The 72,089-nt window shown below is 39.6% G+C and overlaps 1 protein-coding gene across 1 annotated transcript; it reads left to right on the forward strand.

Annotated features, from left to right (window-relative positions):
- The first annotated feature begins 9,060 nt into the window (after positions 1 to 9,060).
- Positions 9,061 to 34,284, forward strand: LOC113072602 (ephrin type-B receptor 3-like). The gene is made up of 7 exons (XM_026245594.1): positions 9,061 to 9,139; positions 18,301 to 18,973; positions 21,818 to 21,973; positions 22,671 to 23,006; positions 32,443 to 32,567; positions 32,938 to 33,100; positions 34,034 to 34,284. Exons 1-7 carry the CDS (start codon positions 9,083 to 9,085, stop codon positions 34,054 to 34,056), a joined length of 1,533 nt encoding a protein of 510 aa, XP_026101379.1. The 5' UTR covers positions 9,061 to 9,082; the 3' UTR covers positions 34,057 to 34,284.
- The last annotated feature ends 37,805 nt before the right edge of the window (positions 34,285 to 72,089 follow it).

Consider the following 72,089-nt stretch of genomic DNA (forward strand, 5'->3'; position numbering starts at 1 on the left):
TTCCTTTCAGTCGGTTACTCTCGACGCCACGTCGGATGACCGACGAATATGGGATATCGCTTCGATAGACCAATCTACTTCGAGTGTAAACTAAACGAGCCAATGCACATTGGCATGCAATTATTGCATCCAGCTGCCGCTGATCACTGCGTGAGTATAAGAGGGCAGCAGGTGCAATGCATACCAGCTTTTCGCTTCGGAGCCGAGCGTTAGTATCGCTCTGCTCAACTATGTCTGCTGTGAACTACGAGTTCAGCACGCTCTCGGAAGCTTCGTGTGTTGGCGAGACGGCGCTGCAGCGGCGGTCGTTCCTGTTTCGAGTGGATTGCACACTTCAGGTTGCACTACCCCTGTCGTGTTGCAAGCGGCCAATTCCCCTGTGCGCCTCAGCACTAAAAGAGCATTTCCTAAAAGAGTAAATTTCTCTAAAAGAGCTTCACGGGTGCGTCTTTATAAAGACGACGGATCGTCCTTGTAAGGATGCCGTTTCACCCGTGAGTTTCTGGGTGCGGTCGTTACCTGGCAACGGGTGATGGTCACGATCGCTGCCTCACGTGTCTGGGCGTCGAGCACGCTGAGGTGGCTTTCGTGGATGAGTCATGTTCTCACTGCGGGAATATGACCATCTCGGAGCTGCAAACCAGGCTCCGCTACCTTCAGCCGCCCGAGTTGGGTCCCTGTGTTCCACCGCGCTGCCCCACTGCGGGTACGGCTGTGGTTCCGCTGGTCCCGCTTGTACGGTTCTTAGGCGCCTGGTCAGCGCTACCCAGCCCGTCTCGCTGACTTCTGCGAACCATCAGCCTCGGCTATGCGATTCAGATCGCCCGGCTTCCCCCCAAGCTCTGCGGTGTCTGCTACACTACAGTGAAAGCGTCCGATGCCCCTGTCTTGCGGAAGGAGATCGCAGTCCTACTGGTGAAGGCCGCGATAGAGCCGGTCCCTCCAGCCGATATGAGGACGGGGCTCTACAGCCCATACCTCATTGTACCCAAGAAAAGCGGTGGGTTACGACCGATCTTGGATCTGCGAGTTTTGAATCGGGCCCTCCATCGGCTACAGTTCAAAATGTTGACACAGAAACGCATTTTCAGGTGCGTCCATCCCCAAGATTGGTTTGCAGCGATCGACCTGAAGGACGTGTACTTTCATGTGTCCATACTTCCGCGCCACAGACCTTTTCTGCGGTGTGCGTTCGAAGGACTAGCATATCAGTACAAGGTTCTGCCCTTCCGGCTGTCCCAGTCTCCCTGTGTCTTCACGGAAGTCACAGAAGCAGCTCTCGTTCCTCTCAGAGAGCAGAGTGTTCGCATTCTCAACTACTTAGACGGTTGGCTGATACTAGCACAGTCTCTAGATCAGTTGTGCGAGCACAGGGATGTGGTGCTCCGGCACCTGAGCCTGTTGGGCCTTCAGGTCAGCTGGGAAAAGAGCAAACTCTCACCATTGCAGAGGATCTCTTTTCTCTGCGCGGCACTCACCGGGTCCAAGTTACACCGGCCTGTCGCCAAACCCTCACTCCGTGGTCAGATCTGGCATTCCTAAGGGCAGGGGTGCCCCTAGAGCAGATCTCCAGGCATGCTGTGGTTTACACGCATGCCTCCACCACCGCCGGGGGGGCCACGTACAACAGGCATGCAGTCTCAGGGGTTTGGACGGGCCCGCAGCTGCAGTGGCACATCAATTGCCTAGAGTTGTTACCAACGCACCTTGCCTTGAACCGTCTCAAAGGTCTCGTACGAGGCAAGTCTGTGCTGGTCCGATAGGACAACACTGCGACTGTTGCGTAAATCAACCGCCAAGGTGGTCTGCGCTCTCGTCGCATCTCGCAACTCACCCGCCACCTCCTCCTTTGGAGTCAGAAGGTTCTGAGGTAAACCTACGCAAGTATGCGTTTCCCCCAGTGAGCCTTCTTGCACAGACACTGTGCAAAGTCCGGGAGGACGAGGAGCAAGTCTTGCTAGTAGCGCCCATATTGGCCTATTCGGACCTGGTTCCCCAAACTAGTGCTCCTCTCGACAGCCCCTCCTTGGCCGGTTCCTCTGAGGAGGGATTTACTGACTCAGAGACGGGGCACCATTTGGCACCCGCGTCCAGACCTTTGGAAACTCCATGTTTGGTCCCTGGACGGGACGCGGAGGTTCTAGGTGACCTACCCCAAGAGGTAGTGAACACCATCACTTCAGCAAGAGCACCATCTACGAGACACGCCTATGCCTTGAAGTGGAACCTGTTCGTTGAGTGGTGTTCTTCTCGCCGAGAAGACCCCCGGAGATGCCCGATTACGGTCGTGCTATCCTTTCTGCAGCAAGGGTTGGAGCGAAGGCTGTCTCCCTCCACCCTCAAAGTCCAGGTTGCCGTTATTGCTGCGTACCATGACCTCATGAATGGGAAGTCTTTGGGTAAGCATGACCTCATCATCAGGTTCCTTAGAGGGGCCAGGAGGTTAAATCCTTCCCGGCCCCCCTGTATACCCTCTTGGGACCTGTCTCTAGTGCTTAAATCACTACAGCAGGGCCTGTTTGAGCCTTTGCATTCAGTTGAGCTAAAGTTTCTTTCATTGAAAACTCTGCTCCTGCTTGCACTGGCCTCCATCAAGAGGGTAGGGGACCTGCATGCATTTTCGGTCGACGATTCGTGCCTAGAGTTCGGGCCGGCTGACTCCCAGGTAATCCTGAGGCCCCGGCCTGGCTACGTGCCCAAGGTTCCCACTACATCCTTCAAAGACCAAGTGGTGAACCTGCAAGCGCTGCCCCTGGAGGAGGCAGACCCAGCCCTGGCTGTGCTTTGTCCCGTCCGAGCATTAAGGTGCTACATAGACCGGACACAAAGCTTCAGGACCTCAGACCAGCTCATTGTCTGTTATGGAGGCCAGCAGAAGGGGAGTGCAGTCTCTAAGCAGAGGATGGCCCACTGGATTGTGGATGCCATAGCCCTGGCTTATCAGGCTCAGGGTGTGCCCTGCACATTCAGGTTACGAGCTCACTCAATTAGAAGTGTTGCATCCTCCTGGGCGCTGGCTCGTGGCGCCTCGCTGACAGATATTTGTAAAGCTGCGGGCTGGGCGACCCCCTAACACGTTTGCTAGGTTCTATAGCCTTCGTGTTAGAGCCGGTATCCTCCTGTGTTCTCACCTCAAATGGGGTAGTGGCACTAAGAGGACCCGGTTAGTGTCGGCTTGCAAAAACTGCTCCAGAGTGTCCGTACTGTAGACCCTGTTGAGATCCTCCATCACCCTAGGGAGCTGGGACGTGGCGTCTCCGTTCCCTCCTTCAGGGAATGAGGGTTACCATACGTAACCGAGACGTTCCCTTTCAGTCGGTCACTCTCGACGCCACGCCGCTGAGCTGCCGGGTTCCTGGCTCGGCTCCTCAGCGAAAAACTGGTATGCATTGCACCTGCTGCCCTCTTATACTCACGCAGTGATCAGCAGCAGCTGGATGCAATAATTGCATGCCAATGTGCATTGGCTCGTTTAGTTTACACTCGAAGTAGATTGGTTTATCGAAGCGATATCCCATATTCGTCGGTCATCCGACGTGGCGTCTCCGTTCCCTCCTTCAGGGAACGAGGGTTGCCATATGTAACCGAGACGTTTCTCTGTGTCTGGAGAGCTTCAGCGCGGATAATTTCAGAAAGATAACAGCTTTAACAGCAGCATTAACGACGTTTTAAAATAAGTTGAGCTCAAAAGTCACTCTTAGTTCGCAGCAAGTGTTTGAAATAACTTGATCCGATGTGGATTATAATCACTAAACAAAGCAGAAATATTTATAAGCGATGTAAAAGACTATGCACGCTAAACATTAACGTTACACAGTAACGTTGGAGAAATCAGACGTCAGCTTCTTATTCTCTATCACAATTGTGTATTTATTAAGTAACATTTTATCTGTCTTCTCGTTTCAAGAGTTTAGCACCACATTGCATATCATCAGAATATAATAATGATTTTTGTTCGGGAGCTTTTATAAAAATAGCGAGTCTGCGCCGAGGATCATTTCAGAAAGATAAAAGCTATAACACCAGCATTAAACACTTTTTTAAATAAGTCGAGCTCAAAACTCTCTTTCAGTCAGCAGCGAGTGTTTGAAATAACTTGATCCAATGTGGATAATCACCATACAAGGCAGAAATATTTATAAGCGCATACGAGGCAAGTCTGTGCTGGTCCGATAGGACAACACTGCGACTGTTGCGTAAATCAACCGCCAAGGTGGTCTGCGCTCTCGTCGCATCTCGCAACTCACCCGCCACCTCCTCCTTTGGAGTCAGAAGGTTCTGAGGTAAACCTACGCAAGTATGCGTTTCCCCCAGTGAGCCTTCTTGCACAGACACTGTGCAAAGTCCGGGAGGACGAGGAGCAAGTCTTGCTAGTAGCGCCCATATTGGCCTATTCGGACCCGGTTCCCCGAACTAGTGCTCCTCTCGACAACCCCTCCTTGGCCGGTTCCTCTGAGGAGGGATTTACTGACTCAGAGACGGGGCACCATTTGGCACCCGTGTCCAGACCTTTGGAAACTCCATGTTTGGTCCCTGGATGGGACGCGGAGGTTCTAGGTGACCTACCCCAAGAGGTAGTGAACACCATCACTTCAGCAAGAGCACCATCTACGAGACACGCCTATGCCTTGAAGTGGAACCTGTTCGTTGAGTGGTGTTCTTCTCGCCGAGAAGACCCCCGGAGATGCCCGATTACGGTCGTGCTATCCTTTCTGCAGCAAGGGTTGGAGCGAAGGCTGTCTCCCTCCAACCTCAAAGTCCAGGTTGCCGTTATTGCTGCGTACCATGATCTCATGAATGGGAAGTCTTTGGGTAAGCATGACCTCATCATCAGGTTCCTTAGAGGGGCCAGGAGGTTAAATCCTTCCCGGCCCCCCCTGTATACCCTCTTGGGACCTGTCTCTAGTGCTTAAATCACTACAGCAGGGCCTGTTTGAGCCTTTGCATTCAGTTGAGCTAAAGTTTCTTTCATTGAAAACTCTGCTCCTGCTTGCACTGGCCTCCATCAAGAGGGTAGGGGACCTGCATGCATTTTCGGTCGACGATTCGTGCCTAGAGTTCGGGCCGGCTGACTCCCAGGTAATCCTGAGGCCCCGGCCTGGCTACGTGCCCAAGGTTCCCACTACATCCTTCAAAGACCAAGTGGTGAACCTGCAAGCGCTGCCCCTGGAGGAGGCAGACCCAGCCCTGGCTGTGTTTTGTCCCGTCCGAGCATTAAGGTGCTACGTAGACCGGACACAAAGCTTCAGGACCTCAGACCAGCTCTGTGTCTGTTATGGAGGCCAGCAGAAGGGGAGTGCAGTCTCTAAGCAGAGGATGGCCCACTGGATTGTGGATGCCATAACCCTGGCTTATCAGGCTCAGGGTGTGCCCTGCACATTCAGGCTACGAGCTCACTCAATTAGAAGTGTTGCATCCTCCTGGGCACTGGCTCGTGGCGCCTCGCTGACAGATATTTGTAAAGCTGCGGGCTGGGCGACCCCTAACACGTTTGCTAGGTTCTATAGCCTTCGTGTAGAGCCGGTATCCTCCTGTGTTCTCACCTCAAATGGGTAGTGGCACTAAGAGGACCCGGTTAGTGTCGGCTTGCAAAAACTGCTCCAGAGTGTCCGTACTGTAGACCCTGTTGAGATCCTCCATCACCCTAGGGAGCTGGGACGTGGCGTCTCCGTTCCCTCCTTCAGGGAATGAGGGTTACCATACGTAACCGAGACGTTCCCTTTCAGTTGGTCACTCTCGACGCCACGCCGCTGAGCTGCCGGGTTCCTGGCTCGGCTCCCCAGCGAAAAACTGGTATGCATTGCACCTGCTGCTCTCTTATACTCACGCAGTGATCAGCGGCAGCTGGATGCAATAATTGCATGCCAATGTGCATTGGCTCGTTTAGTTTACACTCGAAGTAGATTGGTTTATCGAAGCGTTATACCATATTTGTCGGTCATCCGACGTGGCGTCTCCGTTCCCTCCTTCAACGAACGAGGGTTGCCATATGTAACCGAGACGTTTCTCTGTGTCTGGAGAGCTTCAGCGCGGATAATTTCAGAAAGATAACAGCTTTAACAGCAGCATTAACGACGTTTTAAAATAAGTTGAGCTCAAAACTCACTCTTAGTTCACAGCAAGTGTTTGAAATAACTTGATCCGATGTGGATTATAATCACTAAACAAAGCAGAAATATTTATAAGCGATGTAAAAGACTATGCACGCTAAACATTAACGTTACACAGTAAACATGTTAAATATGACCGCTTGGAGAAATCAGACGTCAGCTTCTTATTCTCTATCACAATTGTGTATTTATTAAGTAACATTTTATCTGTCATCTCGTTTCAAGAGTTTAGCTCCACATTGCATATCATCAAAATATAATAATGATTTTTGTTCGGGAGCTTTTATAAAAATAGCGAGTCTGCGCCGAGGATCATTTCAGAAAGATAACAGCTATAACACCAGCATTAAACACTTTTTTAAATAAGTCGAGCTCAAAAATCTCTTTCAGTCAGCAGCGAGTGTTTGAAATAACTTGATCCAATGTGGATAATCACCATACAAGGCAGAAATATTTATAAGCGATGAAAAAGATATGCACGCTAAACATATTACCATAGTAAACATGGTAAAATATGACCGCTTGAAGAAATCAGATGTCAGCTTCTTATTCTCTATCACAATCATGTACTATTTATTAAGTAACTTATATTAGCTGTCACAAGCCTCGTCTTGGGAGTTTATCTCACGTTGCCTATCATAAAAGAATATAGCCTAATAATGTTTTTTGTTCGGGACCTTTTATAAAAATAGAGATATTATCATTCATTCTTAATGTGACGGCTATAATGTGGCTAATAAACAGAAACAGACTCGACTGAATAAGCAGGCTATTTTCATAAGCGTTAAAAATAAATAAATAAAATAGAAATAAGTGTATTTATTTGTGATTAATTTTGAGTCCTGATAAATTAAATCAATTCTATAGTTAAAACATAGATGCTTTTGAATTTGAATATATAACAAAGCATGCAAACAAACGGCCTCTTTTATGATGTTTGTTTTGTGATCGCACATGTTCCAGGGTCTTAGTTTTCTGATAACTTCTCTTTGACGGTGAAATGATGAGGTTGCATGACGTTGTTCTGAGAGGCGTGTAAAGGGCGTGTTTTAGTGACGTGCAGCGGTGCTTCAAGCTCCACTGTGGAAACCCTGGCCTTGGTGCTACTGGCCCGGGTCTATGAGCCCCGCCCGGCCCGCTTTAAGCCCTGGCTCGCACTGGGCCGACAGTGAAGATGCGGCTAGTGACTGCTAGTACTCACTAGTTGTTCATTGGAAATGGAATTGTCGTCTTTTTCGTCATAGACGTCGTCATCATTATTATCACTGTCACTGAAAGTGAACGCGGAAGTTTTGTTACCTGCAGCTGCAGTTGAAGGATCCTCCTTAGAGGTGCTCAGATCACGATCGGCCGATCGTTAATGCGCATCTCGTCAGAACCGGCTTTACCCTCCTCATCCTGTAAAATTGCCGTACATGTAACGTTAGCAGCAATATCACTTGAGCAGCCTGGGCTAGCACTGTCGGCGCCGGCGGCAACGGGTAGCTCCTCCACGCTAGCAGCAATGCTAACAGTCATGATGGTGTTAGCGTTGTTGTCATTGTCAGCGGGGTCGGGCATCACAAAAAAGTTTGTTACCTTCGGCAATTTTGCTAAAAACTTTTTGCTTTCCTCCTGTTTCTTCCTTTTTTCAGCACCGCTTTGGTCCTTCATTTTTACTGTCAACACTTTCTCTCTGTACACTCTGTCTATCACTGTCAATCACTTTTTTGTCAGTTTTTTGGCGGATTACAGCCTTTTCACTTTCGCAGATGCGCAGTAAGTGAAATAATGGATGTAGTGAGTCCAATGTAGTGAGGTGGTGGGGGGGGGGGGGGGGGGCTCCTGTCTGCGAAACTAATGATTTGATGCCATTTTTCGCAAATGGAGTTTTAGAAATATATATTTTGCATGAAGTAAAAAAAAAAAATCTTTAAGCAAGTTAATGGGGCATTTTGGGGGCCCCTAGGTAGCTCGGGGCCCAAGGCAATTGCCGACCTTTGCCTAATGGTAAAGTCCGCCCCTGACTATAAGTATCTCCATGACAATGATGTGCAGATACCATTTACAAGCAAGCCAATCATAGAATCTTCTTATTTTTAAACCTAGAGCAAATTTAGAGTTGTTTGGGGGTATAAATAATAATAATAATAATAATAATAAAAACACATAATTCTACATGTAGTCACAACCATTTCAACTTTTTACACCCTGCATGAATTTTAATATCAGGCGTAACAGTGTTTTTATCCCTCACTTTAAAGGAAGCATCCTCTGATATTTATTTTCAGTGCATCGATTCATCTAATGCAGTAAACACAGTCTCAGCGTTCAGTCGTAACTGCAGCGATGTATAAACAGCCGAAGCAGGTGGCGGAAGGTAAAATGGTTGACTCAATATGTTGGTAGTCTAGGCTGAGTGAGTGCTTTCATTATAATAAAAACAGAGAGCTGCACATATGGCTGGTGGGATAAAAACTGAAAAAACAGACAGGCAGAGCATATTGGGTAGTGAAGAAATTGTGAAGATCTTCCTTTTGTGAGTTTTATGGTGCTATTGAGCTGCTAACTTAAGGGTGCGAGTGTGTGTACGTGTGGGAAGGGGAGCGGGTTTGTCTTTAAGAAACACTTAGCTTTTCTTTCCCACCCAGCAAATACACGGCTAATTAAATCTAATTAGAGGAGGGCTGTCATAAATCTTTGACAATGCCTTCTGGATCACCCACAAAGCTGTTTCGCCTTTCTTCCGTCTTTTCACTGTTGATTAGCATGATAGCGTTTCTCCATTCCTGCACCCGTGAATTTCCCGTAATGCATTAATACCTATTAACAATATGGACAGTGACAGTTGTTTGTCGCTCTTCTCGTCCTGCACAGTTTGAAATCACCTCCTCTCAAAGTTTTCTTATTTTTTTTGTTGTTGCATGTTATTTAGACTAATCTTGTTCCTCAAACTGAGTGGATCTTTCTTTTTTTGTTTTGCAGAAACACTGATGGACACCAAATGGGCCACCACTGAGCTCGCATGGGCCGCACATCCTGAAACTGGGGTCAGTTATTACTTTTGTGTGTTTGACAATGGGTGACCTGAGCCCATCATGTTTAAAGGTACTGTAGGGAACTTTTGTAAAAAAATATTTTTTACATATTTATTAAACCTGTCATTATGTCCTGACAGTAGAATATGAGACAGATAATCTGGCTCCTCCCAGTGGTCCTATTGCCATTTGCAGAAAGTCATGCACTCCCGGTAAAAAATAACCAATCAGAGCTGCGGTCCGTAACTTTGTTTGTGTTCAAAATGTAGAAAAATGAACATAATAAGCGAGTACACCATGAATCCATTTTCCAAACCATGTTTTTGGCTTGTCCTGAATCACTAGGGTGCACCTATAATAAGTGTTTATATTTGGACTATTTTAGATTGCTTCGGGGGTACCGCGGCGGAGTAACCCAGTACCTTTGTGATTCTTCATAGACATAAACAGAGAGAAGTAGTTCTGGCTACAATGTTCTTCCGCAAGACGCAAGCAGTTCTGTTTATTAACCGCTAGAGCGGCAAAAGTTCCCTACTGCAGCTTTTAATATAATCCACTCCTTCAGTCAAAATAAAGTATACAGGGGGGAATCTAAAAAAAAATCATTCTCTCCAGGTCACATTTGACCTCAACATCAAAAAGACCAGTATTTCATTATATTTATTCTGCAATTTTATTTTTATTAGGGCTCAAGCCTGGAGGGCGAGGGCTTTTGGGGTCCTTAACATGCTCGAAAACTCTTGAAAATTGGCACACAGATTGGAACCTGCGGCCATTAGGGCCGGGCAGAGACTGATACACGGGCGTGGCACAGGGGCTCTACAGCGCCCCCTGGAATACTGAGGGCCATATATCATACATACTTGCACGTAGACACATGAAACTCGGTACACATGTAGATCTCATTAAACCAAACAACTTTCGTACTGCATGTCATAGGCTCCGCCCAACAGGAAGTTGGCTATTTAGGGTTTATTATTCATATTTTTCGTCAAAGTTGTGGGGGCTTTTGGGGTCCCTAACATACTCAAAAACTCTTGAAAATTTGCACACACTTTGGAATCTGTGGCCTTTAGGAGCCTGCAGAGGCTGGGACCAGGGCGTGGCACAGGGGCTCTACAGCGCCCCCTGGAACACAGTCAGAAATGTTGATGTATAGCTCACACATACATGCACGTATTCATATGAAACTCGATACACATATAGATCTCATTGTGCCGAACAATTTTCGTATTGCATGTCATTGGGCTCCGCCCAACAGGAAGTCAGCTATTTAGAGTTATGTAAAAAGCGCATGCTCTGGAATTTGATATACTTGTCATAGGTTTTTTACTCGATTACCACCAAATTCGGTCAACATGATCTCAAGACATTGGGGATGAAAAATTGCCAGGGAATTTTTGATATCTCGAACGGTTTGCTCGTGGCGAGGCGTTGAATTTATGGCGAGAATTGAGAAACAGGAAGTGTCTAATACCATCCACATACATTTCCTGATTTCAATCAAACTTCATCAGATTATTCATTGTATGATGTCGATCGCATATATGTGACTATTAGGAGTCAAAGTTATAGCGCCACCAACTGGCAGCAGGAAGTGTGTCATTTTCAAAATGCTTTGAATTCAGCATCTTATTTTTACTCGATTTCCTTCAAACTTCATCAGAATAATGTTAAAACACAGCCGATATAAATCTGCTGGGGGGATATTGATATCTAAAAATATTGTTGCCGTGGCAACATGTCAAACTGGAATACTTCTCAGGTGATTTTGAGGCATATAACATGCTTAGAATTTCATCAAACTCAGAACACATATCAGTATTAGTGACAGCTAGACACTGGCAAAAGTTCATAAGAGGGCGTGGAAGAGGCACTCTATAGCGCCACCTTTTGTCAAAAGTGGGGGGGTTAGTTTTAGCTACAGACACCAAACTCAGTACAAAAATTGTTCTTATCAAGACGGACAACTTTCTAATTCACAGTCATCAGCTACGACCAACAGGAAGTCGGCTATTTTGATTTGAATGTGGATTGTTTTTTACATTTAGCTGTGAATTAATGCATACTGCTCAGAGGAGAGTAACACTATACACACCAAACTTTGTCTACATGTTGAAAAAACATTGAGGAACTTAAATTGTGAATGGGTTTTGGATAGCTTGGATGGTTTTGTCGTGGTGATTTTTTTAAATGACAGTAAAGATGGAATTATTAATTTTCCTGCATTTTTAAATTCCAAACACTTCAAAACCTTTTTTCATACAGAAAAAAAAGTTATTCTGAGTAAATATGCATAGTTTCATGACTTTACAACACTGTATGGATAACAGAAAATTAAAAAAACTGTCAGAAATCTCATCTCACTCTGTCCCTCTGTTTGAGTGTGTGTGCTTAGACTTCCATTGTCTGAGAGAAATAGCGCCCCTACAGGTGCAGTTACCGGCTAAAAAAGGGAGGAGACTGTCTTTTGGTTTCACTTTTAAATCGGTTAAAATACAAATAAATACTTGGATTTAATTCACACTGACAAGCTAAACCAACATATATGATTATTATCAGGTCAGGGCTCATTAATAATTGATGTGTGGTCAGTGATACGTGAGAAACACGAGAGATGAATCACCGCTCTGAGCAGGAGCGTGTGGAATGATGAGCTCAGAAAAAACGAGTTTATTCTTGTTTTATAGCTATTAAAAATAAAGTATTGCAGCGATATCACACAATTCACCAATTAGAGCACAACAGGAGCTAAATTAAAATGTTTTTGAACTGTTTGTGTGAAAATGAAATATTTGCGGCTGCCTATCTGAAATCACTGCCTCCGATCAGCGTGCACAGTGTCACAAGTTCAAAACTAACGAATTTATTCTTGTTTAAGAGCTTTTTAAAATAAATTATTGCCATAAATGCACACAATACACCCATTTTAACACAACAAGAGCTAAATGCATGTGTTTGTGACCCGTTTAAGTGCGCAAGACTATTTGAAAGCGAGACTGGCAGAATAACGTATCTCTCGAGCTGCAGGATTCTGCCTTTCGTCGTAAGAACGAACACATCACGGACAAGATTATTTCAAAATACATAATAGCTTGGCGAATATAAACGAAAACAGCCACGTGAACATAAACTGTTGAGAAATAAATCTGAAGTGGATCTACTGGATTTTAATATTAAGTGACCGCATATACCAGCTGCTTCTGTCTTCAATTTTAATCTATATAAAAAATTAAACTCATTCATCTTGGCTGCTTTTTTAATGTGTGTACGTATTTATTTATTATTTTGCTCTAACAAGACTTAATCTATATTTAATTAATTAAATCAATTACATTTTATTTTACATTTGATTTGTCCATTTCTGCATCTAAACGCCTAAAAACCTAAAACATGCTCTATTATACTATTGTTAGCAATTTCTTTATCGTCCAATTTATCTGGTGTACACACTTTTATTTTCATAATAAACTCGTTTGTTAGATTATACACAGTTATAGTGGTCTATAATAAATATTAACAGGTTTTATTCAAGCTGTTTAGAATGATTGCAGTAGGCTAATTTTTTTAAATGTAAATAAAAAAAATAAATAAAAAACATAGGAAAAGAATAACTTGTACTTTTTTATACATTTTGTATAATTTCATAGTTTATGCATTATAGTTATAAAAACAAACAAATTTAGCCAGTCACATAGAAATCTTGGGCCTTATCCTTTTCTGACAGTTTTAGGGATTTTTAAAAATCCTAAAAAACCTTATTTGTGCTGCAAATAATAATTTCAAATTAATTTGATACTGACCTCTGACATCCTGTGACATGATATTTATTTGAATTTACATAATCTCATGGATGTAACAGTAAATCTGTTCAGCTCACAGATCAAGACTAAGCTGTAATGCAAGCAGAACTTTCACAAATGCTTGTAGGTCAATAAAATCATTACAAAACACTTACAAATCATTTAAGGGATTTGATAACACTGTAAAATAATGTCTAATTTGTTAACATTAGTAAATGCATTGATAACACTTTATAATAACTTCACTCATTTGTAAATAGTCAGTTCATGCTTTATAAAGCCTTGTCCCAATATTTATAGTCAGTAGTAAGCAGTTTATAAATACAGCTATAAATAGCTTGGTCTTGGTTTATAAGCACATTTATTAAAAAGGAGAGTAAAGGGTCAGTTTTCTTCCTATGAAAAATAAAAAAATTAAAATAAACAAACAACAACACAGATTGATACAGAACTCAGGAATGTTATTGTGGATTTATGATAAACTCAGCCTGTAAATGAATTCATTCTCCTCCAAGAAGACACAAGTAGTTCACACCAAACTGTTTTAACATGAAGTCATATACTGAAGATGTTAAATTGCCAATGTGTTTAGGATACCTTAAATGGTGTGGCCATAGCGATTTATTAAAGTAACATAAAAAAATAGTTATTTTACTATATCTTTAAAATTTTTAATTCCAACTCTTCATAATTTTTTATATACGTAGAAGTCATCATTTGAAGGAAGCACAGTAAGTTTCATAGCTTTATCATTTTCAAGAGCCAGCATAAAATTAAAACTATCATAACATATAAATCAAGCTTGCAATTCTTAGTACCAATAATGGCCACCAGATGGAGCCATAGGATCACTTTTAAATAATTATTGTAGAAACAAGTATGATTTAAATCATTTATAGAAATCTTTCAAAGAAAAATAATATGAATTTTATGTATTTTACTGATAAAATGACCCTCACTTTATTAGAATAACAAGCTGAAGTATTGTGAACTGTATATTAAGAATAATTCTTTATAGGCTTTATGGACAGATACGTTTTGAGTGACTCTTGAAGGATCAGCACCACATCCTCTTTTACCAGTTTAAAGAATGTATCTTACAGAACAGGTGCGGATGAATTTTGAATGGCTTGAATGGTTTTGTCGTGGTGATTTTTTGAAATAACAGTAAAAAGTAACCAGTAAATGTCTTTTATTTTTTTAAGTGCAGCTTCTAAACACTTCAAAAAAATGTACACACAGAAAACAAGTCATTCTGAGGAAATATGCATAGTTTCATGACTATACAACACTATATGGATGATAGAAAATTAAAAAACTATCATACATCTGATGTCACTCTGTCCCTGTCACTGTGGGTAATGTGTGTGTGTGTGTGTGTGTGTTAAGTGAATTAGGTGTGAAACTATCAGGGAGCATTTAGTCTCCAGCACCAACATTTTACAGAACTTTCCTGGAGTCTCAGAATTACAATGTGTCAGGTTCTGAGAGATCTAAGATTCCAGAAAATTATTTGATTAGAATACCATGAAGTATTGTGAAATACTATATATTAAGGCTTTATATATAGGCTTAATGAACAGATTAGAGTGACTCGTGAAGGACCAGCACCACCTCCTCTTGTCCGATGGTTTGAGGAAGATATCTTCTAGAATCCGGGATTAAGATTTAGGAGCTCATTTTTATTCCACCTCCTTTCCTGAAAGTCTGTCTTGCAGAATTGAATAAAAAATTAATCTTCACATTAATTCCTAATTAGACAAACTACAGCTAGAACTTTTTTTTTTTGACATTAATGTATTTTTTTGTGTTCAGTCTATTCTAAAGGCCTGTGTAATGTTAAATTGGCGCCATGACAAATTTTGATGTCTCGCCACAGCAAGAGAAGTTGTTGTAACTCAGCCATAAAATGTTCCATAAACTGGACATGTTCGATAAGAGTCCTGGCCTGAACAAAACTGATTTTGTTTTGCTTTTCATTTTGTTTCATCTTTCTGTTTTGCTTAATTTAATTTTCACTTAATAGTGATATAGACCCCCCCCCCACCCCCTTTACAATAGTGACACTTACAAGTTGTCTTAATTGTCATTAAAAATCATTAAAAAATAACAAACTTATAAAATAGGCCTCGATTTTTTTTTAAGACAAATTTAATTTCTTATTCTTTCCACTGAAATATTTAATTTGAGGGTTAAAAATTACGCATGTTCAGGACCGGTTTCGTGCAATTCTCTCATAAATGTCATCGTTACCGAACCTTTAAATCAAGAGGTATTATAAGAGGTCCAGTTACAGTCTTGTTCAAATATAGTGTGTTAAACACAGGAAACTCTAAGCTTCATCAGATAAAGGCAATGCCCAGATCAGATTTCACCCTAGCCGTGTTACATTCATTCTCCAAAAGTCAAATCTGTGTCCACAAGCTTTTGGCAGACACAGCAGAAGTATCCTACACTCTGTATATCTTTCACAATACCCAGACACTGCTGCCTTTTCTTACTTCTTTTGTTGGGATTTGTCTAATTCTTTTGGTCTTCACCTCTCCTCCTTATATCCTGTTCTTCGGGGTCCTGCATGTGTCCACTGTCCCCTTCTTGCCCCCAGCTACACCATCTCAGCTGTTGCAGTCACCCCTCCCCAAAACCTTTACTTCCAAGCAACTTAGCACCAATGCACCGAGGCACGAGAGCAGGGCCAAAGACACAAATCAACTGGCATTTCACCTTCCCCATCCATATATTATTCTGCAAATATCCCTCCTGCCCTCATTAATGCACTAAAATTCACCAGCACAATGGGCCCAAGAACAACCCCTTTACACCCCAACAGATGCCTCTTTTCAGAATATACATTGCCCAGTGTTTTCCCTTCTGCTCTCTGTCATGCACACAGCTTTACACTTCACCCACACCAGCCCACCAGCCACTGTATTTTAGGACAGACAGGGGAAATGTGGGAGCAGTGTCTCCTTGCCTTAAATTTCCCAGTGTTCTTTCCACTTTTTATTTCAGTCCTCCTTCTGAAACGAATCCCAAAACAAATGTTAATTCAGATCAAAACAGGATATTTTGTAAAAAAAAAAAAAAAAAAAAAAAATATATATATATATATATATGTTTTTTTTCTGCATAAAAATTCAGCATATTTTCCCTTAAAATTTAAATTTTTGTGATGCATTCAGACATTTTACTTTCGCATTAATTTCTCATGACTGTATAAAACACTATATTTTTGTTTTTGTTTAAATATGCAAAATAATAATAATATTAATTAAAGGCTATACATGAAAAATTAGCATGTTCGATAAATTCTGTTGAATTTAAATCATATTTATTTAATCATTTATTTATAGCAGTTATGAGAATTCGGGTAAGGTGGGGCAGTGTGTTGCCTGCTTGTCATAATCAATTGTCAAAAAAATTTTTTTTTTTAAATATAATTTATTATTTCTATTAGGATGAAATGCAATTTTGACATGTTTTTTTTTCAGCCAATGGCTTAATTGGCACCCTCCATATCTCTCTTTCCTACGGCACACTCGTTTTTAATTTTGTGTGACACTAAGTTCAGTGGTATGTCGCACGCAGAAAACCGAAATGGGAACTGTGCCCAGATAATAAAAACAGGGGCAAAAAGTTGGAATAAATCCCAGTCTGACACAGCAGATCGTTTTCTCTTTTCATTTATTCTGCCTAAACTAAAAAAAGAAAGAAAAACCTCTATAAGTCATTAGTCTGACACCTGTAACCTGAGAAATAAACACTGATAAATACAGACTTCAACACAATTAAGGAAAAATAAATATAATGACCTGCATTAAACAAACTGAGTAAAAAATTAAAAAAAAGCTTTAATGCACTTATATATTTATAAATGAACCACAGCAATCCACAGCAGCATTTGTGTCTAAAATACATGAAGCAGCATAACTTTTTACATTGAATCTGAAGTATGTACTTTCTCATATCAACGTTCAATATGCAAATATAGCTTAAAGCCCTTCATAGGCATATTTCTCTAAAAAAAAAAGTTGAAAAGAAATTGATCGGGCATCTTACATATGTTTGGTGCCCTACTATCCCAAAAATAGTGCGATGTGTGGGCCACTTCCTCATTCCCATATTCACTCTTTCTAAATGCCTATTTATACCTCATTCTTTCTTCTGTCACATTGACCTGATGCCTATTATTTACCATTGGCTCAGAAAGGCAGTGATAAAGCAGAGACTTCTGGAAGCCCTGTCTACCTCAGGTCCCCTGAGCCCATAGGGATGAATGGCCTGTCCGTGCAACATCCATATCTCCGTGTTAATTAAAGACTTCACCTCTAAACAAACACTACGCTCTCAAAAGATCTCTCGACACAGTGCAAGTTTTCTTTTTCTCCTTTTTTGGCTACATCTCATTCTCTCATTTAGGATTGCTTTTCTTGAACGTGCTGTAATCAAAAGAACTGGGACGGTTTTCCAAGGTTGTGCGTGAATCTAATTGATCCTTTACTGAAATGCATATGAATCATTCCTTGTTGATATAGTAAGCTGTTTGTTTAAACAAGCCAATGTTGATGTACAAACCTTCATTAGCTGCCAAGATTGCTAGTAGGCGTTCTTACTCACTGTTTAGTAGTTGTGGTGTCACATGGTTTGACCTTAAATGCAATCAACCTCTCTCACCTGCCTTTTCAAAAGATGCATGTTCTTAATTTTGGTAGATGAGTAGGAAATTATTTTGGTAGGGCGTTGGATGCAGCTTGTTGATCTGCATGAATACAATGTAATCATGATGGTTTAATTGAAAGGTAATTGATTGTGAAGTGATGCAGAGAGTACTCCACACTCGAGGTATACGGTAAACATCCACTCATCGCTTTATTCAATGGGGTTCTGACACTTCATGATAATTTTGATGAATTTGCCAGGCGGGTTTCCGCACTGAACCGGCGAACGCAGATGAAAGACCAACGTGCGGCTCCCCACTTAATGTCACCACGCACAATGTGTAATTGAAAAGGCACAAACCAAAAAGCATAAAATGTTATTTCATCCACCCCATTCACTCTTTTCTCTGCTTGCTCCCTCCGTTATATTGTTTCTTAGCTCCGGTGTGTGGGCCAAGAGCTCAGAAGCAGCAATTTATTGCCTGCCTTACCTCCGTAGCATAACACCTCAGAGTTCTAAAGCCCTGGATAACATCAAAATGAGAATGGTTTCATTTGTAATACTGACAATAAAGTGTATTTTACCGTACTTTAGATAAAGCATTTGTTATTGCTAATGTTCTGTAGGAGAGTCCTCCAATGCAGTGTATATAAAGTGTTAGCTCATTCTGAAGGTGAACTTGTGTGACACTATTTTCCCTTTTTTTCTCAGTGGGAGGAAGTTAGCGGTTACGACGATGCCATGAACCCTATCCGAACGTACCAAGTGTGCAACGTTCGTGAGCTTAACCAGAACAACTGGCTTCGCAGCGACTTCATCCCTCGAAAGGACGTTCTCCGTGTTTATGTGGAGATGAAGTTCACAGTACGAGATTGCAACAGTATTCCCAACATCACAGGATCATGTAAAGAGACTTTCAATCTATTCTACTATGAGTCCGACTCGGATTCGGCCACTGCCACCAGTCCTTTTTGGATGGAGAATCATTATGTTAAGGTGGACACCATTGCTCCGGACAAGTTCTTCTCTATTTTGGAGTCTGGCCGGGTCAATACCGAGATTCGCAGCTTTGGTCCACTTTCCAAGGCTGGCTTCTATCTGGCTTTCCAGGACCTGGGCACCTGCATGTCTTTAATCTCCGTCCGAGTTTTCTACAATAAGTGTTCCACAACCATTGTCAATTTTGCCGTCTTCCCAGAGACAGCCACAGGAGCTGAGGCTACATCACTAGTCATTGCCCGTGGCACTTGTGTGGCGAATGCTCTGGAGGTGTCTGTCCCTCTTAAACTCTACTGCAATGGAGATGGAGAGTGGATGGTTCCTATAGGTTCCTGCACTTGCATGGCTGGGTTCGAGCCTGCAGTTAATGACACTCAGTGTCAAGGTGAGTGCTGATATATGTGTTTTTCTCACTGTGCAATTTGTCTTTTCTCTCTGTATCACGTTAAGCAAAATGGACGAATCATCCTGTTTTTTTATTGAGGTGTTTAGCCTCACAGCAAATTTGGTTATTCGACCTCAATTTAAGCAGAGCAAAGCAATGCATAAGTCTGTATGTCTATCAGAGTGGAACATTTTGCTGAGAGAAAGGAGCGGTCTTGATGAAAAACATATCAGGTTCAGGCTGAGGTAAATTAAGCCAGCGTGTAACATAACCGCAGTGAAAGTGAACAGAGCAGACAGCGGGAGGTCAAGGGTCAAATGGAGAGCTGGGAGTGAGAGGAGACCGGAATCGATTTGCGGACCAAGAGCAAGGGCTGCAGTGAAACATTAATGAAGAGCGCGAGATAGAGAAAGAAAAGTAACCCTGACAGTCAAGGCACCAGAAGTGAAAGGTCGCAAAGAGACAGCTGGTTCCAGCACATTAAAAGAACTACAAAGACAGAGCCACTGAGCAGTGAACCTCTGGAGTAAAGAATAAAACTGAATGGCAAATCATCTGTGTATAGAGGGAAGAAGATTATTTGTGGTGTATGAGGTCATCATAACTGTTATGATTGTTCATACAGAGGGTTGGAGATTTACACAAATGCTTAACCCTCAGTATTAATAGTATGTATTTCACCCTAAACAGCATAAATGCTGCTTTAAACTGTATACTACTAATTATTACTAAGCAATTTAGTTAAAATTTTCAGCTGTTAGGGTTAAGGTTAAAATAAGGGCTAGGGTTAGGGATGATAATCTTAAAATATCACTTGAGGTAGGCACATAGATGATAAGAAACCAGCTAGCAACCATATAATATACAAAAAGAACAAGAAAGAATGCCTTATAAATAGTATTGCAAACTTGACAATCTACCACAAAACCCTATTAATCGCATTGTACCCTAACAAGTTAGGAATCACATAGCAATGCCATACCAACCATTTAAAAAATCTTCACATAATGAAAGCAAATTTTGCGTCACTCACATACTTATTTTCTTCAGAGAATATATGTAGTTGTCAAAGTAATGAAGGACGTTTTATACTACTGCCATGTTGGTAACAAACATGCGTATACCTGTAGGGGACAGTGGACAGTCCTTTGGAAATCTGCTGCTTGATGTACAGTTAAAAAATGCATTTGTTTGCTTGTGGTGGCTCAAGGTGAAAGCCCTGGCGGCTGTGCCCTGACAAAATGTTTTCTAATCAAGCCAACCGGAATCTAAAGGAGGGATAAATCTCTCTGTCACCTCTCTATTGCCCTCTTTGAATTTCACCACACATTCTAATCACTCCCTTAAGTCCTATGTTCTGCTCTCAATGAGAATGTGAGCAATAGACTGTACTGGAGAGGGTGTATGAGTAAGAGAAAAAGAAATCCACAGGATTTGCATTTCCTTTGCTTTCTTTCACCTCTCCTCTCTCTCGCTCTGTCAGGAGAGCTGCTAGAGGAAGGATGAGGATGAAAGGAAAGGGCTGACTTCTTACCTTTTTGGAAGCGATTAATCAGAATTTAAACCCTTCAGAAAAAAGCCTGAGTTTTTTGAAGCGTGTTTTCAAGCAGTCTTTCATAGGGGCTAGAGCTAGATGGTCTCATTCGTCTCCTCAAGATTATGGTTGATTTATGTACATCTGAAATGCGAGGCAAAACACTGAGGACTCATTAATATCCAAACAGATACGTTATGTGCGATAACCCCAAACTCACAAGGCCTACACTCTTTCATGAACTGTTTTCTATGTTCCGTCTTCTATCTCTGGCCTCCCCTTAATAATAGTTAAACCAATAAGCTCCCAAGTTAACAGTATCCCTGCACTTATGAACCCTTTTGTCAATATTGCACATTTTGAGATAGGAAACTTGGAAGGTGACCTCAGGAACATCACCAGTGTTGTCCATAAACCAGATCTTTTTAAATAAAAAAAATAGGGACCGATCGTTATTTACCATTTCTAAGCATCACTGTTAAAACCGCTCGGTAGGTTGGGAACTGTCGTTATACTCCTTTCCTTGTTTGTTATTAACATAAACTGACTACTTGATCAGTTGAGTGACATTTTGAGCAGAAATATCACACTGGCATTGTGTGCCAGGAGAGCACCTCTGCTTTTATCATAGATGCGTAAATGTGTACACAATCTCTGCAAATGGTGTCAGAGCTCCACAAAGGCCAAAGACCTTTAAATGACATGCTAATGTTTGTATTCATAAGATAACAGCTTACACTTTCCCTTGTAGTCTTTAATATGCTTTGTTTATCTTAGAGGAACACTTCCTGCAGTCCAACATTGACATTCCCTGTGTTTGAGTATTGATCGAAAGAGTTCATTTTGAAAAGTGCTCTTGTTTTGAAACTAACAGCCATGTGTTTGTAATTGAAGTTGACGGTTAGCATATGCACATGGGGTTTATTAAAGGCCAGGGTATGTTGTTGGAACTCATCTAGTCATGAGAGGGATATTTCCCTGGAGAAAAACAACAGCAAATTAATGGTGCCAAACAAATACGTAAGCAAGAACCTGTGCGCCTTCATATTTTACAATGCAAAGATGGAAAGGATTAGACTGCATACTGTGGGCAAGGAAAACAAAAGTAAGAAACTAAATTAAGGCAAGCAGAGCTCACAAAATGCAAATTGTAAAAAGGAAATTGCTATTGATTTTGCTGCTGAATGCAATGAAGAGATAACTAGATGGAAGAATACACCAAAAATGAGTAGCAGAAATGTAAATATGCTGTTATAGCTATGAGTCTGTATATCTGGCAGTTGAAGTAAACAACCCTTTTCTCTCTTTAGCTTGCAGTCCGGGCACATTTAAAACGAAACTTGGTGAAGGGTTCTGCTCCCCGTGCCCACCCAACAGCAGGACAAGTTCTGGTGCCGCCAGCATCTGTTCCTGCAGGAAAGGCTACTATCGGGCGGACAATGACTCGCCTGACTCAGGATGCACCAGTGAGTAATGTCTTCAAATAACTGCCATTTCACCCATCGTGAACTTATCTAAACATGAGGAGTGTTGTTTATTTTGCCATGTTCTCTGCTCTCAAAAGCCACATTGATCCATATAACACCATATTTATGTCCATATGTTCATCCATATGTAAAGCAATCCCTCTGTCCAACACGCAGAAGACTACTGGGATTGTTTCAAAACGTTTCCCTTTCTCCTGTTTTATATTAGCTCCTTTCTGCTTGTGTTCATTGTCAGCACTCTGAACAGATACATCGAAAAAAAAAAAAATTCCCAAGTGAACACCACAGCTATTTCTAGCCATTTTTGATGTTAAAATGAACAGCACAAGTGAGAAAAAGACAAGGTTTCGCTTAATTTTAGTTACATGAAAGCACATGCTCTGCATTAAGTGTATGTGAAGCCCCATTTAACCAGTTTTATTCAAATTTCCTGCTTAAAAACATTTTAAACTAGCCTAATTTGGTCTGTTGGTCTTACCTGCTTACTACGTTGGTTTCCTCTGCTCAGGCGCTGCTTAGTTTGGATGTTTTGTCGGGGTTTAGGGAACTGAATTCAATTGGTCAGCCAAACCAGTTTTGTGGCTTCAACTAGCTGAACACCGGCTTTGCTAAGGGACCTGCTGGGAAAGCTACTAACCAAGGTTAAACCTGCTAGTAAAACATTTTTTTTTTGCAGCCGTGCCCTCAGCTCCACGCAGTGTCATCTCCAGTGTAAATGAGACGTCACTTGTACTTGAGTGGAGCGAGCCACGTGACCAAGGTGGAAGGGAGGACCTTCTCTACAACGTCATCTGTAAGAAATGTGTGCCTGACCGTGGTACCTGCACACGATGTGATGACAACGTGGATATCTCTCCCCGCCACCTTGGGCTAACTGAGAGACATGTGACGGTCAGAAACCTCCAGGCTCACACCCAGTACAGCTTTGAGATTCAGGCCGTCAATGGAGTCTCCAACAAGAGTCCATATGTACCCCACTTTGCCTCTGTTAACATCACCACCAACCAGGCTGGTGAGTTCAGCGATTTATTTCCATTTGTCATGGTCCATAAACTACCTTAACTGTTTTAGTTCTAGAGACGCCAACAGGTTACAAATGTTCTCTTCCATGTGTATCTTTAAAGGTTACAAAAAAGTTTTTCTTCACATGTTCTAGTTTGAAATAATGAAATGTAATGGCCTCTCTTAAGATATTTCCAACCCACTGCACTCTACCCAAAGAGCTCAGCCCACAGAATGCATCTATGCCAGAGAGCTGTGCTATGAGGCTCGGTAGCAAAGCTAAGCTACTCTAGGCTAGAGTGTGCTGAGTTAGAGAGAAGAGGAGATGCATTAACCTTGTGAAAAAAGCCACTTATTGCGTGATTTCAAGTTTTGAATTGACACTGGACTTCTCAGGAGAAGTCTCTTTAGTGGTCTATGCCAGCACCCAGGTCCACGAATGCCTCTGTTTGCTATAAGGGATTGACCGCAGGCATTGTCATATAACCCGGGCAGTTGTTGCACATGAGTCAATCCCGGGGTGACATGCACACACACACAGCAGCCCACCCCCATGGTTAAAAAAATTCAGGAGGGTGTGTGATCACATTATCTCCCAGAAGAGCGCGCGCTCCCGTAGAGCAGAGCACAGCAGATACATTCACTGATCATAGCGAGAGCGAAATGTCACAAAAGAAGTGTGTTTTTGGTTGCCAGGGCAAGACAACCCTGCACAGATTACCAAAAGAGAAACAGCATTAAGGGACCAGTGGATGGAGTTTATTTTTACAGAGCATCAACGGAGTTGTGCAAGTGTTTGTGTTTGTTCCCTGCATTTCGAAGATGCTTGTTTTACAAACAAGGCCCAGTTTGACGACGGATTTGCACATCGTTTATTTCTTAAGGATGATGCAGTCCCAACGAAAAAGGGTCACGATCGTGTGTTGGAACCGCAGGCGGTGAGTAAAACTGCTTCAAATATCTCTGTGTTGTTAACTTAACTATCGGCGTGTAAGCACATCAAGTAAACAACATGCGATGTTGTCATCAAACTGCACTTTTAACATGAACAGCTTAAAAAAAAAAAAAAAAAAAAAGACGACATAAAGTGGAACTTAGTCATTTTCCAAAACCAAACCAAACCAAAGCAAATATATACAGTTTCAGTACATACCACATAGAGACATAGTTGCTGATGCTGCTCTTGTTAAATTTCAGCCTCTGGATCTGATTCTGGATCATAAATATACGGCTGAATCTGACTGTTAGCCATGGTTTGTTTGGGATGATGGTTTTTCCCTCACGGTAATGTGATAGCTTCCACACGCTCTCAACGCAAAAGCCTACTCGCGCTCGTGATTCTTTAGCTCCGCCCACATGTCACGCCTCCAGCCGCTCGTGTTTTTCCGGGAAAAATCGGTACAGACTATCTTTCTCTTATGAATATAATAAAACTAAAGACTTTTTGGAGTTATGAAGGATGCAGTACTACTCTATAGGTACTCAAGATTAACAGGATATTGAGTGAAAATGAGCATTTCACCCCCCGCCTTTAAGACAAAAAATAAATATGGGCCATAAGCTCATGGGGCATCATGGTTACTTCCACTGTCTTTTAAAGATGAGGCCCCTTAATCCTGGGGTGAAAGTAAGCAAGCAGGCTCCCCAGGGAGCATTGTCTTCAGGGTGAGGCTTTTCTGAGCAAGGCCTGGGTTAGGAGGTTGATGGTCTTGGGTTGGGTTGGGGGAGAGTGAGCTTTTGGGGAGGTGGACAAAGAGACAGACAGAATAATAAAGAGCTACTAGGGAAAGGATCAAAGACCTGGGGATTAAAAAGCTTTTTTTTAATAAGGAAGGAGCTATGGAAAAAGTTGTTAACACAAATATATGGGTGAAAAAAAACACCCAGGTTGCATTTATTCCTAAAAAAAAAACAAAAACAAGCACAACTTGACATGATACAAAAATACTTTACAATTTGAACAATAAATATTTTATACAACAACAGTGATTTGGCAAAGAAAGAGCATAATTGTCCAAAAAGAAAAAAGAGAGAGAGATTATGGAAGACAGAGAGACAGTTGTCATGGGTCATAACAAAGAACATAGGGAGTGGACAAATGGGGTGTGCACCCATACATATATTTGCATGTCTTTGTAGGTTGTGTGGACTGGATATGACAGATACTAAGCTTTTCCGGTTTTTCTGTCATGGTAGTTTTCACAAGAGACTTTAGAATCCATTCTGTCTGAGCAGTTTGAGTGGCTTGGGGCCCCGAAAGGGACCAAAACTCATAGTTGTCTGATGCTTACAGATCAAAGCAGCTTGTTGATAATCCTGAATGTGAGCATGCTCCACATGTGAGAAAAAAAAATAAAAAATCAGCGTTCATTAAAATAGGATTTCTCCGACTTCCGGTCGGAACATCGTTAGGATGGCCGCATAGTGATAGAGCTCCCGGTTGAACCAGCGAAATTAGAGAAATTCCCCCATATAAGCCAAATAAATAATTTAATAAAAAAACGTAGACAGGGGGGTAAGAATTATAACACCACTTAGAGCAATAAAAATCGTCCAAAAACAGAGGGTGAGATAGACAGTTTCACAACACTATTAGCAGCTAACAAGTTTAAGCTAGCAAACAATGGGGAGAAATGGCCGACTTGGAGCTGATTCTGCGAGAACTAAGAGAATTTCGCCAAGAAAATAAAGAGCAACTAGAGACAATAAAAGAAGAAATGGGGAAGGTGAATGCCCGACTGGACGAGGCAGAAGGGCGAATAGAGAAAGCAGAAGAAAGAATCCAAAACACAGAGGAAGTCATCAAGGCTATGCTAAAGCTGCACACTAAGATGGAGGAAAAGCTGCTGGATCTGGAAAGTCATTCCAGACGCAATAACAAGGATTTACGGGGTACCGGAGGAAGCCAAAAAGGAGTCAACAACGATGGTTTCGTTTGTGGAAAGTTTACTACGTGAGGGTCTCGAGTTGACTGATGACATGCCCGACCTGCAGATTGAAAGGGCTCATCAATCGGTGGGACCGAGGCCGCCGGAGGGAGCGTCGCCACGCTCCATCATAATTAAGTTTTTAAGTTTCCAAAACGAAAGAGTCAGTACTCCGCAAGGCATGGCAAAGGAAGGGGTTTACCTGGCAAGAAAACCACATAAATCTGGATCACGACTATCCACCTCTGATACTCAAGAAACGAAGAGAATATTCAGAGATCCGCTGAGTGCTGAAAAGTTCAATTCCAGACTCTCTTCCCGGCCAGGCTTCACATGAGACACAACGACGGAACCAAAACCTATGATACTATAGAGGAGGCATCAGAAGACCTGCAGAGAAGAGGCTACACTGTAACAACCACCAGACCTCCGGAGACGCTTATGGAGCAGGTGCAGCGGTTATCCTGGACAAGAGTGGACAGACGAGCGAGGAAAAACACAGTCAGAGTCGGATGGGAATCAAGCTACAGGGAGAAGCTCCGAACCTTCAGGAGAGCATCACCGGCTCCTTCCGGGACCTAAAGGATTTAATCCAAAGCTCGAGGACAGCGGAGAGATCCCTTGAACTATACGGTAATTAAGGGTGGAGTTTCATGACAGGATTGACTGGTTCGTTCAGGACTAATTTTTCACCTTTGAATCCTTTTTTTTATTGTTTATTTTTTATTTTAACTTTTTTTATTATCTCACTATGCGACTGTTGCAGGTAAGGGACTCTCCCTCCGGTCTGAGGAGGGGGACTTTTCCCTTTTAGCCACCTTGGGAGGCTCAAAAGGGTCAATTCTATAGACCCCTACATAGGGAGTCACGCAGACAAACTATATTCAGTTCTATTAATAATACGTTAGTTGTTCATTCCCTGCCGGTTTTTGCAGAGGGGGGTTGTGCACCAGGTGTCTGAACGGGATGAAAGGGGGAATCACATAGATGCAAAGCAGGTCTTTAAAATTAGCATCATTTAATGTTAACGGAGTACTCAATCCAGTGAAGAGAGGGAAAATCTTATCAAAATTAAAGAAGGATAAAATTCAGGTAGCATTTTTGCAAGAATCACATCTTGGTGACTCTGAACATGCCAAATTGAATAAATCAGGATTTAAACACGTTTACTTTTCTTCCCATGATTCGGGAAGGAGGAGTAGCGACTCTGATGTCCGGTGCTGTAAATTACGAACACATATCAGAGCATAAGGATAGCGAAGGCAGATTTGTTATGGTTACGGGTAAAATAGAAGGAATTGTGATGAGTCTCCTTAATGTGTATGTACCTCCAGGCAGTGACATGTCCTTTTATAAACATATAATTGATCTAATGATAACAAAAAGTCAAGGGATCTTAATATGTGGCGGAGATTTTAATGTCCGATTAAATCTGAAAATTGACTCATCAAATGGGAAATCTGGCGCCAAAAACATTAGCAGAAGATTAAATACTTGGATGTGTGAAGTGGGGATTGTGGACGTGTGGCGAGAGATAAACCCGACAAGTCGAGATTATTCGCACTATTCATCCGTTCATAATGTATATTCACGCATAGATTTTTTTTTATGCTTAAAGGTGATCTTTGTAGGGTGGATAATTGTGAAATAAAAGTTAGCACTATCTCAGACCATGATCCCATTTATATGTCAATCCACCTGAATAATAAGAAAAAATCCACTCTCTGGCAGAGTTGGGTATAACGCGTTACAAAGGAACTGTATTTACTGTATTCGAATTACTTTTCGTGACAACGCAGTAATGTAACTTGTTACATTTATAATAAATGTAATTTGATTACAGTTACTGATGTCAATAAAATTAAGTTACTTGCGTTACAAATGTATTGGTAAGAAAAAAAATATTAAAGTAAATAAACTAAAATGCATTTCTAATCACGTTTTGTCCCAGCTGCGTCAGTTATTGAGCATGCGCTTTAATGAATTACTGGAGAACTCATGCTGTTAATTAAAATGGACGGAGACGACAAGTGTGGTGGTTGTTTCTTCAAGTGGAAATCTAAACATTATTTTGAGTTTTGTGATCGTAAAAACAAAAATATAACTGTTAACCCTCTGGGGACGGATTGGGCGGTACCGCCCAAAATGGCATACTTTTACAAATGTGTAGTTATCTCAAAAACTGTTTATGCTAGAGAGATGCGGGTTTTTTTGCCGCCTTCCTCAGATTCCGCTGAAAACAGCGGTGTTCAGTTTGTATATTAAACACTTCCCTTATTGCGCAATACCACTGCGTAAACAGGCCAATGAAAAAACGGGGAAGTGTCCAGGAACTGATGGATTTCCTACAGAATGGTACAAAACAATGCAAGATCAGCTACTCCCAACATTATTAAAAATGTTTAATTAGGTTTTGAAAAAATTAAAATACCATGGAGGGAGGCAATGATCTCGGTCATACCTAAAAAGGGGAAAGATAAATTGGATTGTGGGAATTATTGACCTATAAGTCTTTTAAATAATGATTATAAATTATTCACCTCCATATTATCTAAAAGAATAGAACTGATATTACCTGTATTAATACATAAGGACCAGACTGGTTTGGCAGACAAAGACAGACCCAAGATAACATCAGGAAAATGCTGCAGGTTATGAAACACAACAAAAACTGGAGACATTGATATTAAGTTTAGATGCAGAGAAAGTATTTGACTCAGTGAGGTGGGCATTTTATATAAAGTACTTGCAAAATTTGGCTTTCATACGACTATAATTGACACATTTGCAGGTCTATACAATAAACCAACAGCTAGAATTAAAATCAACGGAGATCTAACCAATTCATTTATTCTAGAAAGAGGAACCAGACAAGGGTGTTGTGCGTCGACGCTCCTCTTTGCCCTATTTATAGAACCCATGAGTCAACTGATTAGGCAGAGGTCGGATATAAAGGGGGTAACAATGAAATCCGGGGAGCAAAAATTGGCCCTATTTGCGGACGATTTATTAATAAGTATAACACAACCTACTCAGACACTCCCAAAACTGATGAAACTACTAGAGGAATTTGGTTTCATTTCGGGTTATAAAATCAATATCAACAAAACTCAAATATTAACATTGAATTATGACCCATCAGACTCGATTAAGACCAGGTATAATTGGAGATGGGATGCTGAATCTATTAAATATTTGGGTGTTTTATTACAGAGGGACTTCTCAAGATTGTACGACATCAATTACAGCCCAGCCACAGAATTAAATTGAAGACACTGCAATTAAGAAAAGAGAAGGGCAGAATGAGCCTTCCTTGCTTACAAGATTACTACCATGCAGCCCAATTGAGATCTTTAGTCTGCCTGTGCTCACCAACATATACTGCAACATGGAAAGAAATAGAAAGTACGACATTAAACGGAATTCCAATAACAGCTCTACTGAGTGATAACAAACTACTAGAGGAGCAGGATATCCCAGATGATTCTATATCAGGCAGCTTCCTGAAGTCCTGGAAGGCAATAGTTAAAATTTGCAGATTGGGAGAAGGATCTAAAATTATGAGATGTTGTGCCTATGATTCAGACTTTGCACCAAACAGAATCGATGATAGATTTAAGATATGGATCTCAAAAGGTTCAACTACTTATTATTCATTTACCCACAAAGGGGCATTCCAAAGTTTCGAAAACCTACAGAAAGATTACGGACTGGTAAAAGATGATTTTTTTTAGATACCTGCAAGTGAGACATCACTTTAACGAAAATCTTAAAGGGGTGTTAGGAACAAGTGAATCAGGGTTCCTGGAAGTATTTTTATCATTAATCAAACCCAGACCAAGCAACAAAATTATCTCCAAATTATATAATGCATTAATGCTGTATCAGCTTAGCAGTACAGATCTTTTAAAAATAAGAGAAGTTTTGCATGACAAAGTAAGGAAAATTATTGTCAATATGAAAAATTCTACATCAAGAAACATACATAATCTTAATGTAGATCTAATTAAAAAACATCTTAGCAGTTTACTCAATCCTATTACTTACCTTGTAAACTTGTCAATACAAACAAATACTTTCCAACAGAGCTGGAAGATTGCTGTAATCACTCCAATTTCAGTCAGGCAGCAAAGATCAAGCCTGCAATTACAGGCCTATTTCCATTCTCCCTGTCATTTCCAAAATGTTGGAAAAAAACTGTGGCGGAGCAATTAATAGAACATCTTGAAAATAACCAATTGTTGCATCCCCAGCAGTTTGGGTTCAGACAAAAACACAGCACAGAACCCGCCAACTGCTTCTTGTTGGAACAGATCAAAGGGTCACTGGACAAAGGGAATGTCGTAGGTGCTGTGTTTTTAGATCTGAAGAAGGCCTTCGACACAGTGGACCATGGTATCTTATTGCAGAAATTACAGCAATTTCAATTTTCAGCTGCGGCCCTGTTATGGTTCAAGTCCTACCTGGAGGGTAGAGAACAATGTGTGAAAGTAGGAACCATTAAATCCAACCTGAGTCCAAATGACTTAGGAGTGCCTCAAGGGTCAGTTCTAGGACCGTTATTGTTTTCACTGTATATAAATGATCTCACAGACTGCTGTCAGGGTGTAAATTGCCAGCTTTATGCTGACGACACAGTTATCCATGTGTCAGCAAAAACAACTGTACTGGCTGGGAAGCAGTTAACACAGGCTTTACATAACATATCAAGATGGCTTCAGCTGTCCCATTTAACTCTAAACACACAGAAAACTTTCTCAATGTGGTTTTCTATCAACCAGAGGTCCCATGACAGCATCTTTGATGTTCATTTAGACCATGAACCCATTCAGGAGGTTCATGAAACGAAATACTTGGGGATAATCTTGGATAAACACCTGAAGTTTCAAAGTCAAGTAAATCATGTTTGCAGGAAAGTCAAATCAAATCTGAACTGTTTTCGTTTTATTAGAGGTGAGTTGTCACATCACGCGGCTTTATTGTTTATGCACGCAATGGTTTTTTCACATCTGTCATACTGTATAACAGCATGGTCACAAACATCAGGGTCCACTTTGAAACCAGTTATCTCTCTATATAAACAGGCTATTAAGATATTTGACAAAAAAACAATGAGATGGCATCATTGTTATATCATACAAAAGCATAAGCTTTTTACTTTTGAAAATGTTGCCAATTTTAGTATTTTGAAATTGACTTTTAAATGTTTGAACAACTGTGTGTCACCACTGTTCTCTGGCCTCATGGAGAGGCATCAGGGCTCTTTTAGACCTTCCACCAGAACCTCAGTTAGTGGGGATTGTGTGCTCCTGAAGTTTAGAACATCTTTTGGACAGTCTAGCTTCTCCTTCAGAGGGGCTTCACTATGGAACTCTCTTCCTACTGGATTAAAATTTCAGAACAATATTAACATCTTCACCAGAGAGCTCAAACAGTGGCTTAAATTGGGCCAAAGTTGTTCCCATGTGTAAATTGTGCTGTGTTTTGTTTAACAATTGTGTTTTTTTCTGTTGTAAAAGCCCCTATGGACAGGTGTTGAAAATTAGCACACGTGCTATAACACTTTAAACAATGCATCTGGTTTGTCCAATGTTATTGCTATGTCCATATGAAATAAATAAATAAATAAATACAATTATCTAAACAAGAAAATATGGAATACATAAGGTAGAAATGGGAAAGTGAAATAAAAATAATAATCACACCGGAGAGCTGGGGAAAAATATGCCAGTTACAATGGTTATCAACCGGGTCAAACTCATGGCATGAGTTTTGCTGGAAAAACATTGCAAGATGTTTTATCACACTGGTTCAGAAACGATACCAAGGCAGCGGAGATGCCTGCTGGAGACTTTGTGGATCTAATGGAGCTAATCACTACCATATTTTTTGGGACTTCCATATAATAAGACCTTACTGGGAAGAGATTCACAAACATATAAACAATGTTTTTAATGTAAACATTTCACTTAAATGTGAAACTGTATTTGGGTAATGTAGGGTTTGAGACATGGAAAATTTATGATAAATAACTGCTGGCTATATTATTGGCAGCTAGTAAAAAATCTGTTACGAGGAAATGGTTGAAAGTGAATCCACCCAACCATTGAAGAGTGGATTGAAATAGTTTATGAGATTTATGTTATGGAAAAAATATCCTTTTCCCTCAAAGTTGAAAAAGAAAAAAATTATAAGATTTGGTCTAAATGGAGTATGTAAAACAAATTAGACCTGATTTCATTTAATTGTACTTACGCTTTGTGTAGACCTACCCTCTTTTTATGTGAGGTTGTAATTACTGGAAATGGTGCTGTTTTATTTAATGATTGTCTTTACTGGAATAAGTAATGGTTGGTAAAAGAAAATGTCGGAAGGGCTATATAGACAAATTCATCTAAAACATCTGAATCCATCCCTATGGATATATGTACTTGAAAAACTAAAAAAGCTGTAATTAATGTATGTGATGGGAATTTGCCTTTCTAAATGAAAGGGGTTTCTCCCATTTTCCCCACACAGCTCCATCTGCAGTTTCTACCGTCCACCTGATGGGGGCCTCAGCCAACACTATGAGTCTTTCCTGGCTCCCCCCTGAAAAACCAAATGGCATCATCATGGATTACGAGATTAAATACCATGAGAAGGTAAGAGCCAGTGTAAATCAATGAAGCGAAGGGCATTCAATCACAATTCCACCACTGTCATCCTCTGCCTCTATCCATAATCGTTCATCCTGACAACAGCATCAACCCTTCCTCTCTCTCTCTCTCGTATCCTAACACTCCTCCCTAACTCCTTCCATGATTCATCCCTTATTTTGAACACTGATACTGCAAGGAAGTTGGAGCTTGGCAGGGATGAAGGCAGGAGGATTTGTATAGAGGAGAAGAAAGAGCCAGACATACCTGCTTCGTGTTTGATTTGTTGTACTGACAGATTAAACCAGAGCTGCCAGACGCTTGCTTTTGGGTGCTGGCTGGTTTTATATGGCTTGTTTTATCACTGTTCCCACAGGACCAGGGAGAAGCTATTGCCCACACCATGACAGCCCAGCGTAGCTCTGCACGCATTGAGGGTTTGAAGCCGGGCACACCGTATGTTGTGCAGGTTCGAGCCCGGACGGTGGCAGGGTATGGCCGCTACAGCAGCCCTACTGACTTCAGCACCAACCCCCAGGGTATGTAAAACAGCCTTTGTTATCACAGAAAAACAATTTCCTTTCAAAGCATATCAAGGAATTGAGTAGTGTTGCAAACACACTAGCAACCAGCAACATTTGTGTTTGGTATAAATGACACTGAACATCTAAAGTGCATTATAATTTCAAACTTACATCGCAGTCTGTTCATTATTAAAATAAAGTACAGTCAACCAAACATTTTAAAGGTTACACTGGTCAGTTTAAATAGACCGTAGTATACCGGACCACTCTGCTGTTATGCCAAGGATGATCTTTTCCGTCTAGTTTACATTAAAAAAAAAAAGAATCTATATATATATATATATATAATATTTACACACACATATATATATATATATATATATATATATATATATATATATATATATATATATATATATATATATATAAACATATAAACATATAACTATAATATAAATTATAGTTTAACATTCATATACATTGCGAATATGGAAACATTTGGATATGTGCAGAAGGAGCGAGAGCAATACCCTCCAAATACATCTAGCCAAACCCACGCTCGTTCGTCCTCATATGCAAATCTAAGTCTCGATCTAATGCACTGTAAATGCAGAATTATTTTAAACAAATAGGCCTAGCGGAACGCAAAAATTCAAAATCGAACATTTTGCAGGATCAAATAAATTACTGGTCATAATAATTGTAAATACTTATAAATTTGTTTTGTATTATTACCTCACTAAACAATTGTTAATCATAGCAAATGATGACCAAACTATTAGTAAATTATCAGAATAAGATTTATTGAAGTTGTAAGCTGGTCTGGGTTCAAAAGCAAAACGTTTTTGAAGAAGAGTAACTCATTTGTTTTGAAGTGGATAAACATTTATAAATGCGTTAGTCAGGTGATTCCAGTGAGTTGTGTTAAATCCTTTCTCTCATCAGCAGAGTTGTTCTGTGTGTGGATCTAGTGATGAAGTGAACCTCTCAAATGCTTTACGTCCCACTGAAGCTCACATCAGGTGCACAGACTTAAAGAAGACAGCTGTCTATTCCCTCACCAGTCAGTACTTAAGTGTCAAACACCTGTTATAGTTGATGTGTAACGCATGAATAAATCATTTACAAAGCTTTCTGCATCCCCTAATCTGTTACATATCATTCCATCACTTTACCAAGCCTGAACTTTACATTTTTAAATAAATAAATAAACAATCTGCCACCATTTAATCAGCACTAAATAGTTTATTTTTTATTTTGTTTTCCATGGGACAGCTGCTCAACATAACATGAAAACGCACCATAAAGACAGGAATGCAACTCAATATGTATATATAGCTCAAATTGAGTAAAGAGCGTTTTTTACAACTTGCCAGATTGTCCGACCTCCTCACTCACTTACTTCCAAGCAAGATCCATTTAATAACTATTTTTGTAAAAGTATGTATCTTACAGCTCCAGATATCCACATACAGCAATGATGATTTTGTCCTCTATTGTTGTTTCAGATTTCTGCCTTCACTCACTACATCGTAATCACGTCAATACCAGAGCAAGCTCCTGATTGGTTAACGCAGCAAAATTTTTGCCAAAGTTCTTATTTTTCAATTCGCCCGAAACTCAATTAGTGCCACTTGATGTCTATTGTGTCTTTGGATTGACTCACGTCTATTTCACACATACTCTGTCTGCAATGCGTATGCATTCTGTGCGTGTTACATACAGTCATGGCCAAAAATATCGGCACCCTTGGTAAATATGATCAAAAAAGGCTGTGAAAATGTATGTAAATGTTTGGATTGTAAATCCTTTTGTGATCTTTTAAATCAGAAAAATCTAAGCTTTTATTGGATAATGAGAATTTAAAATGGGGGGTGGGGAGTGGGGAGTATCATAATTAAATAAATGTTGTTGTTTTTCTAATACACATTGGCCACAATTAACAGCACCATTTTATTCAATATTTTTTAAACTTCCATTTGCCAGTTTAACAGTTTTAACAGTTTTCTCCTATAATGCCTGATGAGGTTAACACCTGACAAGAGATCAGAGACTGTTCCTTCATCCAGAATCTCTCCTGACCCTTTATATTCCCAGCTCCATGTTGGTGCTTCTTCTCTTCAGTTCACTCCTCTCATTTTCTGTAGGGTTCAGGTCAGAGGACTGGAATGGCTATAGCAGAAGCTCAGTGACCCATTTCTGTGTTGTTTTTGAGATTTGTGTTTGGATTATTGTACGTTTGGATGATCCAAACATGGCCCATCAAAAGATTTCTAACAGATTCAGTCACTTTTTTTATTTTTTTTATCTGTTGGTATTTGATAGAAACCATGTATCTAAACAAGATGTCCAGGGCCTCCAGCAGAAATATAGGCTCACAACATCAAAAATACTTTTAAAAATAAGTATATTACATTGTACACATGGGGTACTTTTTATCCCTGTGTGCACCAAACCCATCTTAAATGTTTGCTACTAAAAAGCTCAAATAAAAAGTAGAAAATTCCATTCCCATTTGAAGTTCCAGTCATGTCTGATAACTGAATATGCTGGAGTTTTGGATGAGCTAGAATTTTTCTTGAAGCCCTCCCAAACGTGGTGATGTAGGTTCTTTTTGACAATTTTTCTTAAAAAGGATTTCTGACCCCAAGACTCAACTATTTTCTGCAGTTCTCCAGCTGTGACCCTTGAAGAGTCTTTAGCCACTCAAACTCTCCCTCTCACCGTGCATTAGGACAATATAGACACACATCCTCTTCCAGGCAGATTCGTAACATTTTATGTTGATTGTGAATTTTTTATTATTGCCCTGATGGTGGAAATGAAATATTCACTGCTCTAACTCTTTTCTTAAAGCCACTTCACTAATTTGTGTAATACTCTTTTATCACAGTACAGTGATAAACAATCTTTCATAGACATTAGTTTTAACAATAAATATAAGCAACATATTATTCATGCATTTGACTTCTAGGTTTGTAAAATAAGTTGCTCAAGCAAGTGGCAACACATTTAAACATTGTTGGACTATATCACAAACATTTAAAACAAAACTCACCACTGACAGAAACAGTCAACTCTAGTGCCTTTTTCATTTAAATCTTTATTACAAGCAATCCCACGGGTCTTAAGGAACTTTGATTTTCTGCCTCCATAAAAGTGCTTATATTATGTTGCCATGTTCATCTATATGTGTTATTTTTCTTGTTTTAAACTTACCCAAAAAGCCATGTGTTCAGTGTGAAACACAGTAGGCTTTGTCACCCCCCCCCCCCCATTTTCAGCATGGAGACATGAATGACATTAAAAAAAAATGCTGCTTATGAGTCTTTCTGACTAGATACATAATTGACTGTTATGATAATAGAGATATATAAGATCAAACATGAAAATAAAAATATAAAAAAAAATTGTTTAATGTATTAACATTTTTTTGATGTAGGATATGGATTTAGAAACATAATGAAGTTAAAGCCACAAGATTATGAATGCTTCTTTTTGATCTTTCAGAACATAATCTCACAAACTGAATTTTATTAAACAATTTCTAAGACCATGTCATGTTTTTTTTTTTTTTCAGATAAGGCTCATAAAAGGATAATACAATTGATTTATGACCCCTGTAAGCTCTTTCTGCTATTATCTCATGTTTGGACCGACAACACTGCCTCATTCATGATTCTATTGTTCTCACGAAATAAGTCTTTCACACCCCCGCCAGGTATGACACATTATCCCCATTATCCTTTTGTCATTACTCTTTTGTTTTTATTCCACCTTTATTAGCCTTTGTTGTGGTATTTCAAGGTTTACCAAGCCATATCGCTTCAGTTCAATTTACCCCACTATTGTCAAAAGTTACCTTACATGAGTTATTATGACAAAATGCATTATGAAGAAGAACCGCATCTGTTATGTAGCTGCATTAAAGCTAAAATTAGCATCAAGCAGCATCAGACAATTCAACTCAAAACTTAAAACCCGGATCAAGTTTTTGTAATAACATCCTTTTGCGATCACAGGTGGAATTTGGTCATTTACTGTTGTAAAAATATGCCATTTATAGCAGTGATTCTCAAATGGTGGGTCGCGACCCAAAAGTGGGTCGCAGACCTGTTTTGGTCGGGTCTCGGTAAGCTGGTCAAAAAAAAAAAAAATGTAATGTGTCTCATGTTTGATTGGTCTTTTATTTTAAAAAGGGTTTATTTTGACAGGCATTCGTCAGAGACGTGCGGTAGTTTAATATGGTAGCCATGGTAACCATCGCCATGGTAACCATCCTGTGTTGTTTTGACATTCAGATTCGAGATGGCGAAGCGCAAATATGACCCAAACTATTTAAAAAATTGATTTTCGTACATTGAGGATAAACATGGACAGAAACCCCAGTGTGTGATTTGTAGTGAAGTGTTTGCCAATGAGAGCATGAAACCGTCCAAACTGAAGCACCATTTAGAAACAAAACATCCCGCATCGAAAGACAAGCCGGTAGAGTTTTTTCAAAGACGTCTCCAGGAGCTGAGGCCATCACAAAAGTGTCTGACAGCGTCTTGCTCCAAACAAGAACAAGCTCTTCGGGCATCTTACCTAGTAGCTCACCACATTGCAAAGGCCAAGAAACCCCACACAGTAGCCGAAGAGTTAATTTTACCTGCTGCAATGGATATGGTAAGAGAGGTGCTGGATCAGTCAGCGGCGGATAAACTGATAACCATACCACTTTCCAATGATACCATAGCTCGGCGGATTGAAGACATGTCTGGTAACATAAAACAACAGACCACAGCCCACATCCAGGCAAGTATAGAAGCAGTTTAGTCTCAAATATAATTCACACAAAAAACATGATTCACACATGCGTAGACAATTTCACATGCATGAAACCTAATTTACGTACACACAAAAAAAATTCACAAGTGCAAAATAAAATTATATATTTATAAAATACATTTCACAAATGCAAAAAAACAATTTGTAGATATACAACTGTGCACAAAAACCTTTGAAAGTTTAAAATGTACAAGTGTCTGAATGTACGAATCGTCATTTACTACGAATCCACTCGTATTTGAGTGTGTGTGTTTTTGAGACTTTCCTGGCAGAGCTCTCTTCCCACGTGGGTCTGTCGTACTCTTTAGCCAATCAGATGCGAGCTTACCATTCAACCAATCATATCATAAGCCACTGAGTGCATTCAAGGAGCACGATTCTATGCACCTTTTGCGCAATATGGATTAATTAGAACGGAAATTAAGCCTTTACATCAGTAATCCAGCATGGCGACATGAAGAACGGGAAGCACGGGTAAGAGTTTAGTTTATTTCATAAAAGTCTGAGTTTACACATTTTATCGTTTACACATTCAATCAAAATACAGTTGTAACAGGACAGTTACAGTAATTATAAATTAAACTGCAATCAGGATAGTAAAAAGAAAGACCTGTAAAGACAAAAGTAACATTTTGAGAGTTGTGAAATTATAATTCTAAATAATCTTGTTTTATAAATTGATGTCTGTTAGGTCAGTATGTACTTTCTTACAGTAATACATTTTAAAACATATGTAGCCTAGTCATTGTTAGATAAACAACATCAGATATTTAGAAACGTTGTTTAATTTGTAACTATATTGTCTGTACATTGAAATCCATCTTTCTCTTCTTATAATTTAGGAATATCTAAAGCAGTATATTCTTCAGCAACTTCATGATCGTTTAGTTCAGGGATTCCCAAAGTGTGGTGCGCGAGAGGAAAAATGTAATGGCGGTCTGTTTTTTTTTTTAAATGGGATTTTTCTATACAATAAAAAAACATGAACAGTAAACATTTCCTTTGTAATCGCTTTTATTTTAAATAAAATTTAAATAAAAAAAACTATAATTTATTAGTTTTCGATGGAAACGTAGAAGACAGATGCTGTCTTCATCACACTGTTCTTCTTTTATGTACTGCAGGCTAATATGCGTGCCAACTCGTTTCATTCATTCCATGATATATATTATAAATATGCTTAACTGGCTGAAATCAGAGAAACTGTCAAGTCTGACATCTTATGAAAAGTTGTTAGTCAGGAGGAGAGGGGTCGAGAGAGTGAGGATTTGGAGGCAACAGAGACAAAGAGAATAGAGAAAGAAAATGAGCAAATAAAAAATCTTGAGGAAATCTCTCTCTCGCTGCAGGCTGAGCAACTTTTGCGCTGCACTCGAAAAGTTCCAGATGCATCCTCTTTCATTTTATTTTATGTTTGAGCCTATGCTCTTTGCAACTTAATTATGTTGTGGATCGTGTGTAGGTTATTTATTGTCGTACTTGAAAAGTTTCAGATTGATCCTCGTTTTTATTTATTTAAAATATTTCGGAACTTATTCTCTTTAATGATGTGGATCGTTTGTAACTTCATTGCAATTTAATTCCATTAGTTTGGTAAAATTGAGCATCATAATGGACAAATTTGTTTTTAAGGGGAGAAAAAAAAGAAATTTGAAAAATGCACACGTAGAAAAAATAATAGGCGCAGTATCAGTAGTGAAGGAGAGTGCTGGATTTCTGGTTTGCCTCGCATTTTACTTGAAGTTCAGGCAAATGGGAACACCATATATTACAAAGCAATCATCCTTAATTGAAGAAATGTGGCAAAACATCTCTGAAGAGAACCTTATATTATTAAATTTGAATGTGCTTTCAATATTTGGATCAACATAGGCTACATTTGTGAATGCACATTTTCTGCAATGTCACGTCAAGTCATGCTCCCATGCGCGTCTTACAGACTGCATCTTAAGCCATATGTAAAACTTTCTGCGTCCGTGGGGAGACCGTTATGGACCACTAGGTAGGCATGAAGTAATCATCGTCATGGGAGAGTGTGTGCGGAGGCTCTGAGAGGACGAACGCATACCTCCCATTTTTTTATGACTGCGCAGAAAGGTGCGTGTGGTCAGTAGGCTTCAAAAGCTCAATTGCACATGTTGAGGCAGTGTGAAGAAGCCCATTGCTACTCAAACCTGTACAATCCACTTGCACTTGGACTTGGACCATAGTGTGGCCCAGTGGAAAAAAAGGTTGAGAACCACTATAACATATATAGTTACAAATTAAACAACGTTTCTAAATATCTGATGTTGTTTATCTTAACAATGACTAGGCTACATGTTTTAAAATGTATTACTGTAAGAAAGTACATACTGACCTAACAGACATCAATTTATAAAACAAGATTATTTAGAATTATAATTTCGCAACTCTCAAAATGTTACTTTTGTCTTCATGTCGCCATGCTGGATTACTGATGTAAAGGCTTAATTTCCACTCTAATTAATACATATTGCGCAAGAGGTGGCTAAAGAGTACGACAGACGTGGGAAGAGATATCTGCCAGGAAAGTCTCAAAAACACACACACACACAAATCTGAGTGGATTCGTAGTAAATGAAAATTTTTTAACACCCTGGACTTGTATTTGAGCTCACTGGGCCTCAGTTGGGAACATTGTGTGGGAATCACCACTGATGGAGCTGCCTCTATGACCGGGATACATTCCGGTGTGGTGAAGCGAATTCTGGAGAGGGCACCTAACGCGACGTGGAACCACTGCTTTTTGCACCGAGATCTCACTGTGGCTAAATAATTTATCTAAAGACAGACTGGACATATTTCCCAACTCTTGCTATGAAGCACAGCAGCTGGACAGTGCGGCCAAAAATAACTTGAAACAAACTTTAAGGGCGCATCTCACTAAACTTCAAGCTCTGTTTGACGATTACTTCCCAGAGAAACAAACAACCATGAACTGGATACGCGACCCCTTCGGTATCAATGTGGAAAACATCACGTTGCCAAGCAACGAAGAGCATCAGCTGGTGGACCTGTCATGTGATCTGACGCTGAAAAAGAGATTTGGTGAGGTAAGCCTTTCCCACTTCTGGTGCAGCGATGTGATGACTGAGTATTCATCCCTCACCACTTTAGCAGTCAAAACGATCTTACCATTCAGCACAACCTATTTGTGTGAAAGTGGCTTCTCTACCTTGGTCCAGCTCAAGTCAAAGCAGAGAAACAGGTTGGACACTGAGCATGATCTGAGAGTAGCTCTGTCTACTGTCACCCCAGACTTTGAAACTCTTATCAAGAGTAAAGCACATCCCCAATTGTCTCATTAACTTCCACAAATGACCTGGTTAGGTGAAAACTTTATTTTGAGTGATTTTGACATTGATTTTATTCACTTTTGTACATGCAGTTGTCATGGTCCTCCTTAGTTTCTTATTAATTTGTTCTGAATAGAGTAAAAATATCTTGTTATTCAATTCAATTCAATTCAAGTTTATTTGTATAGCGCTTTTTACAAAATAAATCGTTACAAAGCAACTTTACAGAAAATTATGTTTCTACAATATTTAGTAGTAGCTAGTAGTTTGTGCACATTTGACAGGATTTTAGAAAAAATAATAATAATAATACAAGACGTAGTCAGCTAGACGATGAACTATCAATATTATTAAGTTATTATATGATTCAGTCACACATTTAGCAATAATTGTTAGTTCTGTTTGTTGATTCAGGGTTAGCATCATCTGGGGTCCTCTGAGGGTCAGCATCATCTCTTCTCAGGTGTTCTGGATCCAGACTGGAGCTTGTTTAAATCCTAGTTACCACGGGATGTAAATCCCGTGGCGAAACATAGAAACAAAATACAGACATCATTAGCATAGCTGCTGATCCAACAAAGTAAAATTAGTTTAACCCAAGCTAATGAATAAAAATGCAACTTTGAACAGATGCAACTACACTCACAATTAAAAAGAAACATTATTCAAATGCTTGGCGAAAGAGATGTGTTTTTAATCTAGATTTAAACAGAGAGAGTGTGTCTGAACCCCGAACATTATCAGGAAGGCTATTCCAGAGTTTGGGAGCCAAATGTGAGAAAGCTCTACCTCCTTTAGTGGACTTTGCTATCCTAGGAACGACCAAAAGTCCAGCGTTTTGTGACCTTAGGGTGCGTGATGGGTTGTAGCGTGGTAGAAGGCTAGTTAGGTACGCTGGAGCTAAACCATTTAGGGCCTTATAGGTAAGTAATGATAATTTGTAACTGATACGGAACTTAATAGGTAGCCAGTGCAGAGACTGTAAAATTGGGGTAATATGATCATATTTTCTTGACCTCATAAGGACTCTAGCTGCTGCATTTTGGACGACCTGTAGCTTGTTTATTGAAGAAGCAGGACAACCACCTAGAAGTGCATTACAATAGTCCAGTCTAGAGGTCATGAATGCATGAACTAGCTTTTCTGCATCAGAAACAGATAACATGTTTCGTAGCTTGGCAATGTTTCTAAGATGGAAGAATGCAGTTTTTGTAACATTGGAAATATGATTTTCAAAAGACAAATTGCTGTCTAATATAACACCCAGATTTCTGACTGTAGAGGAAGTAACAGTACATCCGTCTAGTTGCAGATTGTAATCTACAAGATTCTGTGTAGTGTTTTTTGGTCCAATAATTAATATCTCTGTCTTATCCGAATTTAATTGGAGAAAATTGTGTGTCATCCAATCTTTTACATTTTTAACACACTCTGTTAGCTTAGATAATTGGGAAGTTTCATCTGGTCTCGTTGAGATATATAGCTGAGTATCATCAGCATAACAGTGGAAGCTAATTCCGTATTTTCTAATAATATTACCAAGGGGCAACATATATATTGAAAATAGAAGGGGACCTAGGACGGATCCTTGTGGCACTCCATATTTTACTGATGATAAATGAGATGACTCCCCATTTAAGTAAACAAAATGGTAGCGATCGGACAGGTAGGATCTAAACCATCTTAGAGCCTGCCCTTGAATACCTGTATAGTTTTGTAATCGATCTATGAGTATGTCATGATCTATGGTGTCGAACGCAGCACTAAGATCAAGTAAGACTAGAAATGAGATGCAGCCTTGGTCTGACGCAAGGAGCAGGTCATTTGTAATTTTAACAAGTGCAGTTTCTGTGCTATGGTGGGGCCTAAAACCTGACTGAAATTCTTCATACATATCATTTTTATGCAGGAAGGTGCTCAATTGAGCAGACACAACTTTCTCTAAAATTTTAGACATAAATGGAAGATTTGAAATAGGCCTATAATTTGCCAGTACACTAGGATCTAGTTTTGGTTTCTTAATAAGAGGCTTGATAACCGCCAGCTTGAATGGTTTTGGGACGTGTCCTAAAGTTAACGACGAGTTTATGATATTGAGAAGCGTTTCTTCTGCTACAGGTAACAGCTCTTTCAGTAATTTAGTGGGTACAGGATCTAATAAACATGTTGTTGGTTTAGATACAGTGATAAGTTTATTTAGCTCTTCCTGTCCTATGGTTGTAAAGCGCTGCAGTTTATCTTTGGGTGCGATGGATGAAACTGAAGTGTTAGACGCTGTAGAATCTACATTCGCTATTGTATTTCTAATGTTATCTATTTTATCAGTGAAGAAATTCATAAAGTCATTACTATTTAACGTTGGTGGAATATTTGAATCAGGTGGCATCTGGTAATTTGTTAACTTAGCCACTGTGCTAAATAAAAACCTTGGATTGTTTTGGTTATTTTCAATGAGTTTGTGTATATGGTCTGCCCTAGCAGTTTTTAGAGCCTGTCTATAGCTGGACATACTGTTTTTCCATGCAATTCTAAAAACTTCTAAGTTAGTTTTTCTCCATTTGCGTTCAAGACTACGAGTTAATTTCTTGAGAGAGTGAGTATTACTGTTATACCATGGTACAGTACGTTTTTCTCTAACTTTTTTCAATTTGATTGGGGCAACAGCTTCTAATGTATTAGAGAAAATAGTGCCCATGTTGTCAGTAATTTCGTCTAATTCGTGTGTATTTTTGGGTACAATTAGCAGTTGAGATAGATCAGGCAGGTTATTTGCAAATCTTTCTTTGGTGGCTGGAACAATAGTTCTGCCCAGACGGTAACGCTGCGACATATAGTTAATATCAGTTATACGCAGCATGCACGATACGAGGAAATGGTCTGTAATATCATCACTTTGAGGTACAATATCTATAGCAGTAAGATCGATTCCATGCGATATAATTAAATCTAGTGTATGATTAAAACGATGAGTGGGCCCGGTGACATTTTGCTTGACTCCAAAGGAGTTTATTAGGTCAGTAAACGCAAGTCCTAATGTATCATTTGCATTATCAATCATTTCTTTTGCATGTCTGACAGAGTAACATTTAGCAGAAGTATTTCAAATGAGTTAAACCTGTATCCTGTTTTCTGGGTAACATTGAGAATATCACTATATATTGTTGCAACACCCCCGCCACGACCAGTCTGACGGGGCTCATGCTTATAACAGTAGTTTGGTGGAGTAGACTCATTTAGACCAAAATAATCATTTGGTTTTAGCCAGGTTTCAGTCAAGCAGAGTAAATCAAAACTATTATCTGTGATCATTTCATTTACAATAACTGCTTTTGGTGCGAGTGATCTAATATTTATGAGCCCAAACTTTAAAAATTGTTTTTGTTCATTTACTTTACATTTTTCTGGTTTAATTACGATAAGATTTTTTCTAGATCCTACATTATATTTATATTTTGACCTCACTATTCGGGGAACAGACACAGTCTTAATAGTTTTACAGCGCAAGTACCTTTAGCATTTAAGCGGTTAGAACAAAACTCATCATAATGGTTATTTGAGAATTGTCTTACTAGTCACATGGAGCGAAGTGTCCTGGAGATGTTGTCAGAGAGAAGCTCCGCTCCAATTCTGCTGGGGTGTAATCCATCAGCGCGAAACAGTCTAGGACGCTCCCAGAAAAGATTCCAGTTATTAACAAATAGCAGTTTCTGTTCTTTACACCATGACAACAACCATTCATTTAAAGCAAAAAGTCTACTGAACCTTTCGTGTCCTCGTCGATACGTGGGCAGTGGTCCTGACACGACGATCGTCGCCGCGGGCGTCGTGCTGCGAACCGTCTCGATCAGGCTCCTGAAGTCCCTCTTCAGCGTCTCCGTCTGCCGCAGCGTGGTGTCGTTAACCCCGGCGTGAAGCACGACCGCTCTGGGGCTCTCGCCGTCCTTCAGGATCGCGGGTATCTGCGCAGAAACATCGAGAACACGAGCACCAGGCAAACAATGAGTGTGCACTTTACCTTCGGCTAACGTAGCACTTACGTGTCGGACGATGGAGTCTCCGATGATCACAGCGTCGCGTCCTGTCTCGCGGAGGGGAGCGAAGCGGTTCTGGATGGAGAGCTCGAAGGCAGGAGGGGGAGAAGTAGTCGCCCGGGACCCGGCTCGCGTCCTCCGCTGTGGATGCACCCAGGGTCCGTGGTGTCCCGGCGTCGCAGTGAAGGACATCTGGGAAGATCGCGTCCTGGGTGCACCGGGCCTGCGCAGAGAAACACACGGAGTAGACGTGGTGGGACCGTTAACAGCACGCTGTATACTTACCCCGGACTTGTGAGCGTCAGCCCGGGATGATTCCAGCGCGGCTCTCCGCTCTCTCAGCTTGGCCTGCCTCTGTTCCAGGTCGCGAATCTGCTTCCCCACGGCCTCGAGCTCGAGCTGCACAGAGTGGAGACATTCATCCGCCATTAAAGCAAGTAACAGTGAGTACAGCAGTGGTAATGTGTGAGAATAGAGTATTAGCAATGTAAGCGCAGTTAGCAGCAAACACGCTTGCTGATGCTAACTGGCTAAAAGCTAATAGCGGACCCGGGAGATCAAAATAAAACTAGTGATAGCGAGGTGCTCTGATTGTTTTTGTTGTAGAATACAATAGAGGATATATTCACGCGTTATATAAACGGAAACAATGATGTATATGTTAAAAATAGTCAATGAAAAGAATATAGTGACGGAGCTCAAACGCAGTACAGCCGTCAACAGCAAACAGCAAACAGGAATATGTGGCCTTATTTATTTAATTAAGTTTTGTACATGCGGTTGTCAGGGTCCAGTTACTTATTAAGCTCTGAAATGCACGTTGTACGGGATAATATATGTATGTATGTAGGGTTATGTTTTTAAAAAGATGATATATGAGTGTTTTCAACAGTTATTTTTGAATAAATAAATTTTGTTGGTTGAATTCTAAAAAAGTGGGTCGCGACTTCATGACCATGGGAAAATGTGGGTCCCAGGATGGGACCAGTTGAGAACCCCTGATTTAAAGCCTTTTACATCGCTACACAAGTTATAATTTCAGATGAACATTTTCAATAGTATAATAAAAATGCACCAAATCTCAAGAAAATCACATATAAATCATTTACTAATGTGTTTATTATTTGAATATTTCATGGGTACAGAGATTTCTCTGTGTTGTTGAGGTCAGATAAATGACTCAAACATATTTGTTATTTTGTACTCCTGACATAAATTACCAAATAACTGTCACTACAACAATGTTTTATCAAAACAGCGGTCAAATATCTAAGCTCGAATTTTTTAACTTTCAACTGATGCAGTTTCTCCAGATCAAGTAAGAGAGTGATGTTAAACATGACCGCAAAGGGGTTAATTGTATACATTTATTTTGAAATTACTGCATTTCCATGTCAATCCATTTTCATGTTTACCGTAAACAATGCACTGTCACTTTAATTCAGCGCATGCAGCACAACAAAAATAGACTCTGTACGTAAATGATCGCTGCACTGCTGCAGATGCACCGCTCCTGGAACGCACTGACGGGCCGCAACCGTGTGCAGTGTGAATGCTGGAATCCGTTAACGTGGTCCAGTGATTATTATCCAGTAATTAATTTTTTCCTACTATTTTACATGTCAAATGTATGTTTTAAGCTGTAATTTGATCATTGATTACATATTGTAACACATTTCTTACAGACAACATCTCAGCAGGGTTTGAGTTCCCAAGAGCTCCCCACTACATCTACACTTCATGAAGTTGGATGTCAGTCAGACCCTATAGAGACCGAAACTGTAGCCACAGAGATAAAGCCAAAGATGCGATCAGTGGGCACACAACTTTCAATGGGTAAATTGAGCAGTTTACACTTAAGGAGCAAAGGTATGAAATACGACGAGCGGAGAGTATACCATAACATGATTAGCCTAAATGTTAATAAATTAAGTGTATCAGCAATCATAAATCAAAGAAGAAATTTCTTAGAAATATAGTTATCTAGGTGACGAGGATCACTCGTCGCTTTGAGTAAGTTACAGTACGAAACAGCGCGGGGCGCACCTGTTATGATTTTCCGATGGTAAAAACAAATTATATGTTGTTGTATTACTTATCAATATATCGTTTTTGACCAGCGAATGTGTGCAAATGTGATTTTTTTTCTGTCCATCATTAAAAACGGCGACGGCGCCTGCCGCTGCCGTCATCACATTACATTTTCATCTAGGTTACAAACTAGATTTTTAGCTATATAGACGGAGCGCTCAGTTTTTCCTGTGGTAAAATGCATTTGGCCAAAATAGCATTTTATAAAAGATGAAATGTAACTGTATGCACAGGCTGTGTTGGCTATGTACTGGCTATGACTAGATGGCAAATGCTAAGACGTCCCACATGTCTCAGTGAGTCCACTAAATAAAATATGAGCCTTTATAGACATAGTGTTTAGTAGTACTTATTCAAACAAAAAGATATTTATTTACCCTTCCCAAAACTTTGTTCAGCTCAGCTGTTGTCTGTGCGGCTGCTGTGGAACTTCAGTTGATTCAATGAATATAGAGGGGGCGGAGTTATCAGCTTACTGACCGCTTGAGGATCGAATAAGATTTACACAAACTCCTTTTAAGAACTTTCATTTGCTAAATATTTGTAAAACAGACAGACAGACGTAAAGGGTGACCAACAGCATTGATTAAAAAAAAAACACCACCAAAAAAAGGGCACTTCGGAGTGTAAGGGCAAAAAGGGCATGTGCTCTGCACAGGTTGAGCCCTACCTGTGCACGTGCCTGCCGCTCCTGGAACCAGTGACGAGTGTGAATGCTGGAATCCGTTAACATGTGCGTAAAAAAGTATGCAAAGCATACGCACCGCAGACGGAGTATGTGTGAAACAGGCTTTAACATGTAAATCACTCACGCTTAATGCTTCATTCGCATATGGTATGAGTGCACCATAACCCTTATGCATTATTGCGGATGTTTTTCATCCACTAGCGGGTAAAGTTGAGTCTTATTTTGACCACAACTTTCTCTGTGTTTCAACAAATAGAATGATTTTTGGTGAAAAATCTTATTTTGACATATTTTGGGGGAAATGCTTTGAAAATGTTCAAAACATCAACAACACACTGTGGGCAAATTCACTACCCTTTTGTTATGTTCGTGGATGAAAACATCCACTAAATTAAACTGTTCTAAAAATGTATCAGATTAATATTTTCTTCAAACTTAATCTACCTCAGTCCTGATCAAAACTACCAAATGGTAAAAAAAATGAACTCTTTAATTACCAAGTTCCTAAATGTCAAACAAAAATGAACAGAATGCCTTGTTTTCAATATAGAAAGTGATTGTGGACTGGATATTTTTTTTTACCTTTAATCACATTCTTGGGCGTGTCAAAGATTATTAACAGCATTGTCTGTGATGCATTGTTAGTTTTTGTGCAGCATTAGATTTAAAAAAAATTCTCCCTAATTTATTGTTCATGGCTGTTTTTGCCCTATTGACTAACATTATAATGATTTTTTTTATTGCAAGACTATGACGTCCTATAATCATGAATTCTTGATTTTTGATGGTTTTCTCTGTTGGGAAGAGGTAAAATGTGTTATTTTTGACAGTTGATCGATCACTAGGTGGGGCCATTAACCCTTTAGATAAACCTATGCAAAAAAAAAAAACTTTCGTTTTTGGCTTGTATATGGAGTTATGTGGGGTCTAACAGCCAATTATAGTGTGTGTGTGTGTGTGTGTGTGTGTGTGTGTGTGAGAGAGAGAGAGAGAGACCTTTGCACACTAACCTTGACGTATCTGAAAAAAAAATGCACCTCAGAACTACATGGAGTAAACAAAAACAAAGTGTATTTATGCACCTACTGCCTTTTGATTGTGAGAAGTACAGACCAAACAAAAACAAGTGGATTTAAACACTTGCATGCCATCCTGCTGGTCATCTGATGGTGAGAAGAGCAGCAAGCAACTGAGAAAGAGCTTGACGTACTGAAGTTTTAGAAATGATTGTGCAGGTTGACCCCTCCAGCGAGCTGCAGGATGTATTGTCTTCTCCCTCTGACTCCACAAACTCAGGAGAGTCAGATCCTGATTTTGTTGTGGCTAGGGGTGCTCCGATCACGATCGGCCGATCGTTGTGCGCATCTCGTCAGTAAAGCAGGTTCTCTAATCAGCGGTTAATTCCATCAGGTGCGTGATTTCACATAGAGCAGCTGTTACTACACAGAGCCGTTGTTAATAGAGAAGATGCGCAAATCGACTTCATTTTCAGCGTTTTTTGGCGCATCTTCTCAGTTAACAACGGCTCTGTGTAGTAACAGCTGCTCTATGTGAAATCACGCACCTGATGGAATTAACCGCTGATTAGAGAACCGGCTTTACTGACGAGATGCGCATTAACGATCGGCCGATCATGATCGGAGCACCCCTAGTTGTGGCACCCTCATCATCCTCTCCAGCTTCCATTGAAGGAGAGGAGGATTCAGAAGATCCTGTATCTGGGTGAATTGGGAGAACGGCAAAGTGTGGTTTTCCACCAACATGGAGAGAAGCCTGCCTGAGGCGTGACTCCAGGGACGACGCATTATGCCATAGCAAGGGTCCTGAAGAAAACAAAAAACAAAGTGTATTTATGCACCTGCTGCCTTTTGATGGTGCGAATTACAGATGGCCTTTGTGTGAAATGCTTGTCTTTTCTTGAGGGTAAAGGCAGTTTAAAACCTTAAAATCATTCAGTGATACACTTTTAGATTTTTGGTCGATTTTTTCAGAGTTCATAGTTTGCTCATACGTTTCCTACATATTTTCACGCTTTTATTTGAAAGAAAACAGTGCATCTTGTGATGTGACTGACAGAAGGGTGCGCGCTGCCTGCGTTCGACTCATATTCTCCAAAATGGTGCTACGGTGAGGTGGAGTGGGCAGGAAGAGACTCATGTGTGTGGGAGAATAATATGATTTGAGGAACTGCAGCAAAATAGATATTATCTAAAAGTGTCTAAATATATAAATTGTTATTTATCTGTTGCACAAAAGCAAAAAGAACAACTAATATTTACAATAAAGGATTGAAATGCACAAGCTAAGCATAGTTTCTATTTATACAATGTTTTTAAAGGGTTATGCAATATAGCCAATCACAGACATAGCTGTTGATTAAATATTTTATTGGGAGTGTTTATGCTGGGATGTTGTAGAGCTTAGGAGACGTTGCAGAACCAATTTATGTAAATTTCTTCAAATGTAGGGGAAAAAATTATATAGATCATTTTTATGTGGGTGGGAGCGGGTCCAGATAAGATAGATTTCTGCGGGAGTTGGTGGGCATGGGACAAAATCTTGCGGGAATGGGATTGAAATATCTGTCCCACGCAGGACTCTGCTTGACAGTGTCTTTTACTTGCCAATTAATGGGACAGTCACAAGCCTCCCCGTTTTAATACAAAATATGTTAAATTGTGTTCTGAAACCGAACAAAGTTTTATGTGTTTGGAAGGACATGGGGGTAAGTGATTAATGACAAAAAAATTATTTTGGGGTGGAGTATCCCTTTAAAGTTAGTGTGATGCTGGGGCCCGTTCTTCGTATGTCGCTTATTACATCCGAGATCAAATGACACATCCAAGATGATATCATCGTGCTAATCCTGATCCGGCTAATTGGGTTCTTTGAACACACCTGTTGTGTATGATTAGTATCGCTGGATTGAGTTATCTGGGATAATTGCGCGTTCATGTGTTGTCTTAAAAGGGGATATGTATCGATACTCGAAACCATGATCAGCAGTGCAGCGATTGGCTGGTGGCAAGACGGCAATGTAATGACGTCATATAATTTAAAATGACACCCGGCGAAAAACTTGACAAATTTCTGGATTTTTATAAGGAAACAGCCAAGCAAACAAAACTACATAAATGTTATAATAGATGCCTGAAATAGATAATACATACATGTTTTTATTTTATTAGAATTTTTTTCATGATTCCCAATTATTAAGATTCGCAATTTATAATAGTTGTGCAGTCTTTACATTTTTATTTCAATGTAGAAATTATCTATTCATTTGATTTTATATTTGGACAGATTTGTTACGTGACAGCATCGTAAAGCTAGTGTGTGTTTATGATCTTGTTCAACTCATGTTCGAGCTGACTGCAGCATTTTCTCTGCTGGAGATTTGATCCTCCAGAGAAACCAAGCAAAAGTGATCGAAGTGTCTCTTTAGTATTACAACAACGACAAAGTTTACGATTATCGTCAATATGGAAGATATTAAAAAGACTCTGGCCTCAATCCAACTAGAGGTCAGCAAAATAGCAACGCAACAAACGGAGATCCTGCAGCTCACGAAACAGGTGAATCTACTACAAGCTCAGGTGAGCGGTTATGAAGTTAAACTAAAGAAGAAAGACGATCAGATCAAAGAATTGGAAAAGAGACTGGATGATGTAGAGCAATATTACCGTATGGATGATCTGATTTTCTCTGGATTGAAAACACGACACCGTGCCTATTCCAATGTCACTGCGGGAAACAATGCTGATGACACAACTGTTGAGACGGAGACCCTGGAAGTCCAGGTTATCCAATTCTTCGGTAGTAAGGATATTCCCATTCAAAGAAATCAGATCTCAGCCTGTCATACACTCCCTCGGAATAACAAAAATAGACCTACCCCACCGGCAATCATAATCCGTTGTATCAACAGAAAGGACAAGATCGCCTTGTTACAACAAGGGTTCAAGTTAAAAGGTACGGGAGTGTTTGTGAATGACTATTTAACGAGGAAGAACGGAAATATTGCTTATGCAGCAAGGCAACAGAAAAGGCTAAAAAGATCAAAGCGACCTGGTCTCGAAAAGGTAAAGTTTACATCCGAACGATTGGAGCAACACCAGAAGAGGAAAGAGCAGTGATGGTGAAGGAAATGGACGAATTGAACCTCTACAAATGATGATTAGAGTTGAGTTACAATATCAGCTGTGGATGTGCGGACCTACTAATTTATTTATTTTTTTGTGTGTGTCATCGATTGTGGACGATGATTATCCAATTCTCTGGGACAGATGGAATATCCAGTTAACTTTAGTTATTAGTTTTTTTGAAGTAGGAGGCCATCTCAACCAGGGGACAACCAGTTATTTTTTCACGTGAGTCTATTCTCTTGCCAGTTTAATCTCTATGGCTTCTATTGACTTGACCATCTTTGATGATAATTCTCTTATTTTCAACCCGTTTGAGCAGAACATAGACAGTTGTGGCATCTATGATAGTTTCTTTAATCCTGATGTAAATCAACCTAATTTAAATTTATTAAAACTGTCTTGTAACTATTACTCTGAAGGGCAAGTAAACTCACTGCATCAAACCATAAAATTTCCTAAAAATCTTTTCTCTACTTTCCATTGGAATATTCGTAGTATGTCTAAAAATCGTGACGAATTTAGAACTTTTCTGTCTACCTTAAGTTTTTCCTTCTCAGTCTTGGCCTTTTCTGAGACTTAGCTGACTGATGACGTATTTTCTTTATTCCCCCTACCTAATTATGTATAATTTCATTCTTGTAGAAAAAACAAAAGAGGAGGGGTTGTCTCTCTATATGTCTTGAATTCCTTTGATGCTGGTGCTAGAGATGATCTTAGTGCAGAATTTGACACCACTAATACAGAGTCTATATTTACTGAAATTCCATCTTGTCAACAATTCAATGGTAAGAGTATTCTGATTGGATGCATCTATAGACCACCAGACTCAGACCATAATACATCTATTGATGCACTTCTGTCAACACATGAGTTAATAACCAAAGAAAGCAAATTATGTTTTTTTACTCGGTGACTATAATATTAATATACTTAAATGTGATTTAACACAAACAGTTGATTTTTTTAAATGCACTCCATTCTTTTAATTTTTTTCCTCTTATTACAAAACCATCTAGAATCACTTCCTCATCTGCTACTCTGATTGATAATATTTTGTTTAGTTCTTATAATTTTTAGGTCACTTCAGGCCTCCTGATGTGTGATATCTCTGACCACCTTCCTGTCTTTCAGTTTATCCAATCCAGCCAATTAATGTCTAGTTATCCTAAGAATGGGCCAAATAAATATCGTAAATTCTCTAGAAACAACATAGATAATTTTAAGTCTGCCATTGGCAATATATGGGATGAGGTACTTATGTCACAAGACATTAATAGTGCATACAGTTTATTCTTAAAGTCTTTTAATAAGGCCTTAGATTTATAATTTCCGCTGATGAGTATAAAATCCAGAAATAAATATTCTAAGGGGAAGCCGTGGATATCTGAGGTATATTTTTAATCCTTCTTCCATTAATACTGAAAATTATAAGAAATGTAAAAACCACTTCACATCTTTAGTAAGAAAAGCAAAGAAAGCATATTATTCAAATCAATTTGCACAAGCTTCTAAAAACATTAAGACAACATGGCACCTCATTAATCACTTACTGAACCGTACTAAATCCCCATTTACTGCCCCTGTAGTAATGAACAGTAAGAAGGGGGCTCTCTCAAACCCTGTTGATATTGCTAATGGTTTTAATGAGTTTTTTATATCGATTGGTTCTGAACTAACATCTAATATTAATGGCTCAGATATACATCCCTGTTCTTTAATTAAAGGTCAGTATCCTCCATTCCATAATTTTGACCCAACTGTTCAAGAAGTTCGTAATATTATTTTATCACTTAAAAATGCAGCCCATGGTCATGATGGCATTAAAAGTTTTTTTATTAAAGAGACAGTTGACTATATTATTAAACCTCTCACTCATATTCTCTCATTGTCTTTGAAAACTGGAATTGTCCCTCGGGATTTGAAAGTTGCTAGGGTTATACCAATTTTTAAGACCGGTGACTCCAAGGAATTTGGTAATTATAGGCCAATATCAATTCTCCCATGTATATTGAAAATCTTGGAAACACTTGTCTTTTCTAGATTATTAAATCACCTGGATGACCCTAATATATTATATAAAAACATTAATATGGTTTTAGGAAGCGACACTCTACTGAGCATGCCCTCATTCAACTTGTGAACTATATTTCTTCAGCTCTTGACAATAAAAAATGTGCTCTTCGAGTCTTCCTGTACCTGAGTAAGGCATTCGATATGGTCAATCACAATATTTTGATTGCTAAACTTAGTAGATATGGAGTGGAGGATGTTGCCTTGAGATGGTTTAGAAGTTACTTAGCTAACAGAGAGCAATATGTATACCTGGAAGGCTATACCTCCATGAAGTCACAAATTATGATTGGGGTCCCTCAAGGATCAATTTTGGGGCCTCTTCTATTTTTAATTTATATTAATGATATGGCCACGATTTGTACCAAACTCCTTCCATTACTATTTGCAGATGATACAAATCTTGTAGCTTCTCACCAAGACTTTAATATTTTAATCAAAACGGTCAATGAGGAACTATCTTCCATTGTGGAATGGTTTCAATGGAATAAACTTACTCTCAATATAAAAAAATGCAACTTTATGATTTTTTGTAATACTAAAAAGCATTATGGACTGACCAAGTTCTGAGTCTATAGCCCAGAGTGGCAGAAGTGGACTGACCAAGTTCTGAGTCTCTAGCCAAGAGAGGCAGAAGTGGATTGACCAAGTTCTGAGTCTCTAGCCCAGAGAGGCAGAAGTGGACTGACCAAGTTCTGAGTCTCTAGCCCAGAGAGGCAGAATTGGATGACCAAGTTCTGAGTCTCTTGCCCAGAGAGGCAGAAGTGGACTGACTAAGTTCTGAGTCTCTAGCCCAGAGAGGCAGAAGTGGACTGACCAAGTTCTGAGTCTCCATCCCAGAGAGGCAGAAGTGGACTGATCAAGTTCCGAGTCTTTAGCCCAGAGAGGCAGAAGTGGACTGATCAAGTTCTGAGTCTATAGCCCAGAGTGGCAGAAGTGGTTTGACCAAGTTCTGAGTCTCTAGCCCAGAGAGGCAGAAGTGGTTAGACCAAGTTCTGAGTCTCTAGCCTAGAGCGCCAGAAGGGAACTGACGAAGTTCTGTGTCTCTTTGGACTTTGGAATTGCCAAGAACTGATGGCCGTCAAAGCCAATTGTGTCGTAGAGCTGGTAAACTTTGTCTTTTTCATCTAGAAATAGAAGGCATTTATGCTAGCTATATGGGCGTTTCTAAGCGTTTATCTCTTCCTCCGGTGAAAATGTTGTTGCAAACGTACATTACCTGTTCCGTGGTAGTGCGTTTTGGTCGCTGTTGGTCGATATCTATCTGTCTGTCTATCTATGTGTATATCTTTAATCTGCGCTATCTGAATACACTTGTCTACTATTCGTCTATCTAGTCACTCTCAATGCTCTCAAGGCGGGCTTTGGTAAATTCTCTCCCCAACGTGACGTAATGCAATGCATTGTGGGGGAAAGGAGACCGCTGTAAGGTAGTACCTACTTTTTCGTATTATATTCCATTTTGTGATAACCAACAACATAAAACACAAAGGATAACAGTTTAAATGTTTATTACCAACAAGCAAATTGCAAAAACTTGTTGGAAAATTAACCCTGCAACACGGCCTTTAAATGCATGTCTAGTTAGAACTTGCAGGTTGTCAGCGACTGCTTTCATCATGGAAGCTTTGCATTCAAATATTTTAACTCAAATGAAAATTTTGTGTCTACTTATTTACTTATGTGGCAAGTAGCTGTGTAGTAAGTGGGATAATAAAGTTTGATAAGTTGATCAAAACTCTCTCTCTACAATTTGAATTCTCATGTGCCTTTTATTGCATCCTTTTAGAGTGAAACAGTTTCTAAACTGCTATTAGGCAAAAGGCATTTGTCTAGTTTGGCGTGATGTTGACCTGCGAATACAGACTCCATGGCTGGATTGTGTTTACATTACACTGAGATCCGATCACAATGAGTCCTCGACTACCTCTGGACCAAAATCTGCTGATCAGATATCATTCCTATCAGAAGCACGTTTACACTTGTTTTTCAATATTCATGGGGACAACTTCCAGATACAGGTCACATCTTAATGACAAATGTAAATGCAGCCTTTGATTTCTCATATGTACTTTAAGGTTTTAAAGCTGAGTGAAACTCTGTCTTTCCAGTGTGAGTTCTCATGTGTGTGATAAGGTTTCGTTTTTGATTAAAACTATTTCCACACTGGTGACAGGTAAAAGGCTTCTCTCCGGTGTGAAGTCTCATGTGTCTGATAAGGACTACTTTTTGAGTGAAACTCTTTCCACACTGGTGACAGGTAAAAGGCTTTTCTCCAGTGTGAGTTGTCATGTGTCTGATAAGGTGTGCTTTTTGATTAAAACCATTTCCACACTGGTGACAGGTAAAAGGCTTCTCTCTGGTGTGAAGTCTCATGTGTCTGATAAGGTCTACTTTTCGAGTGAAACTCTTTCCACACTGGTGACAGGTAAAAGGCTTTTCTCCAGTGTGAGTTGTCATGTGTGTGATAAGGTGTGCTTTTCGATTAAAATTATTTCCACACTGGTGACAGGTAAAATGCCTCTTTTTGCAGGCTTTTGTCTTTTGAGCTCTATTTCTTGAAGAAGTCTTTTCAGCCTGTGAGCTAGTAAATGTTTTTTCTTCAGTTATGAACTCATGATGTTTCTCAAGCTTATATTTACCTCCCGTTTCATTCAGAGCTTCACTCTCCTTTTTCAGTGTCATCAGACCTAAGGTGAAACAAGAAGAATAAATTGAACATGCGCTTTAAATAAATTGACCTGCTTTTGCCATCTACTCAGGGCTAGATATTATGTTTTGATGTTAGATCATTCGAGTAGTCAGGCTCATCATATAAGCAGATTTTTTTCAGCTTGTACAAAATAACTTCTAAGTATCAAGTTACAGGATTCTGTCACTTTGGTCAAGCTTATTGACAACAGTGTTAAAAAGTATTTGAGTAAATGTAATCAGATACTGTACTTAAGTATCTGTTTGGCTCATTGTAGATTTATTGAGCAATGACAATGAAATGAGCCACTGTTTTACTTTCTTATTTTGAAATATGAAGCTCGTGATTATGAAAAGGAGCAATACACTTTAGTCGAGTGCTTGCAGTGTTCTGCCAATTTATTAATTTTATTTAAAAAAATCTCCATGTGTTTCATTGTTATCTAATTATGTATTTTAGCATGTCTTATTATTTAAATGCATAAAACAACTTAATTTATTCAATGTTTTCTTAAAATAGCATTACAATATGTTTTTTCCCCCACAAAAATTGTGTTTTTATTTTTTCTGGTTATCATGTATAAAACAAATTAATTTATCTTTTAATTATTGAAAATTAGGCACACTTTATGAAACTAGAAATGTGGTGCGATTATTCCTTAAAAAATGTTTCTTATTTTAAAAACCCCACACAAAATGACTGTTCAATATAAAAATTTATTGTGGACTGGATATTTTTTTTTTTACCTTTTATCACAGTCTTGGGCATGTCAAAGATTAGTAACAACACTGGCTTTGATGCATTGTTCGTTTTTGTGCAGCATTAGATAAAAAAAACTGTTCCCCCGAATTTACTGTTCGTGGCTGTTTTTGCCCCATTGACTTCCATTATAATAAAAAATATTTTAATTGCAAAGCCATGACACCATATAATCATCCACTTGAGGTACATTTTGTTACACTGTTGATAATAAGCTTTGCACCATTAACCCTGCGCTTCAGTGAAACATTATAATCAGAATAGAGCGTTCAGCGTGGGGCGTGGTCACATTAGAAGATAATGAAGAGAGACGTGAAAAACTGACATCGCGTTGTTTTCATATGGATTACTTTATCTCAGAATATCTGTTTTCGGCAGCACTTGTTTAGTTTGAAAGTAGACATGTCAAGCTTTCTATAGATATCTCATGTCTCTTCGTTGAGTATTCACTGTGTTAAAGTTCATTTTAATGACGTGTTTGTAAATGAAGATCAGCGCAGACAAAGGCTGCAGACAGCACACCTTGTTTGTTATCTTTATTTTATAAATGCACAAAGTTCTGTTGTTATTATGTTTGTATATAAAAAAGTAGACCCTTTACAGATTCGATTGATGTATTGCTCTTTTCGGGGTTATCAGGAGAAAATGACTCCTCTAACGCATATACGCATTAATCAACTCCAGAGGGTTAAAGGTGCTTTATTTAGGATTGACACTGAGTGGATGAACTAGGTATTGCAGTCCAAATTAATAATATTAGAGTTTTTTTTTCCATCCGGCTCTCCTCCTCAGACATATACACAGGTTGCCAGATTGACGACATAAACAGGAATGAGCAGACTTGACCAATAATGAATTTAAATACGCTGTGTTTTCGTCCAACTGTCACGCTGTAGTGCCATTAATACAACTGGGTAAACTTGCAGTTGATGGGGTTCACAAACCAAACAAAGACCCACATTCTGGCCCAGAACAAACATTTTTAAAGGAGAATAACTGACTGTAGCATTGTTTTTCAGATAAACAAGTATGTTAACTTGGTATGTTTCTTAAATATCTGCAAACATATTATGGTATTTTTATGCTTCAGTAGAATCAAAATCTTACATACAGCACCTTTAAATCTACTGAGTATTTTGTAAATGAGTTCAGCTTTGAGAAAGAAAACCAACCTGTTTGATCCTCAGTTTCTTCTTGTTTGACACTGAATATTTCTTCAATCTTCAGGTCTTCACTCTCCACTTTAATAAACACCATCTTTATAATAATAGTGTCCCGTGGATCTCAGTCTCTTCAGCAGTTTTCAGAGTTTCTCTGTGTTTGGACACTCTGTAAAGCTTAAGATGATAAACAATTAATAGAAAGGAAAATCCAAACTACATCTGGTTAAGTGATCAGTAAACTGATAAGATTCTAACTCTTGTATTATTGTTTTATTGTTAACTCGTTTACTCTCCATTCCTATTTGCCCCTTATCTCTATTTCTCCGTTGGGGGGGGGGGGGGTGTAGGCAGAGGGGTAGGGGAAGGGGTATAAAAATAGAATTGGGATTGTCTTTAACTCTCTATTCATTATTTGACCCCCAACTCTTTTACTCTCCATATGCCACAGGATATGTCTGATCAGGGCGATAACTTCCGTAGATTAATCCCCCCAATAATAAGAAATCGCTTAACTATTTTCTCAAATATTGCCAATTCAAGAGAGAGAGAGAGAGAAATGGAAGTTGCATCTGTGCGTTTATCTTTTTAGAGTGAGTTTACTTAAAAACAGCGATTGTATCCTCTCCTTGCTGGAAAATATAAAGTAGCAATTCAGTATTTAAACTGTATTTAATAAAAGTTGTGGGGCAGCGTTGACAAGTTTATTTTCTCCTGAATGTGTGAGCTGCACGATTTCCAATATGTGTGTGTGTGTGTGTGCGTGTGTGTGTGTCAGTAAGAAGAACGATAATTAAAGGCTCTAATGCACACCAGTATATGTGTGTATTGTAAGAGCTAGACGACAAATGATGGCATGTGACGTCACGGTAGTGGTGTCCCTATCCTTAGGGTAAATTTTCTCGAAGGGGAAGGGGTATAAAATAGAATTGGGATTGGGCCTAAGTCTTTAAGTCTCCATTCATTATTTGCCCCTTTAACTCTAGCACTCTATTCATTATTTGACCCTCCAACTCTTTTACTCTCCATTCATTATTTGACCCTCTAAAGGCCCATTCACACCAAGCAAGATAACTATAAAGACATAGTTCTGAAAATCATTCTCAATATTAAAGAATAACGGAGTCCACACCACAACTATAACGATAAAGGCACACAGAAACGATATCGTTGGAATCACTTTCAGAACTATTTTTTTTCTGATTTAAAGCAGCAGACGCGCGTCCGCTTATAATACACAAACAATATCGTTTGCTGGTGTGGACACTAATATCGTTATCTTTATAGTTATCGTGCTTGGTGTGAACGGGCCTTAAAGGGTTAGTTCACCCAATAATCAAAATTATGTCATTAATAATCAGTGTTTGGAATAACGCCGTTTAAAAGAACGGTGTTAGGGAACAACATTATTTTTTCAGTAACGGGGTAATCTAACTAATTACTTTTCCCGTCGTTACAATGCCGTTAACATTACTGGACGTTAAATGTGGTGCATTACTATGCATTGATTGGCTCACACAGCGAGTGAGGAGGTGGGTTAATAACGAGATAAGCGATTATGATTGGCTAAGCCAGAGTCATGTGTTTCATGGTAGCCAATCAGAGCCAGTGTTTTTGCACCAGCGGCGCCAAACACACACAGGCGCGCGCGCACGCACACAACAGCTAAACAGAAATTCGCAGCAGAGATGGCGAGTCAGGAGCAATCCGATGAAAAGTTGGCATTTTCAAGGTGGAGATATAAGCGCTACTTCAAATTCATTGTGGTCAAAGGCAAGAACGTGCATGTAATGTGAACATGTAATGTGTGACATGCATCTACAAAGCTAGTGGCCAAAAACACTTTTCTTACAAAGATAATACTTGAAGTGCAGGATAAAACTCTTGCTGTCTGTTGACGTGCAATAAATATATGTTCTACTCATTTTAACTGACTTGTGAAAACTGCTAGCAACTTTTTTTTATTTTACAGTAACGCAAATAATTACTTTCCCTGGTAACGAGTTACCTTTATTATAGAGTAATTCAGTTACTAACTCAGTTACTTTTTGGAACAAGTAGTGAGTAACTATAACTGATTACTTTTTATTAAAGTAACGTTCCCAACAGTGTTAATATTTCACCCTTATGTCGTTCCAAACCCATAAGACCTCCGTTTATCTTCAGAACACAGTTTAAGACTTTAAGTTTAAGTTTAACTTTAAATTTTAGCAAGCGTTTTGAACTATGCTGAATAAAGTCTTATTTTTGACCCAAAATGTATTTTCGAAATATTCAAAATATTCTAACTGACCCTCTGATGTCACATGGACTACTTTGATGATGTTTTTCTTACCTTTCTGGAAATGGACAGTAGACCGTACACACAGCTTCAATGGAGGGACTGAGAGCTCTCGGACTAAATCTAAAATATCTTAAACTGTGTTCTGAAGATAAACGGAGGTTATACGGGTTTGAAACAACCTAACGTGTGTTAAGCTTCATCCATAGATGCACTCATGAAGATTTGCGGTGCAGGGCCGCACGAATATAATGGAGCGTTATAAAACAGGCTGCGTGAGTGCAGCAAGTGTGAACCGCTGGTCCATGATGCAGGATTCGAGCCGCGTAGTCTACGTGTGGGGTTTTCTGAATTGGGAACAGCGAAAGTGCAATAAAGCTGTTCTTGATATGCAATGTGACAGCTCTTGCAAATGATCACTTTTGTTTTTTGTCTTTTCGAAGCTTAAGTTACATAATAGGAGCACAGAGGATGAAGTATGCACAGTGCTGGCTCACACACTTGGACAATAACAACACGTATGTTAGGATGTTGTTTGTTGATTTCAGTTCAGCATTTAACAGTCATTCCCTCCAAGCTGACCACAAAACCTGGAGACCTGGACATTAACACCTTCCTCTGCAACTGGATTATGGACTTTCTGACCAACCAGCTCCAGGAGCCTCCAGACAAGGACTACAAGATCCAGGAACAGCTTTTTCCCTATAGCTGTCTCCTTGTTGAACTCTGCCCTCTGACACCCCCCACACCATACACATACACACACACACACACACACACAGACTCCTCCCCCTCTTCATTACTACATCTGACTGATTTATTTATTTATTTACCAAAAGCAAAAACAGTAACTTGTTATTACTTGCACTATTGTCTGTTCATCCAGGAACACTGAATAATCCATTTGCACAGTGTAATATTTTCTATGCACTTAACTGTCCATTGCAATAGTGTAAATTGTTCATATGTTCATAGTTTCTGTTTATAGTGTACATACACTTTTACATAATCCATCTGTACAGTATGTTCATAGTACACCTATCTTTATATCATGCTAATAGTATTTAAAATCAGTAAATCATGTCCATAATACCTATCTGTACAGTTATTGTACATATTGTAGACCTTGTATATTCTGTACTTATTGCACTTATGGTTGGATGCTAAATGTGGTTTTATTAACAAAGTTCGGGAGAAGCACGATCAGATAATCATCCAATTTAGCACAGGTGCATCTCGTTTAGCTAATCATCTTAAATAGCACGCAAGCATATATATATATATCCAGTCTTCCTACCTCCTGTCCCACGACAGTTTTTTGGCAACCCTCCTCCACCCCAACTCCTCACTTCTAATCTATTTATCCCAAATTAGGGATAGGGGGAGTTATTTGGGTTCGGGCTATGCTCCGGGCCCGGACCCCTCCCCCAGGACAGCACGCCAAAATATGCCTACTATTTGCCTTCAGATTAGATGTAAGGGTGAACTCGTGAACTGCATTTCGTTGCGTTGTACCTTACATGTGCAGTGAGAAAGTTGAATCTAATCTAATAATGTTTCCTTTAGTTTTAATTTGTCTAACTATTGATCTGACCCTGTAGACGCCATAATCCAACTCTGTCTCTATCCTGTTTTCTGGTGGGCGTTTACGCAGTTGGTTAGAGCAGAGCTGATTGGGGCGAACAGAGATGCACTGACTCTATCAGTTAGTAAGACCGTCACTCAAGGCTGGCAGTCATGCACATGCTCTGGAACAGAGTATGATCGACTCCACATTATACCATGTATACTACCTGTTTTTTTAAAGAACAGTGTGTGAAAAGTTTACAATAAGCAAAAAAACATTTAAGAGTAGTATTCTGAAGTGTTGTCACATTACCAAACATTGTTACCTCACAAATGTAATAACAATTATTTTGACAAAGGCTTGTTTATTAAGGATTCATACTAGAAATCAATGCTATATTTTGCCCAGTTGACCTCAATCCATGATTAATGGTCTTCACATACTGAACATAATAATAACTGTAAATAGTAGTTAGGTGGTAGATTATAAAACAGTATTCAATAACAGTGTATTTAAATTATTATACTTTTAGTGTGTTATAAAATATTATTAAAGAATACAACTTTATTGGGACATAAACGTCCCTACACCTACACTGTAATGAATTGCTGTAAAAATTACAGCATTATTTTACAGCCGCGGACTGTTTTTTAATAATACAGCATATTGCTGTAAACCGCAATGCATTCTGGGGTCACGTGTAGGTCTGACTCAAATTTACAGAATTTTGCTGTAAATTTCAAATCTTCAGAGCCGCATCGTTAGGTCTTCAACGGTCGAGGAGATTAACGTTAAAGGCAAGAGGAGTGATTCACAACTGTGGATAAGTGACTTCAGTTTTTATATTTCTTGTTTAATTGTTTATAGTATATGAGTGTATCTACATTCGCGGATTATATTGGTAACCCCAGATTCAAGCATCATCCGTCCACGGGGCGCGAGGCAGAATTGCGCGGGATTTCACACATCCCCCGGCGCTATGGGCAGAAAATCTCTGGGTTCCTTCGTTATGAATGACATGTTTCAGTGCTAATAGTTTATATTCACGGTAACTTCTTGTTTATCAGCACACTTCGTCGTGATTATTTTATGATGTAAAACAACTTTGCACAGGCAGTCATCTGTTAACACGGGCGCCAAAATAAAACGTGTTTCTAAACCCTCGCGGTCAGTCAGGGCCGCTCACGGAGGATGTGTGTGTCATAATGTAATTTACAGAATTTTACTGTAATTGAGAATACAGTAAAAATCTGTAAATTAAATTACAGTAAGACTCCTGTAAAATTTACAGTAACTGGCTGGCAACCCTGCTGCCAGTATTTTACCAGTGTATACTGCTAACCCACTAATAACACTGTATAATGATACAGTAGCAGTATAGGTGTAGGGACGTTTAATTTCAAATGTTCATATATTTCCTTTATTTTTATTGAAAATAAATGCCTTTCTGATCTGATATGTGGTGGGAAAAAGAGTAATCTAGAACAGGTTTTGGTAAAGAGCGTCCTTGAACTCAAGTAGCTCTTCTCAAAATCTTTCATCACGCGTCTTTGACCCGCTGCGCTACTGATATTAGAGATGAATGATCATCTTTTGCCGTGCCGTTTATCACAGCCAGGCATTGTTGGACAGAGTTATTGTAAATAGTCTCTACCAAAAATTTTTTTGTATATTACATCAATATTTTTATCATTCGATATCTTTGAAATAACCTGTACTGTTTCAAGCACTACAGATAAAGGTGAAGTCATTTGACTTGATCAGAAAAGTGCTGTAGAGATTAAAGTACAATTTATGTCCTACTTACGTTAATGTTTTTAGAAACACAGCGATAATTTGTAGTTTACAGTAACGCATGTATAAAAGTGTTTTATAATTACTATTCCCCATCTCCAGTTCACTCAAGCGTTTGAAGATTAAACATTACATGGAGAGTGTTGCATTCTGGGAAACAGTATCCCATGCAGTGTCTTCAGATGCACACATCAGATTTAATCAAAAGAAGAAGGTAATCCAGGGATTCCATGCAAACAGAACATTATCTTTCTCTTCACAGCATACTGCAGTATAGGAGCAGTTGTGTGCTAGTATGCCATTCAGAACACAGCTTCTGTACTGATCTCAGTGTACTTCAGTTACATTCAGAAGATTCTGGTTCACTGTACCGCACACACATAGACAGACAGCAGCTCGTACGTCACGTGCAGATCACTCCACACAGAATCATTCAGCACGGATAAGTATTGTCAACGATGATCTGTGATTTCTCAAAAAATAGCTTAAAAACTGAAAAGTTCAAGCATACATTTGCTAATAACTTAATCCCACAGCGTCACTACTACTACTAGAGAGACGCGGTCATGTAGAAATAATTCATACAATCGCTCTCACTAATGTCTGTACTGTGCTACTTTATCTTTATCTGATTTAGAACGAGCAGAAATCTGAGTGAAATAAATTGACCCAAAGGAAAAATAACTGATTAAAATGAGCTGTTATAGGAGCAATAGCCATGTGGGTTACGCTGTGTCATATGCCATAGCTGTACACAATAGCCGCGTCCGAAATCGCATACTTCCATACTATATAGTAGGCGAAAAACAGTATGCGAAGCAAGTAGTATGTACGAAATCTCAGTATTCGAAAAACAGTAGGCGAGATGTACCCGGATGGCCTACTACTTCCGGCCGAATTCGGTAGTATGCATAGGATGGACACTTCTCTATCCCATGAGGCACCGGGAGAGGGCTCGTCATACTCATATTCGAAAATAACGGAAAATCGGAGGATCGTGACGCCGCTGTTTTGAAGTGTAAGTACCTTATGGATAAACGCTGTTCATTGTGGTTGAGGTGTACTTGTTTAACATAATCCAAGTAAACGACTGATTTGTTAAAGCTTTACACATTGTAAACTGATGAGACTATTTTGTAAATTGAGTTTAAAAATATGTTTAATAATCATTATCGATCAGAGGCTGTGCCTCAGCTTGTTAAGGCTGCTTTCTACAGACGGCTCGTTAAGTAATTTAATGATATAAAATTACAAAATTTTAAGTAATTGAAACGAGTTAATTTACATTTTACTAGTGTTGATATTTTGATAAAAAAATATCAAGGCATAAATCATCAGTAATGTGTAATGTGTAAATCCTGTTCTGATGTTACAGAGAGTGATGAACACAATCTTGTTCTCATCCACTGATGAAACCCTATTCACTGGAAAGCATAATTCAGTAAGTATATAAATTAAAATTAATCTTAACTACAAACACTCTTTACATGTATTTATGTTAGGATCATCACTGATTTATGCTGTTTTTTTTATATTATAATATGAATTTCCAGGTATTTCCAGTTGCTATTTTGTCAGTTGCAAAGTACTTAGTAGCAAATAACTTTTGAAGCAGTTGTGTGCACTGATTTTGTAGCAGTTTTCAGTTGTTTTTTTTAACATCTGAAGAATGTTGTCTTGAGAATGGGTGCCACACTTTAGAGAAATACCCATACAAATTATTCTCTTTATGTATTTATTTATTTATTTTTCATTTCTACATGGATAAGAGCACAAAGCTTCAGACAAAACCACATTAACATTTTCATAAAGTAGTATAATAGAGCTTAAAGCAACAGCAAAAGGGAATTTCTTAAGACGTTTCTATAATAGTGTAAGGAAAATAAACTTCAGCAGCTTCATTTCAGTAACTGTAGATGAGGACTTCAACTTCAAATTTGGGAATCAAAAATGAGTGAAAAAAAGTGGAATTAAAAAATATAACCCAGGGATAAAGTAATACATATTTTAAAATTAAACTTGTAAATATGTTGGTATGATATGTTATGTGGTATGTTTCTAGATTTTCAAATTGTAAAATTTTCATTTTCAACTGTAATATGAATTCCCAGTTATGAGTGTAATATATTTATGTGTATATATAAATACACACACGTTTAAATTTAAATACTTACATGTGTATTTATACATATTTATGTGATTTTATAGTATTTATATTTCTTAAATAACTAATATATGTATATCTTGATTTGACCGTCTTAAAATGACCTTCACAACGTACACAAGCTTAAACAATAGCACTATGAGAACATGAACTGATTTGCAGAGTCTTAACCTGTTCGACTGTCCTACAGGTAATCTGCTCTTGAAGAGCTGCACACGGTCGTCTGCTGTGACACAGCTGTGGTCCGTTTGTCCCGCACATGCTCTTCTGTGCTGACTTCTGTGTTTTGGGGTTCCAGTGTATCATCGTCATGATCCTCCACAACTTCTGGATCAGCAATGTCCTCATTCAGAAGACGGAGGTTGTGGAGCACTGCACAGCATGCAACAACATCTGCACAGAGGCAGAACTCACTTCAAGGGCCTTGAAGAAGAAGATGGAGCACAGCTGGTCTTCATCATCCTGAAGGCTCTCTCAACAATGTTCTGTGCACGAGCATCATTAGTGTTGAATCAAAGCTGTGCAGGATTGTGTTCAGACTCTCTGTCTGCTGTGATGAGGCAGATGAACACTCACATAAGGATACCCACCATCTCCCAGTATGTGTTTTCCTGCAGGTGGATAGGCCTCCAGAGTTCTTCAGCACCCTGGCATCATACACAGACCCGGGATACTCAACAAAGATATCAAGGTACTTACCATGGTGGTGACCTGCAGCTGAACAGAATGAAACCACTTCCTGTTGAAATAACATTGGGCTTCACTTGCTGGAGGTTCAGTTTGTATGTGACAGCAATCTATTGTTCCAGCTACCAGAAGAGAAGCTGTTTCCACTGTTTGTCATCTGTGGTGGAGAAGGCAATCAGCCTCCTCAAAATCCCCATGACAGACCTGCTCATTCTGTGTACAATGTTATGCAGCTCTTGGATGTCAAAGGCCAGTGACAGCAGCCTGTATGATGCTGTTCACAGTCTGTAAAAATGTAGTTTTTGTTTTTTAGAATAAAATTTCAATAGGTCACACAAATTTACGCGCTGTTGTCAACATGGCGGATGTAGTACGTCCGAATTCCATTCATACTACCCACATTCAAACTATATAGAACGTACTTTTCTAACGGTCGAGTAGTACGTTCAAATTCAAATGTAGTACCCAGTACGCAGTATTCGATTTCGGACGCAGCTCATTACTTAACTTATCTTGAGGCCACGAGTTAGCTTATCTTGAGGCCACGAGTTAGTATCTTGAGGCCACGAGTTAGCTTATCTTGAGGCCACGAGTTAGTATCTCGAGGCCACGAGTTAGTATCTTGAGGCCACGAGTTAACTTATCTTGAGGCCACGATTTAGTTTTTTTTTTTTTTTTTTTTGACAAAGTGGTTCCAGAAGGGCTCCATACATACCCCTTAAAGTTTTTCAATTAAGGTAAATATTTAGGCATATCTTGAGTTTTGAAGATACATAAAATAAACTAAGAACATACACTCACCTAAAGGATTATTAGGAACACTTGTGCAATTATCTAATTAACCAATCACATGGCAGTTGCTTCAGTGCATTAAGGGTTGTGGTCCTAGTCAAGACAATCTCCTGAACTCACATCCATTTCTAGGGTTTACAAAGAATGGTGTGAAAAGGGAAAAACATAAATTTTTATGATTTCTTTGTTCAACCTAATTGGTTATATAAAATGGTGGAATGTGGGTGATTTAAAGATGTATGTATGTTTTATGAGTTTGGTTAGTGTCAATGTATATAAATACATATTGTATTATTTCACTGACTGTTGATACACCTGATGTGATATTAATTATTACTATTTTCTTTATATTCTTTATTATTGTAAATGAGTAAGTGTGCATTATGAGCTCTAGCTTCAGTCCGCGGGAGGTCTGAGCAGAGCGAGCTGTTGACAGGAGAAGGCTGATCAAATATGCACTACATTGAACCAGCCATTGGGTTTTTATTTATTACACAACACAACGCAGAGTCGTAGCCGAGTCGTGGTAACAGGGACACGCAGGTCGAACCGGCTACATTGGTGCCGTGACCCATATGCCCAAAAGGATCAACGTCAGATTGACCACCGGCTGTTGCTGAGTATTTCATATTTCATTCTATGGACTGTGTTGAACTCTTCCTTTCCTGTCGAAGCTGCTGGAGAGTAAGGTACAAAGACTGAGGATTACAATACAAAAAAAAAAAAAAAAAAAACTTTTGTCATATTGTTGTAATTTTTTTTGTAACAATGTCATATACTTATGTGGTTGAAGATGCACAGGATGAAGTATACTTTGGTGGGGGGAGGGGGCAGTTGTTAAGGGATATGGCTCACACTCCTGGAGCCACAGGTATTGCTGATTCACCATTGTTTTGCTCCACACGCATAAAAACTGATAGACAGGTTCCCAAGTCAGACCCAACTTCCACTGTTTTAAGCAATCTCGTTACACAGTTGGCTCATGAAATAGGACAGTCCATTTCAGTGCAGCTAAAGAAGGGAAATGAGAATGAGGAGAGAATGACTAGCAGCCAAAATGTAGGTTCAGAACCACTCTCATTCACTAACCATGACTGGTGTAAAATTAGTGATGCAGTCTGATGTGAAAGAGCCACCAAGCTTTCGTGGCGATAGCACAGATAAAGTTTCTATCCACGAGTGGGAAGAACAGATTGACTTCTATTTATGAAAGAGAGGTGTGCCTACAGGACAACAGGCCCAGGAAATTATGACAAGACTTGGAGGGAGAGCAAGAGACATAATTAAAATCACATTATGCAGTAACCCATCATTAAAACCTGGTAAAGACCCAAGAGTTATTTTTGATATACTAAAGCAACACTTTAGTGAACTGACATACTCTTCAATGCCACTTGCTGACTTCTACAATACCCTACCTACAGTGAGATAAAACGCAATGGATTACTGGATTCGCTTGAATAAAGCTGTTGACGTGGCAGAGGAGTGCTTGAAGAGGCAGGGACGCAACCTTGAAGATCCAAGTAAGGATCGTGTGTTAAGGCAGAACCATCAAGCAGCAGTCAAGGCACCGTACATGTCAAGCGGATTCCAGTCTTTCCGAAAGCCATGCAAAGTTTGCAAAGCAACTGACCACTCTACTACCATGCATTGCAGACGAGATGGGTTGTGTCTGTATTGCTGCAAAGCAGGACATTGGAAGAGAGAGTGTCGTAAGGCAGGATCTGGAGCCAGTGGTCCTGGTAAGCATTCAATCCAGGAACAACAACCGTTAAACTAACAAGCCTGCATATGGAGAGGGGATGTGTGGGTGGACAAAATCAAACCCTCAAACAAAAAGATGATGATGATGACTGTGAGCAATGGTTTGAGCACACATCCCAATCTGAAGGTGTTCAAGTAGTTCTACAGAATTCCCAAAGAATTGAACTATTTAGTGAATTATTCTATGCTCCAGTGATCGTGAATAAGACATTGCTAGAGAACATTCAAGAGAATGCTAGACTCCGGCTCCATGGCTTGCACCGTAAATGAGGCAACGGCATCTAGGATGCTAGAAGAAAAAGTAATTACAACAGATAAACAGTTAAATGAACAAGTCATCCTGGTCGACTGTGGGGGTCATCAAACTCACCCTAAATGTGTGTATGAAGTGGAGATAGAAGTGTACGGAGTGCAGTGTATCGTCCCTATTCTTGTGGTTCCAGGGCAGAAAGATGACCTCATTCTGGGATCTAACGTCATAAAATTCATCATGCATCAAATGAAGAGCAGTGATGACTATTGGAGGGTGAACAGCTAGAGCTGTGACATGTCGTTGTCTTCTGATATATCAATTCCTTGACATGATGGCAGGGTTGACAAGATGGCAGGATGTCGATACTCCTAACAAGATTGGGACTGTGAAGTTGACACAAGCCGTAACACTAGACACTAGACAAGACTTGGCTAGACATAGCATCTTGTATGGGGCAAACTGCCGAAAAACACCCCAATGTCTCCGGGGAGCACAGTGGTTGTTGAACCCACATCTTCAAAATCCATGCCGCGAAACATTCTGGTCGGTCGGGTGGTTACACCCATGTGGGGTGACAGATATGTCCCCATGAAGATAGTGAATCTCTCTGATCAGCCAGTGACTTTGAAGAGGAATTGCAAGGTGGCTGATGTATCGCCCTGTATGGCTGCTGAAGATTTAACGGTTTTCCAGAACTCCAGTCAGGTTAAGGCTAGTGATCAAGTGATGAGTTATTCTGAGGCAAGTGGTGAGGATGTTGAGAAGAAGCTTGCAGAAGTTGGTCTGAAAGATATAGACCTAAAGTCGTGTCGAATCAGTCACTCTAGCAAAAAGGAGTTAGTTCAGCTTTTAGTCAGCTATAATGCTTTTCTCATCGCATCCGCCTGATGGATGAACGACCATTCCGCCTTCCTTACCGAAGAGTTCCACCTGTTCATTACCAACAACTGAGGCAGGTCTTGACAGAAATGGAGGAGCATGGCATAATAAGGAAATCCACAAGCAAATTTGCATCTCGCTGGTGATGGTATGGAAGAAGGATGGTAGTTTAAGGATTTGCACTGACTTTCGATGGCTCAGTGCTAGGACTCTAAAAGACACACACCCACTCCCGCATCAATCAGATTGTCTGGCAGCTCTGGGTGGAAATGTCTATTTCAGCACTATGGACTTGACCTCTGGCTTCTATAACATCCCCATGCATGAAGAGGATAAAAAATACACCGCATTCACAACACCACTTGGATTGTATGAGTATAATCGTATGCCACAAGGTCTGTGCAATAGTCCGGCATCATTCATGCGAATGATGCAGAGTATATTTGGTGACATGAACTTCACCCAGCTACTGTGTTACTTGGATGACTTGCTGGTATTTGCAGCCACTGAGAAGGAGGCCTTGAGTAGGCTTGATGTGGTATTCCAGAGACTCCGCCAACATAATCTGAAGCTGAGCCCGAAAAAGTGTCACCTTATGCGGACTTCTGTGAGATTTTTGGGACATATCATCAAAGGGGGTGGGGTTGCTGTGGACCCTGAAAAGGTAGGCGTGATTTCACGCATGACCAAAGATTATCTCATGGTGGATGAGTTACTCCTTCAGTAAAAAGGGTTAAATATTTTCTGGGGATGGTCTTTTATTATCAGCATTTTATATCCTGTTGTTCTGCCATTGCCAGATCATTGTTTGCCCTCACTGCTGGTCAGAAGAGGAAGGGAAGAGGAAATGTCACAAGGAAGGCTGGTACTTTCAGAAAAAAACTAAACCCCTCCGACTGGACTGTGGAGTGTGAGGCAAGTTTCAGTGCTCTGACTTTTCAAGACCCCTGATCCTGTCCATAGATGCTTCTCTAGATGGTTTAGGGGCTGTATTGTCTCAAATACCGGTGGGCGAGGACAAAGCAAGGCCCATCGCTTTT

The sequence above is a fragment of the Carassius auratus genome, unplaced genomic scaffold, assembly GCF_003368295.1.
Source record: "Carassius auratus strain Wakin unplaced genomic scaffold, ASM336829v1 scaf_tig00009639, whole genome shotgun sequence".
Taxonomy (NCBI): Eukaryota; Metazoa; Chordata; class Actinopteri; order Cypriniformes; family Cyprinidae; genus Carassius; species Carassius auratus.

Coding starts and splice junctions, on each gene's coding strand:
- LOC113072602 (XM_026245594.1), top strand. CDS start 9,083: ATGGACACCAAATGGGCCACCACTGAGCTCGCATGGGCCGCACATCCT. Junction 9,140..18,300: donor CCGCACATCCTGAAACTGGG/GTCAGTTATTAC, acceptor TTTTTTTCTCAG/TGGGAGGAAGTTAGCGGTTA. Junction 21,974..22,670: donor GCCTGACTCAGGATGCACCA/GTGAGTAATGTC, acceptor TTTTTTTTGCAG/CCGTGCCCTCAGCTCCACGC.